Raw genomic sequence first — 72,089 nt, forward strand, 5'->3', positions numbered from 1 at the left:
ATTTTCGGGTTTGTTTTTTGGGTTTTTCCCATGTGAACGCATCTTATCTCCGTCGGAATCATGTTTTGATGAGATAGAATTGTCAAGCACATCTTTCGGCACAGTTTTCCTTTTTTTTGCACCTCATTCCGATGCACGGATTTTTCGATATTAATTTTTACTTGCGTTTTTTGGTTCGTTTTTTGGGTTTTTTGCATGTGACCGCCCTTTCCCCCTCCCGAAACCTCCGTCATATATTTTTCTTCTTTTCCCCCTGTCGTCTTGCCCACTTTTTGTTTTTACGCTATTTCGTTTTGACGTACGGATTGGGAGTTATTAATTTTTCTTTATTTTTACGTGTATTCACGCGCCCGTTTTGCGCGTGCACGCACCCTTTTTCGATTTTATGCATCCCCACGCGCCCTGGTCGTGTCCGCATGACCCGTACCGTCATCCCGGTGCCATTTCAATCCCGTCACGGTAAATTTTTTTACCCTGCCCCGCGCACGTGCGCGGGACGGGGGTACGCGCCCATTTTCCCCCACCCCTACCCCTTTGGGCCCTGCCCACCCCCTACCCCCTTGGGCCCTGCCCACCCCTTCCCCCCAACCACCTCCTCTGTTCCCCGACCCCTTCCCCCAACCACCTCCCTCTCCCTCTTCTTCCTGCGTCCCCTCCTCCTCCTGCATTCCCCCCCTCCTCCTACTCCTCCTTCCTCTTCTTCTTCTCCTTCTTTGCCCCTCTCCTTTCCTCCACCTCCCACCCTCCCCTTCTTACTCCCTCCCGTCTCCTTTCCTCCACCTCCCACCCTCCCCTTCTTCCTCCCTCCCGCCTGCTTCCACCCTCCCTCTCTCCTTCTTCCTTCCTCCTCCCCCCTTCCTCATTCCTCCCTCGTCGCCGCCTGCGGACTACCGCCGCCGCCCTCTGGGACTGCCGTCGCCGCATGGGACTGCCCCGCCGCCGCCTGGACCGCCGCCACGCCGCCTGGATCGCGCGCCGCGCGCCGTTGCCCAGAGCCCGCCGCCTCCATCTCCTCCTCCCCTTTCTCCTCCTCCTTCCCCCACCACCTCCCTACCAGGTTAGCCACTAACCTAGCTTTAGTTAGTTACACTAATCTAACTTTAGTTAATAACTAACCTAACTTGGGTTAGGATCACACTAACCTAACTAGGGTTAGATTTTCACTAACCTACCTGTAGTTAGTCTGACTAACCTGACTCAGGTTAGTTCCACCCCCACTAACTAACCCTAGGTTAGTTAGTCTCCCCCCTGGTTAGTTAGGACTTGCCTAACTAACTAAATTGACTAACTGACCCTAGACTACCTTAATTGACCTAGCTTACTTAGACTAACTCACACTAACCTAATCAACCCTGACTAACCTGACTAGCCCAGATTTAACTTCCATGACTTACCCAGACTAACCAGACTTAACTGACTTACTTCTAACTGATTTATCTGATTAACATGATTTATATGATTCAATTAATTTCTAAATTAATTTTCCCATCAAAATAATTCAGAAAAATTTCTAAAAATTCCCTTTGTTTTTTGCCAATTTTTGGGAGTTTGTCTGCTGGAAATTACCCACCCTAAAATTTCTGAAACTTACACATTTCCCAATTTAACCCCCAAATTGCCAATAAATGTAGAAAATTCATTTAAAAATGGAAAAAAATTTCTTTAAAAAATTCTAAAAAATTCCCCTCACCTCCCTTGACCATTTTTCATTTATTTTTCACTTTTAAAAATTATCATATATGGTAACCCTATTGTTTTTAAAAAAAAAGAGAACAACACACTAACAACCCAACAAACGGGAATTTCCCTTCACACTCTCTATTTTATTTGCCTAGACCCCATTGTGGATATTTCCTCCATATTCCTGTGTTGTTTATATTAATTTTTCTATTATTATTTTTATTCTTATTTTTTTAAAAAAAACACAAAAACCAACACCAACAACCAAACCTACACAAATTTAAAAAAAACAACAAAACACATCCACAACCCATAATAACCACCCAAACAACATAACCAACCATAAATAATCACAATTTAAAAAAATTCAAAAACCAACAAAAACCAAATCAACACATCTGCTAAGGTGTTGTGTTTGTTGTTTCATCAGTGATCTTTACTTTTCCTTTACTGGATTCACTTCTTTTGGGAGACTCTTCTGTGCGCATTTCTGCATTACATACACACCCCTTCCAAGTATTTATTTTATGTGTTTTATTTATTTTCATTTCCCCCTTAATCACAAATTAATTGTTAAATGAACTCTTTAATTCACCCACAGTTTCCACGCGCATTCGCGCTAAACACACACATACTTTTTAATTAAAATAAACCAGCCGTTCACTTAGCACGCGCTACGTGCGCTACAGAGGCACTTTAATTTTTATTTAAAATGAACCAGCCGTCACATGAGCACGCGCTGGCAAAAAAGCGCTCCACATCACTTTAATTTGTAATCAATGAATTTGCATTTAGAGACCCAATCGGGTATCGAAGTCGGGATTCGAATAAAAGCATCGTTTTAACCTAATAATTGGTCTTTTAATTTATAATAAGGAACCGTCGTTTTCTTGCTAAGGTTTATCACCTAATAAAAATTCATCCATTCTTAATAATTTATTAAAATGAACCCTTCATTAAATTAATTCCCCCTCACTGCACTTAATTCCCCTTTTTAATGAACCGTTTCGTGGGATGGATATGCGCAGTCTTTAGCGTTTTATCAATGATGTAGTCTTGATATGTGTCGGATATGGTATTGTTTTGGTTTATTGTCTTTGTTACGGTTACGGGTACGGTATGCAGTTTTTTTCTTTTATTGCCTGTTACGGAGTTCTGGGTGTTTGTCTGATGCATCGCATGAAGCTTTCGGTCGCATTTTTCTCAAGGTCATGTCGAATTTTTTCTAGGATGTGGTTTGCTTGGGGTTAGTTGGTCGTATCACGTTTTATTGGTTGTTCTCTTATCCTTGGTTTTTTGTCTGTTGCTTTGCAGGCATTCCCCTTGATTGTCTGTGTTTGTGGTGTGTGTGTAACCATCTGAATGGCGCCTTCTCATGCTCCTCCCCCTATCCAGTACGTCCCACTACTTAGTGGGATTACTCTTCCCTACTTACTTTTGAGCCTCTCACGAAGGAGGGCCTTGCTGCTTTTGTGGCTACTTCTTTTCCCCTACTTCCAGAGGATCCGTCGTTATGTGATGAGTTTCTGGCCTCTTACAGCAAGAAGACAGGACTCGTCCAGGGCATTTCTATGATTTTGACACCTCGAGGCTTAGGGAAGGCTCTGTCTCTTCCCTTCAAAGGTGAACCTTTTGTTACCACTCGTCAGCTCTTCTCTAATGAAGAGATTCTAAAGCTGTTGCAAAAGCAGACAAGGGACATCCTCAATGTTAAGAAGGTGATAAACTCTTCAGGAGTTTCCTTTTCTATGATCACTGATCCCGTATGGAAGACGATCTGTCAGTTTCTTCAGGACAGGTTTATGCCTGCCAAAACGCCATCCCAGTACTTGTCCAAAGAGCTTTTCACAGCTTCCAGGATGGTGCTGAAAGGAGTTGCTATTGATTGGAGCACTTACCTCCTCACTAAAATGGATCAACATTTTGTTAAAGTCACCCGGGGTAATGTTACCAATGTCACATATGGATCATATTTGTCTGCCTTCTTGACCTATTCAGGCTTACAGAAGACTGTGCCTCCACCTCCTCCATCAGATCCAGTACCTCCTCATCCACCTTCAGATGAGTCAGAAGCCATTGACATAGAGGATGATGATTCTCCGCCTCCCCTGGTCATACAACGCAAATGCTTGAAGCGGGTAGCGGATAAAGCTCCTTCCGTACTTCCTTCAGTACCTATCCCTGCTACCTCTGGCAGTGAACTCCCTGGGTATCTCACTTGTACTAACCTGTTCAGAGCACATCGAGAAGGATCCTTGGACATATCAGTTCCCTCCCTGAACAATCTAGTCTCAGGAGATGCCATTCCTTTCCTCTGTAAAGATATTCAAAGTTCCATTGAATTGTCCGTGACAGCCTGTGCTCAACAGCTGTACGCGTCCTTTTATGAAGAGCTCATGCAGTCTAAGGACCAGTTGCATAAGGCAACATCTGAGTTAGCTTCTGCTAAAGATACCCTAGCAGATTTATTTAAGCAAATGGAACAACAAACCCAACTGGTTGCCACCCAAAGCAATGAGATCTCTTCTTTGAAGACCTAGTTACTAGAGGCTCAATCACAGGTTACTAGCCTTTCAGAGGAGAAGGAGAAAATGTCCAGAGAAGCGAAGGAGTTCCAAGCTATCTTAGATGACAAACTTTCAGCTTTACAGATTGCTAATGACACAGTGGCCAACCAAGCCTCCCAAATCCAACAGTTGCAAGATCAACTTGCAAAGTCCCGCTTTGTTCCTCCAAGCCCTAATGTTCCATTGATTCCTTCTCTTTCACAGCAGGACTTGGCTGCTCTTCAGAGACAGGCTACTTTGTGCCCTCTATTCCAAGATAAAGTGGAAAGATTACAGTCCAGAATGGACTTGTTATGGTCTACCTTTGAGCAGTTTCAGGAATATGTTCTACCCGACCATTCTTTCTTTGTCCACTACCACTTACAGAAGTTGGTCTTCTACATGAAGCTTTCCACGATGGATTTACCTCTTTCAGAGGATGGCTGGAGTGGGGCTTGGTCTGCTGAGTTGTTGACAGAGGTAGTCAGAATGGTCTTTGAAGATTCTGTCACGCCAGATACCATGTTGATGTCATACATGTATCTACGAGGAGACTTGTTAATTCCAGATAAGGTGGATATGGCATGGTATGTGGGGGATGTGGTCTTACAGGCTGTTTTGTATGTCAACCATTTGGAGTTGCATATAGCTGACATGTTCCAGGGTTATTCCTCCAAAGTAGCTGATTGTCATGATAATTCGTGGCATCCCATGATTGATTCGGTGGTCCTAAATCAAAGACAAAACATAGCTCCTACCTCTGTCCATAGTACTAATCAATTGAGGATGGATCTCTTAGCCTATCTTTCAAAACATAATCCATTTGATGCTCCCTTCTTTGATGCCTATCATAGACGATCTCTTCTGGGACCTTCTGTTCCTACCCTCCTCTATTACCAACAAATGGCTCACTGCTATGCTATATATCTTTCCCTTTGTCATTGTAATTCCACCATTATTTTACCCCTTCTTTTCCAACCTTCATCTTTCCCTCAAATTTCCATTTTTACATATTGTTCCTTTATTGAGGATAGGGTATTTTCCCCTTCTCCGCCATGTCCTTCTCCCTCCATTAATGTACCCTCCACATTTCCTATTTATCAGTTAACACCATTTCTTAGTGATTCCCTCCAAATTTCTACCACTCCTTCTTTAAACTTTTCTTCCTTTTATGATTTTTCCTATCCTTCCCTTCATCCACTTTTCCTTATTCCATTACCCTCTCCTAACACTTCTATATCTCAACCACCTCAGTTGGTTAGTGACTGTGACGGGTTTGATAATTAGATTTCCAGAAGAAGGGGATGGAGTTCGGATGATTGCCTTACAGGACCGCAGATCAATTGGCCAGTCATTCCAGGAGAATGGACAGCTTCCAATCAAGCTTATCAGAACTATGTTCATTTTGCTCAGCAGTATTCACAGTCTGCAGATCCCTCAATGAGATTAACTGCTCACTTTGCTTGGTACCTGGCGTATATGCATAGGCACTCTCATAATGATTCCAAGCCTATTCCAAAGTTGTGCATGAATGTCAATGTGAGCATTGATTCCCAGCAGCTGGATATATTGTATTTTCATGCCCTTTGTTTGCCTAGCAGATACTTGGTCCTATTGGAAAGGATGTGCTGTCTCCAATTTTTTCAAAATCCTCCCAAAACCTTTGTAGATGAATCCTTGTATATGGATCGTTTCCGACAACATCAATCTTTTAAGAGGGATCATCTTCATTGATACCTTTCCAATGTATGGTGGATGCTTTTTAATGAAAAACTCTCTTTTTGGAGGAGTCATTCAGATGGTTATGTTGTGTATTAGTGTTTGTGTTGTGAGTTCATTTATGTCAAACGAACGTGGTGGTTTCCTATTGGATTTCGTGTACGAGTTCCATTTTGGAGAATTGTGGTGATGGGTTCGTGGATGCAGAATTGAAGTTGATGTTGATGACGAAGAAGCAAGCTCTTATATCCTTTACAAATTTGTTGTGATTTTTAGTTTGATAAGAGGTGTTAATGTATAAAGGGTTTTCCTTTCTTTGTATTTTTATATCAGAACCAGGTTATAAGTTGGGGTCGTGGTGGATGGATTTTTTTTAAGGAGATATTGACGATCAAAGTTGAGCTTTTCCCTGAACTTGTATTCCCTTTTTCCTGGGTCGCGAGGACGCTTCCTTATTAAGTGTGGGGATATGTTGAGTGTTGAAATGACTTGTTTTTTGGCTGATTTTTGTTGTTTTTGAGAGCTGAATGTTTGATTTTATGAGATGATTGATTGATTTGGAAGTGGTTTGAGAGTGTTTTGGATGATAATGATGGTGTTTTGGAAGTTCATGATGTTTGTTGGTGGTTCTGTGATGTTCTGATAGGTTCTGATAGGTTCTGTATACCTTCTGTTTTGTTCTGATTGTATTCTGTAAGGAGGGATAGAGTATTGATTGATGAAGATTGAGATATTGTGAAAGTTTACTGAATGGTTTGTGAGAGTTTGGAATGGTTTGAGAATGAGTTATGTGGTTGTGATGACCTTTTGTAACCTTCTGTAGGTCTTCTGTAGAGCCTCTGTCTCTGTTCTGTTCTGTTCTGTTCTATTCTGTACTGTACTGTAGCTGTTCTGGTACTGTTCTGTGACTGTTCTGTATGCTTCTGTATGTGTTTTGATGGATGAGAGTGTAGCTTGGAAAAAGTTTTCTAGCCTTGGAAGGAGATGAATACAAGTGCAAAAGAGCTGAAAGAAGTGGAAGAAGTAGCTGCCAAAGACTCAAGTGAAGACTAGAGTGAAGTGACAGTAGTGAGCTATGAAAGGACACTGTAGTGGCTCTGGTGACCTTCATATCAGACATACCTCTTGGGAGGGGTATCCACGACCTAAGAAGGATTATTGAGAGTGATTTTGAGAGATTGTAGTGAGGATATGATGTATTATTGATGGAGAGAGAGAGAGAGAGTCAGAGATAGCCAATTCTACTGAAACAGAGTGATTGTATATGAGAGATTGAGAGAGAAGACTATGAAGATATTGAAGATGAATACTATGTGATGTATTTCCATTCAAAGATGGTGTATTCTTTTTCTTTCTTTGTTCTATTGATGGATTTTGTGAAGATGTTGAAGAATATGGTTGATTCTATCAAAACCGTGGGAGATCTACATGATGCTGTATGAAGATTTGTTGTGCCTGGTGTTCTTTTCTTCATTGTGATCATATGAAACATGATAAACAAGCTTGTTGATGTTACAAGATAGATTTTCTTGCAAGAGAATTCCCTTTTCCTTGGTGTTCCTCTCGGGGCTCCACAAATGCTAGACTTCTGCAAGGAAATTAGTAACCCTAGGGCCAAAGCATTATCGGCCTAGTAGGGATTGGGTTGGGTTGGGTCAAGAGGACTCCCAAGCCCTATAACGTGATCAAAGGTAATCTTGATCAAGGAATACCGTGTGATGGGAGAAATAATCCCACAAGTTAGGTGCTGATATCTATCTAGTGCGACAAGTTGCAACGTCGCATGGTTTTGTGTCTAAATCACAAAATAGTATTGCCACTCCTTAGAACAAGGTTGGCGAGTTCTAAGTACAAGTCTAGTTTTTTTAAAGGATGAATAGTCATCCTGCTACATCACCCTTCCTTGAGGCTGATTTGCCAAGTCAGGGAAACTATGAATTGCCTGGCAAGCAAATTGACCAATCAAGTGAGGACAACGGAGTTGTCCAAGATTTATTGACCATAATATAAGGAAACCTAAAGCATTGACGATTTGGGTTAACAGGGTATAAACCCTAACCCAAGGAAAGAGGGTAAACAAGCAACTTAGCTTACAAAACCCTTGGGATCTTGCCAAGTCACGATTGATCCCGGATCGAATGCTGGATGTATTCGGAGAGAAGGATTCACACCTTAGCAGTTGGCCATATAAACGACCACTGGAGTGCTTGTGTTTGCATATTTAAGAGCATTGTTTGTACTTTTTGATCAAGGAACTAATGCCAGAAAAATAATTAATGCTTCAAGTTGAAAGCCTGGAGGGAGAGGCAGTATCAGTTACCCCCGACTGTCTACCTGACCCTATCCAAGGGTATTGTTAGCCGTGCAGGGTACGTGGACTGAACCCGCCGCGAGAGGTCTCTCTGTAGGTGCTACTTGGAGCAGGAGGATGCTTGGGTGCCAGGGGGGCTCTAGCCGTAAATCCCTTGCCTCCGGATCTTGCACAAGAGGCCACGTGACTCAAGATGGGATCTCAAGGCCCGCATACTAGTCTATGGGCAGAACTTGGAATAGCGATCCCTGAGGATTGCTAGAATTGCCTTCGGGCGGATTATGGAATTGCCTTCGGGCGGATTATATGATGTATTCCAAAGACTGATAAATAAAGATCAAATGTTGAAAAGGACCTTGCTTGACATTGTTTTTCTATGTCAGTGCCTAAGTTACATGAAGGAACCAGTGACTAATCGGCTAATTAAGAAAGCTGTTTTTGCTTATCAAACTAAATGTGGTAGGTAATTAGATAACTAAAGCAACCTGAGGAAAGTGTGGTGGATGTGACCATGGGTCTGTCCTACGGAAGGGTGGTCCTGGTTGGTCGAGAACTTTTCTCAAAGGAATTGACAGCAAGGTAAACGATGACCTAGAATCTTTAGAGCTAGACTATCAATTTATGGTGCTTTAGGAGAACGGAATGGGACTATGTCTTACAGGCAGAGAGATCGAGCTTCGCATTCCCTCTCGTTTCCCATTCTCCTTGAACCAAGTGCAGTATAAATCTGCTTCGACCCTGATGTTTCTGCGTAAAGTAGTTCGTCTAGGGCTCGATACTAGCTACCTTCTAGGAACTTGACCATTAGGGAAACCCTGATTCAGGTCAATCCTAAGTGGGAATGATCGGAATGCTTCCGTTTCGTGGCAGACTTGAGAAGACCTAGATCGCAAACCCTGTGACATTCCTTGGGAGTACCGAGCGGTGCTTTCTAGACTCTCTTTCTGATGGGCTGCTAAGACGTGTCCTACAAGTGGATAGGGGGACACGTTACAAGATCATTGACATAATTAAGAGGAAGCATTAGTTTCTTGGTGATACCACTAGTGCATTGCTGCAATTTGAAGAGGAAAATGGTTTGTTGGGTATTCGGATTGAATATGAGCATGAAGTAAGTACTGGATTATCTATGCATGATGCTACTAATTAGTGGATAGCATGTGGAGAAGAGAAAAAAGTGGCTGAAAATGCATTGTCTTATAGCAATATGTATGGTGGAGTAAGGCAGATGTAACAATATGGGGAAGAGACTTTAGGATTTATTTATCGAAGTCATTACACAAGAAATCACTGGGCAGGGCTACTACTGAAACGTTAGTGAAAATTGGTGAGTATGAAACTCCTTGTGTTGCTTTGCTTGACCATGGGTCTGAGATTAATGTCATTTAGTGTGGATTGTATGAAAATGGTGCATGGCCCCTATGAACACTAATCATGGTTGGCATATGAGGGCTACAAATAATTCTTTAGGGGAGCTCTATGCTGCATATCCTAATGTAAAAGTGACGATTGGTGATGTACAAGAAGACCAACACTTCTTTGTGTAAGATAATTCCTCATATGTAGTGATTTTGGAATAGCCCTATATTATAGGAGTGCATATGGAAACAAAGGTGATGGATGATGGTTCTGCTTATGCAAGAGTCAGAAGCAAGGATGGGAGGAAAGTAGTTCAATTTCTTACTGTTTGTGTTAATCATCCTAGGAATCGGGATACACTTCGAGAGTCTTCTTTGCCTCCAAATGCAAGGGAATTTAAAGACTTGGATTTTTATTAAGCACTACTGTAATGCGGGGCTACAGTAGTGCTGTTCAGAGGATGTACTCGCCTCTTGATGGAATGAACTATGTATTTATTATTGGTTATTCTCAGCTTACAATAAATAGTTCATGTTGGTTTAAGCCTATAGAAGCTATGTGTAAGGTTGAATGCATATCTACGAAAGGGGCTACTAAGGGATTGAGAGCATTTGGACTATTAGCTAAAAATGAAGGCATTTCAGGCATCTTTTATGGGTTGAATATTAATGACACTATGGCAGAAAATTTCAGCAACTATACATGTAGAAAATGAGGTTGAAAACAAAGTGTTGTCAGTATCTTCTTTGGACATGTATGATGTTATAGCATTGTTTGCTCAGTAGTAGGAAGGATTACAATGGACTGAAGCACTTGTGGAGACAAAGTATAAGACAATTGACAAAAAGGTGAAACCAATTGCTTTGTCGCTTCCACCTGAAAGTGAGGATCTATATAAAAAGTGTCAAGGTAGCCAAGCTTACGAAATCCTAAAGATATAGGTTATCAGTTTACATCTAAAATATTACAAGAATTGAAAGTTGGTGCAGAATGGTTTCTTTTACCTGTTGAAAGAGATTGTTTTATGCAGATGTTGGCTAGGCATGGAAAGGCATTTGCATTTCAGTCAACTGAAATAGGTTGTGTGGATCCAAATGCTATCTCTCCTATGGTAATATTTATTGTGTCACATGTACCATGGAACTTGAGGCCTATTCTAGTGCCTAAAGCTAACTTTCCAAAGCTAATGGATTTGCTAAATGAAAAGATTCGCATGAAGATCTTGGATCCCTCTTCAGCTCCGTACTCAAATCCTTGGTTTACTATACCAAAAAATAATGGGTCTTTGAGATCTATTCAAGACATGCAATCGGTCAATAAAGTGACCACAAGAAATGTGGGTGTAGGTCTTGTGGTTGATGAATTTGTAGAGGCCTTTGCAGATAGAGCGATCTATTATTTGGGTGATCTTTACTCGGGATATGATCAGTTTCAGCTTGCAGTTGAGAGCAGGGATATCACAACCATGAAGACTCCTTTGGGGTTAGTACGGATGTATACTCTCCCGCAGGGTGGAACAAACTCAATGGCACACATGACAAATGCTATGAATAGGGTACTCATGGATTTTATACCACAACTGACAATGGCCTTCTTGGATGATGTTTCAATCAAAGGGTGTGGAGTGGATGAGAAGAATGAAGAGATGGATACTCATGGGTGCAGACAATTTGTTGTAGACCATATTGTGGATTGTGAGAGGATTTTGATGCATCTAGAAGACATGCATTTAACTCTTTCTAGACAAAAGTCTGTCTTTGGAGTTGAAGAGGTTTTAATTGTTGGGCATATGTTGGGCCCTATGGGCGAAGACCATCACCAATAAAAATAGATGGGATTGATAGAATGCAAGATGTATGCACGAATGTATCAGAGGTGTGTAGATTCTTAGGTGCATGTGTGTTCTATTTGATATGGATTCCTCACTTTTCACATGTAGCTGATGCTCTATATCAGCTTCTAAGGAAAGGTCAGAGATTTCATTGGAAAAGGAAGCATCACAAAGCAATGGAGAAATTAAAGCAGCTCTTAAAATATGCTCCTACATTAAGAAAGCCTAATTATTCACATGGAAATCCTATCATTATTACTGTTGATACAAGCCCAATCGGGATTGGATGGGCAATTGGGCAAGATGATGAGGAAGGGCAAAGATATACAATTCACTTTGGTGCTAAAGTATTCACTAAACAATAGAGAACGTATCCACAAGTAAAAAGAGAATTATGGTAAATTGTAACATCCCTTAAATGTGATAAGGAGTACTTTATGGGTGCTTGTGTAGTCATTGAGATTGATTGCTTGTTGGGATTGGGTATGATTACTAGTTGTGCTACGTCGGACATTGCTATGCTCCGGTGGATTTCATACATTAAATCTTTGAACCTTGAATTTCAGCATATTACAGGAAGAGATAACCCAGTGGCAGACATGTTATCTTGGGCACACTATGAGAATGAAGATGGGATGATGGATAAGGAGGAATAAGATGACTTTCTTACGACTGAAAATGATGTTCTAAGAGTGAATTTAGCAATGCAAGGAGTTGCTACAGCATTAACAGAAGCTTGGACAACAAAGAGAAGACACTTTAGATGTTTTGTATCTTGTGTAGAAGTGTTTCTAGAACATAAATATGCATGAGAGTGGCTAAGAATTGGTCAATACCTCAATACATTAACAAAGAGAGATGAATGGCCTAAGAAGATCAAGAGAAAAGCCAATGGGTTTTTCTTGAAAAATGGGTACTTATGGAAACATGTTAAAAATAAACAAGGTATGCCATTGCGAGTTTTGGGTGACGGAGCTTCACAAGTAAATGTTATGAAAGAATTTCATGAAAGCTTGTGGGCTGGCCATAGAGATGTTAGGGGTATTTTTGCAAAGATCAAAGAAAGTTATTGGTGGCATGGTATGTACAAGGATGTTGCTCACTTTGTGGAAACATGCATGACATATCAAATGTATTCATCTGTGAGACATCGAGATGGATTGCAGCCCACATATCCGTTGTCTCTTCATTTTAAGTGGGTGGTAGATTTAGTCACGATGCCTATTGGTCTTTGGCAAATGAGATATCTTGTACTTGCCCGTGAAGTCTTGACTAATCAAGTAGAAGGGAGAGCTCTACATACTAAGACAACAAATACAGTGTGTACTTTTCTCTTAGAAGAGATCTTTTGTCGGTATGGCTGTGTGGGAAAAATTACAACAGATAGGGGTGAGCTGGATGCAGATGAAGCTCATGATTTCTTTGCACGGTTGGGGATAATTAACTTCAGCTTATAACCTTGAAGAAGGAAACGAAAAAGTGAAAGAGGTCATCCACCTATTGTAAAGGCATTGGCAAAAGCATGTGGAGAGAAGGTAAAAGAGTGGCCACGATTGCTCCCTTATGCTTTGTGGGCTGACAGAATAACTCATAGCGCTGTTACAAGATATATGCCTGTTGAATTGATGTATGGTCAAAAACCTATCATGCCGATAGAAGAAATGACAGTCACATGGAGTGTGCTACCTTGGGACGAGGAGTTGAATTGAGAGGACTTGTTGGCCTTACGCATAAGACAGTTGGAAAGAAAGTCAGGAGACGTAGAGGTAGCAGTTGCAAAGTTAAGGGAAGAAATGATATAGAACAAGAAACGGTTTGATAAAACATATAGATTGAGACCAAGAACCATACAAGATAGGGATTCGGTATTGGTTTATGATGACAGTTTAGACAATTAGCATAGTGCCATGCATAAAGTTTCCAAAAGATTATTTTGACCCTATGTGGTAAGACAGGTGTTTGATAATGCTAATTAGGCATTAAATGAGCTACATAGGATAGCCATAAAATTTCCAGTAGCAGGGAAAAGAATCAAATTATTCAAGAGGTGGGAATCTACTACTTATGAGTTGTCAGAATTGGAAAAAAATAGTGGCCATGATTCAAGGGCTCTAGCCAGGAAGATGAAGAAGCAAAGGATATGGTTGTAGAGGATGAGGACTCCGAATTTGGTGACAACTAGGATTTTAGCACATACCAGAGGATGTGCAGATTCAGAGGGGGTGGATATCATGCTACTATGCAGACACATTATGAAAAACTTTGGAGTGTATCGTCATCCAACTTTCTTATTGATCTAGCGAGTCAATGTCACCATAGTCATTAGTGCTAGTGTCCATGGCTTGGATGGTTCAAAAATATTAGACTTTTGGACAATTTTAGTCCATTTTTTATATTTTGGATATTATTTATTATAAATATCCTAAAAAGCTAGAAAAACTTCTAGATTAGGGTGGCATGTAAAAAGCAAGTTTCTTTTTCAGTTGGTTTTGGATTTTTCATGAAAAAGTAAGAGGGGCGAAATCACACGCATCGCGATTATAGTTGACATGCAAAAAGTAACACTTTGAACTAGAGAAAGAAGAAGGAGTGATCTAGGAGATATCTGAGTAGGTGCCCTAAGATTTTACCCCCCTTTCGGAGCTAACGGAGCTGTCAGATTTGGGTTTCGAGGAGCAGAGAGAAAGCTATTTTTTTGATACACGTTTTTGGTTTATGAGGAAGCTCCAAGAGATCTAATACTTGGAGATTGCTTCTGAGTAGTGCCAGACAAGGGATTCTAGGTTCTATCAATACATATTGATTCAATTCATTATGCTTTGTCTTTATTGTGCTTACCTCTTGTCTATTCTTTTTCTTCTCTTCCATCTCATATCGTCTACTTCCTTCTATCTCTAATCCCTAGTGTGGATATGACCTTTCGACTAAAACCCCTCTGACAATGCGCAAGACAAGAGAAGGGAAAAGAAGAGAAGAAGAGAGGAGAAGATGGAGAGCTTCTCCACCCACGGTCTCTTACTCTCACACACTCCCTCTCTCAAGCACAAGCACAAGCAAGCAAGCAAGTATAATAATAATAATAATAATAATAATAAGTAAAAGGAGAGCCACTTTTGCCACACATCAAGAATGAGCTTCTCTATTCACTTCTTGGCTTTTATACATGCCCTTATCCCTTTGGGTACCCATCCCCTTTTTTTACATGACCGGCCATCTTGCCAAGGTCCTCTTTTCCTTTTCCCTTCTATTTACATTATGCCTTCACCTATGCATGTCTACTCTTTACAACTTGCATAGGAGGGAGCCAGGTGCCCTTTTACAAGAATTTGGGGGCGCCTTTACATTTAAAATGCGCCTTTGCTTTTGCCTTGACTTTTAAGGTTGCCCTTGCTCTTTGACATTTTCCTCTCTTATCCTTTTGTCGGGCTGCCTTTTTCCACCTTGCTCTACATTTTTGAAATTTCTCAAATTTTCTTCGCTTCCTTTTTTTCTGTCTTGCACTGGGGTTAACATTACCCCCTCATAGCTATGTGCCAGTCCCATGGCACTTACGAGACTTTGTTGATGAGGGTTGGGTGATTGAAGGTTGGTCATGTGAGTCTATGATGGGGCTTTTGCGGGGATTGGACATGGGAGAGAAGCATGTCAAAATGGTTGAGGTTGTGGAGACTAAGGGTATATTGAGTGGGCGACGGGGGCCTCCGAAGTCGATGATTAGGCGCAAGTTGTCAAACTCGCCTGGAAAAGAAAAGAGAGTGCACTACATGGGGGGCGTTCCTACCTCACTGTGCGGTACATTGTGTTTGTGCCAATGGAATTGGAAAATGGGTTAGGAAGCTGCTCAAGGTGTTGTTCCATACTTGAGGACCCAATTCATGCATAAGGAAAGTGTGGTGGGTGTAGCTTATGGAGACATGTCTAACCATAGGCGAGTGTGACCTCCCTAGGTGTGTCTTTCCCTTGATGTGCCCTAAGCGTTAAGTGGGGAGCAAAAGGGGCTAGAGGGTCAGGGACAGAGCTAGTCAACCAAAGCCACTAGATGTCCCTAACTTGAGGACCCCTAGGTGTAGTGACTGTGGCACTCATCAAGTGAGGTGTGCTTTTCACAAATATACAAGGTCAATGGAGTGTGTCATATGCAAGCTCATAGGAGACAATCTCCACCAACTTGTTAAGGGTCATGAGCATGGTAGAAAACGACATGCAAAGACTCTATGAGACCACCTTGATGAATCTCTCCAATGACCTATGAGTAGCTCTGTAAAGTGAAATCTTGTCTAGTTAAAGGCCTAGGTCATGGTGAAGCAATAAGAGCTATTCAAGGAAGCTATGATGAAAGCCCATATGCCTCAATCTAAAAATCCAGAAGAACTTAAATCTTGACTCGGATTGCTCTCCAGCACCTTGGAAAGCATGGAGAGAATTCAATGAATTCATCTCATGATAGAAGGGCCAAGCCACGAGGACCTAATCCAATAGTTGAGAAACAAGGGTAATGAAGAATATAAACTTAAGGCAACAGGTTTGATGCAACCTCAATAACATGAGCTAACCTCTCTTGTTGCCTTAGACTGCCCACAGTCATGATGCCCTCCATGGACCTACCAAAATTACTAGATTTTGACACAAGGAATCAAAAGACTAGCCAATACATGAAGAGGAAGACACAGAGCAGAAGGAGGCCTACATGGTCATGATCTAGAGTTTATAAGCTCAACCACAAATAGTAATGGAGCATCACATTCCCGCTGAGCTTGCACTATAATAAAAAGGAAGAAAACCTTAAGGATATTGTGCAAAAATAGCATGAGAAGTAGAGGACCAACCCTGGTATGAATTTTGACTTTAAGGTAAATGAGGAGAGCAAATTTAGGAAGCCACTCCTCCCACTATGTAGTGTACAACTACTCATATGAACAAGTGAAAACATTGCTACAAAGTGGCTAAACCCTTAGATATGAAACCTTATCAAAATTCATGTAGAGTTCAAGGAAGTAATAAGGGGAGATGCTTGAAATTGAAGCCTAGGGAAGTGTGGCCAATCTACTAAAATGGTGTTACCCCCTTTTGGAAGGCAATAAGATGGCCTGGAAAGTCTTCATCTATTCCCAAAAGAAAGATTATCACAAAAAGGATCATGGTAGGTACAATTTCCTAAGGATCTGCAATATTACAGCAACCCATATTGATGGAACCTACTTGTTCCTGCCTATTGACATTTTGCAAGAGAAATCACTAATTGCCCAAACCCCTTCCCTATCACCATCTGCAATTATCTCCACCTTCTCGTCAAGCTCCTCCAAAAACTAGTAATTCCTTATGAAGGCAAGCTATCCCCACTCTTTATTGACAATAATACTAGATTGGTCAAGTGGCAATGATTCACCTTCACCTTTGTGCCCTATTATTTCCAACCTATTGTATCAATTATTGGAGGATATGGTAGTACACAATAGATTTACCATGTGTACATTTTACCCAAAAATATTGCTGCAGCTATGAGAACACGTCAAGGAGTATCTTCTCAACAAGGGTTGTCTCCAGTGCACACTCAAGCTATTAATTGAGTAATTTATCCTTCTCTTATACCTAGTCATTTGTTGTGTACTTATTTATTCCAAAGCAAAAGAGAAAAAATGATAAAAATATATGTAAAAAAAGAAAAATATATGTACATTCACTATACCTAAAGCAACACCTAGCCCCTTTCCCATGTCACAACCTCAAGGCACATCAAGGGTAGGACATTCTAGGCTTGCATAGATAACTTGTCACCCTAAGGATAATACCCACCATACCCTTTCCCCAACTAGATTCTCAAGTATGGAACAACATTCCAAGTTTACTTGGAATTCGACACAACTCCTTGTTACACAAGCATAAGCACAGTCATTGCATTAGTAGTTAAACAAACCCCCTAAGAAGAGGATAGGTGATAAATATGTACCAGAAAACTCCTCAAAAGACCATTAACATTCACACCTATCACAACCCTTTCAGCACCAGTCATCACCTTTTCCTTCTCATCAAGCTAACTCTAGGTCTCTCGGTTCCTTTTACTGCACCACCCACATCTCTTCTATTACGTCACTTCATCCACCCTTGCCATTTCCCTCATCACATGTCCTAAAGCCTTTTGCCAATAGCAGTACCATTCGATTGGAAAAAGTGTCATGGAACTCACACTCATCTAAGAGGGACAATAACTCGGGGGGTTCACTATATATATATTCTCTATATAACGTGTGTTCATGACCTATTTATAAATATCCTAATCTGTGAATTTTTCTTGAATAATAAACAATCCTTTTCTATTCAATCTGTAAGTAACCCCTTTATATGACACCCTTTTGTATGTAAAAAATGTATAAAAATGGTGTTTTTAAAACCCCTTATTTTGAACTCATGTTATATATACATATATACATGAGTGACCCCCCCCCCCCGAGGGGAATAAATGCTAATAGTAAGGCATCATGAAGCAAGATAAAGAAACATGGAACTACAAATTTTGGAGAAAACTATTATTTTTGTAACCATTGGTGCCATCATTTTATGAAAGCCTGGCTCTCTCTTGTGCAAATTGCACTTAGTAACCTAGCATTCTATGTCTAGTTTATTCTTTCATATCAAGACTAAAGCTTACTTTCATGTAAACAAGGCTATGATAGCACTTAGTAACCTAGCATTCTATGTCTAGTTTATTATTTTATCTCAAGACTAAAGCTTACTTTCATGTAAACAAGGCTATGATTGACTAAAAAGGACTACAAAAGAGATAGGATGCCCAAGGGGGAAAGCTCTAACCATAATCTTTTTGTATTTAAAGGATGAAAAAGAATAAAACATGCTATTCATGTGTATGCAAATTTTGAGTTTTTGTCTTCTTGCTTTTAGTTTGAGAGAGAGAGAGAGAGAGAGAGAGAGAGAGAGAGAGAGAGAGAGAGAGAGTTATATTAACGTCTACAAAAGGCCAAGTTGGCCTATGAGACCAAAAGGTTGCATATAAAATGTCTGGGAAGTTTTCCAAGTCCTAGTAAATGGTGTTATGGTGAACTAGGTGAGTAGGTACTGTGAGAGTGCGCTGCGGAAGAGGGAATACGAACACGGAGGGAGGGACAGAGAGAGAATGCAGAAAATAAGGAAGAGAAATCTGCACTGACTGAAATGAATGTTGAATACAAACGGGAGGTAGAAGGAGACTGACCAGTCCTTGCACGCAGCCCACAGCGTCACTGAGGGCACCAGATCAGGCTGATGATGATGGGAGAAGGAGTGTCAGAATCTGCAAGAAGACAAGTGATCAAGTGGGGAGGGGGGCTACCTATAAATAGGCAAAAGGACAAACCCTAACCCTAACCCTAAAATGGACGCAAACCCTAAAAATGCCCTAAAGTGGGCGGCCCACATCAATGACCAAAAAAGTGGCTAGGTAGCCAGTGGCTGCCCACTAAAAGAGGCCAAAAAGAATACACATCCTAAGACAGCTAGTCAAGAGTGACTAGCTTCCCCCATCATAACACATGACAGACATGTCGGAGCTCCTAATGTCCTCGTCTGACTCAGACTGAGGCTCACAGGCAGGAGATGACAAGGCATGACAAACATGACTGCTAACACCCCCTCTCAGATCCTGGATGTGGCTGAAGGCCGAAGAAGAAATAGATCATGGGGTGGCAAGAGGAATGCCAATGACGATCAAGTCTGTCGATGTAGATTGCCGCTGAAGGAGCTCCTCACGATCCTGGGAATCCCCCTCTAAAACACTAGGGGCCAGGGAATCCACAGCCACATCACCGAGATCGTCCCCCTTTGAAAGGGATGGGGGGTACAAGGGAACCACCAGAGGAGAAGGTGGGGGATGGGAAGGAACCTATGGAATAGAAGGTGCACAAGTGGGAATGGGTGTAGCAATAGACTGCCTCGGAGGACCCTGCATCAAAGAAGGGGAATGGAGCCTGTAAAGCCCGCTCTCCTGCCAACCTATAGATAAGACAGCTCCTGTAAAAGAATCCTCAATAACAACGGCATGCTCGGTGAAGATCACTCGTGTGCCAAGCCTCGTAAGGCCATAAACTGAGAGGAGGGGAAGGCCCAAATCCGAAACATGTAGGGCCTGTGAAAAGGAGCTCGAAGGTCTGTCGGTAAACAAAGGCGATGTGCCAACACCACTAATAGGCACCGATAAAATGTCACCAATAGTGATTGAACCCTCTGATGGACGGAGATCCTGTAACAAATCAGCTCGGGGACTCATATGACTCGAAGCACCATTGTCCACTAACCAAGGCTGCGCAGAAGACATTGTAGCCATGGAAGAAGGATCCTCCTCCAAAGCATGGATATGAAGGAACATTGACTCATGGGTAATAGCTGGTGTAGAGGTAGAAGAAGGCTCTGATGTAGATCCACCCTTTGCTCCTGGACGAAGGTGAGGGTACTTCTTCCAGCATTTCTCCTCGGGATGTGTCCCTTTCCCACAGTGTGGGCACTTCGATCTCTCTGAATCTGAGTTAGAGCTTGAAGAATTGTCCTTCTTCTTAGCCTTTGACTTCTTCTTCTTCTTCTTCTGTCCTCCCGAACCTGCAATAAAGGCTTTAGTGGAGTCCGATCCACTAGCATTGACCTCTCTGAGTCGCTCTTCATGCTTCAAGACAAGCGGGGATAGCTCCTCCCATAGAAGCTGGGCACGGGTCCTCGAAGTAAGAAGGCTGGTGTAGAAGACATCAAATTGAGGCGATGGCAGCTGAGTCAAGAGAATCATAGCCATGTCTTCAGAAGATATCGTCGAACTGAGGGATGCAAGCTCATCCCTCATATCCTGTAATCTCTTGATGTGGTCCTTCATGGAAGGACTATCATCAATAGCGAGCATCCGCAACTTCTTTTCGAGAGATATCCGGTGGGAAAACATCTTCTGTTGATAGAGAGATGCGAGCTTTCTCCACACGTCTGCTGCAGTCTTCAACCTGTGAACATGAACAAGGACAGAATCCTGCAAACTCAGAAAGAGGAAAGATCTGGCTCTAGAATTGAGCCGATCCCATAAGGCTGCACAATCCATAGAAGTCCCATATGCGGGATCCACCTTAGGCCGGGGAATAGGAACAAAAACAAGCTCCCAATGATCGAAGGAGTCCAAGATACACTCCACCTTGCAGGACCATAGAGAAAAGTTGGAGCCATCCAACCGGTCCTCTTTGGGCAATTGAGGAAGTACAGGTACCTGTACAGGGGGTACCAAAGGCTGCATCTTTGGCCCACTAGAAGGGGCTCGCCGAGATACATGAATAGAAGGGGGACGAGAAAGAGGAATAGACTCCGGACGACGGTCCTCGTGATAGAAATCACGCCTCCGTTCAGATGAGTGTCGAGACAAAAGCTCGTCATCTGAGTCATCAAAGCCCGTAAACTGATGAGAAGACATCTTCCAATCTGCAAAACACCAAAGAAAACTTTGCCAAAGGGAGGCCTACAGGCACTTGGAGCTGCAAAACGCAAGGTTGTCTGATGAATAGCACCAAGACAGAAGCCGCCGGCACCAAAACGCAGCCTGGGAGTAGGTCTCCAGCAGGAGAAGAGCCACTTGGAGATGGAACGACAGCCACATCAGCAAAACGCAGACTGGAGGAATGTCGCCCAGCTGTAGGAGTGGCCGCCCTGACTGAAAACGCAAGCAAGAAGTGGTGATTGATGACATGGCAGCCTCTGGAGGGGGCGCCTGTAGTAAATGCAAGGATGGTGACCTCCTGGAAGGGCCGCCTTGGCTGTTGGGGATGAGGCTAGCAGCAAACGCAAAGATTTGGGTGATCTCCCGCGTAAATCTTAGCTCCGTGTACTCTCCTTCGACTCTGATACCATGTGAGAGTGCGCTATGGAAGAGGGAATACGAACACGAAGGGAGAGAGAGAGAGAATGCAGAAAATAAGGAAGAGAAATATGCACTGACTGAAATGAATGTTGAATACAAACGGGAAGGCGGAAGGAGACTGATCAGTCCCTGCACGCAGCCCACAGCATCAATGAGGGCACCAGATCAGGCTGATGATGATGGCAGTACCACCACGAGGGAGAAGGAGTGTACAGAATCTGCAAGAAGACAAGTGATCAAGTGGAGAGGGGGGCTGCCTATAAATAGGCAAAAGGACAAACCCTAACCCTAATCCTAAAATGGGCGCAAACCCTAAAAATGCCTTAAAGTGGGCGCCCCACATCAATGACCAAAAAAGTGGCCGGGCAGCCAATGGCTGCCCACTAAAAGAGGCCAAAAAGAAATACACATCCTAAGACAGCCAGTCAAGAGTGACTAGCCTCCCCCATCATAACACATGACAGACATGTCAAAGCTCCTAATGTCCTCGTCTGACTCAGACTGAGGCTCACAGGCAGGAGATGACAAGGCATGACAAACATGATTGCTAACATGTACAAAATGGTATACAAACTCGATACAATCTAGATGCACTTCAAGTGCAGTGTGGAACTGCTGATGGAGTGGGTCATCTTAAGATGTCCCGCATGGGCTTGTCTAGCATGGAGAGGCTGAAGCAATAGGGTATGGTTCCTCGGTGGCGTTGTAGTATCGTTGTATTTGTAGGTGGTGTCTCCTCTGCGGGGGCATGGGCCTGTTGGGTGTGGGCGGCGAGCTCTGCCTCTCTCTATAGCTCTATCCAAGGTGACTCATCGTGGTGGGGCCACTGGTCGGTTGGCTACAATCCTCATTGTAAAGGAAGTGGACGAGGGTCTTTAGAACTCTTGGAGGGTGCGTTGCTATGTGTTCCTGATTGTTTGGTCCCGGACTCATAGAAGGTGGTCCCTATGTTGGCATAGCTCCAGAAGGAAGAGCCCGAGGCATTTCTGGTCAGGGAAGTCTAGTATTTAGGAGAGTGATCCGAATCCCTCCTTGAAGAGACAGTGGAAGTGGCCTTTGATCGTGTAGTACACAGAGCATCTACATATGTAATGTTTTTTTGTCTTTGGCTCTAGCTGGTAGAGTTGGCAGATCGTGTCCTCTAGTGGGAGAGAATCCACTTCGTATTTTCCTGTCTCGATTCGTAGCTAGTGTGATAACATACAAAGTTTCCCGATGGCACTTTGAACCCCATGGGATAGGTGTGCATCCATGTATCCCGTGCATATAATGAAGTCGTCATGTGTGAGGCGTAGGAGGAGCTCTCGATGTAGAAGGCCATCTTCTTCCCCAAATCCTCGGTCGGTAACACCCATGTCCTGGCTATGTGTAGCTAAATAATATATGCCCTAATGACGCGGTTCATCTCCTCCCGGCTAATCTTCAGGTGTGGGTAGTCCAGACTATATTGTAGGGGTGGGAGGTGGTCTGTGTGTAGCCCATGGAGCTACAACTAGGCCTGAGTATAGGCATACCATCATTCAATGTCCCCTTGCAATGCGAGTTGTTTGGATGATTCTAGAGAGAGAGAGAGAGAGAGAGAGAGAAAGGAGTATGTATGAGGGACCGAATGAGTGAAGCTTTCTTTTTCCTTCTCTTGAGCACTATTTCATGCCTAATCTCATACAATTTTAGGGTCAATTGTCTCAACCCCTTAAGTTGATCTAATATTGTCATTTCATGCATTCATTTATTAAAAGACACAATTACCATAACTAGGTGGTCATTCCATGGGTAATTTTACAATGAATGAGCATAGCTCTACATGAATAAGGACAAGCTGTAATGCATTGAACATTAATTCACATATTAAAGCTTAGATTGCATTCTAGTTTTGAGTTCTCAATGTAAAATTTTCATAGCTCTACATGAATAAGAGCAAGCCTTAATGCATTGAACATTAATTCACATGTTAAAGCTTAGATTGCATTCTAGTTTTGAGTTCTCGACGTAAAATTTTCCCTGCTGGAGATTTAGGAATCTCTTTTACAAAAGCAACCCGTCGAACTTTTTTATAAGGTGCCACCTAAAAAGCCAATTTAGAAAAGTGTATGTCAACCCAATACTCCATTAGAATACCAAACTAAACTTATGAGAGGATCAAAGAATTTAAATGCTTCAATAAGGTATCATGTGTAACATGAAAGTTCATTTTATTCTATATAATATGATTCATCATAGTATAAATACAAATTATGATAAGTGAGTTTGCATGCTTCAATCAGGTGTTGTGTAACATGAAACATCCATTAGCTTTAGATAATTGTACAACTATTAGAGTAGAGAACATAGGAGTGTGTGATAGGATTAATGAGTTGAAGCATAAAGTGCGTCAAAACAATTTGCAATTCAATCCATAATGAAGAGAAGGTAGAAAACTAAATTGGTAGGATGTCACTTGTTTTGGTGTAAATGCTACAATAGATGTGATTACCATAAGTATTAAATAACCCATTTAAACATACACTTTATTATTGAAAATTCTCGTGCTTATTAGAATAATTGGTGTTTAACTAGTGTACTTAATTTAGACCATGACACTTCTCGCATACAAACTAAGAGTACTTCAAATTTGAAAAGTCAACCTTCAAATTGTATGGTTGTTAATCATTTCCATTGATTCTCTTTTCCACTTCAATTTCTCATACCTTTCCTATGACATGTTTTTACTATTTAGTGAACATCTCTCTTTCCTAAAATCGTTATTTTAAGCAATTGGCATTAAATGGTAAAGAAAAAAAAGCCTTTCTTAGCATGATCATTAGTCTTCCAACTATCTATTTATAAAAAATATTGATATATAATGAAGAAATGCAATATTAGATCTCTATTAACAAAAGGCAAGGCAATTGCATTCTATCCATTCTAATCTTACCCCACAACACACACACACACACAAAAACGCAAAGTAGCTATATAAGGATGAACTTTTGGCTTTTAATCCTTTCCTTCCTTATGCTTCACACAACTTTATTTTGCATCTCTCTACTTCTCTATTGCCAATTAACATGTTTCCATGTAAAAGATTTGCAATAGGTGGAATATTGGATGCTCTCAAACCAAGGAACTACTTGCAAGCTAGATTAATAAAACCAACCTCTTTTCAAGAATGGATCAAGAAGAAATGAATTACCTTTTTGGTATAGCAGATACTAACAGGTATATCAAATTACAACCACATCTTTTGCTTGAGTTAAAAATAACAATGTTATGCTTTAGACTTCAGAGCTTAAGAGCTTCTAAAAATGATGGATCCAAGCCTTTAGCAAGTTGAGATTTCAAGCCTTGTGTTCTCATATAAGAAGCCACAAATCCTCTCCTTGATGATGCTAGAGAAGTCACCAAAACCATGAAAAATCCATGAAAACAGGCTCTATGAGAGACATGATATTCACATGCACTCCAAACATTGAGGGGATTGGAAGAGCAAACTAACTATCCAATTGACCATGGCTCAAAAAATGATGAGAAGCATTCCAAGAAACATCTCAATGGAGCAAAGGGGCTAATAGAGTACTATTTGAGCAAAGAAAAGTTAGGTTTTGTCGTTGGTGCAAAGAGTTTACTTAACATAAAGGTTCAAGCCTTAATAGCGAAAATTCAATAGCATGAACAATCAATAGTCAAAGCCATGTAATTGTTGCATGCTAGATGCTTAAGGATGTGTGCATTTCATGCATATCAACTTCCAAAGCATAGCTTTGTGTACAAATTGAACCTTATGTTGACAAGAGTATCTATGAGACTAAATTTTTTTGCCTTGCCAATCTAAGGTCATTACCAATATTAAACCCTAAGGGTTTTTTTTGAAGGTTAAGCCTTCTTAGCCTTCGCTTTGAATATCCAACGATGTTTAAACCCTAAAGCTTTTTTGTCCTACAATTAAGACCATAGTAATGAGGAGGTGTGAGCAAGGTGAGCAAGGTGCAAGACAAATGCATAATATAATGCTTTACCAAAAAAATTCAAAAATAGAAAATCCAAGATAAAATTGTTTTTTGTTTTAGGAGAGTGAAGAGAGATTGAGATTTGTGTGTCAAACAAATATTTAGATAGTGGGTTTACTAATAACTACTTATAGATGTAGTGGGATGGTGTGCTCTCTAGTAAATACTTCGTCACTATATAGCATTGTGGTCTGCTTATGCACTACACTAACTAATTCACTATATAGATTGGTTCTCTTACAAACAAGCCAATACAAAAAAACTTGGTTATCAAAACTAGATATAGATACAACTCCATGAAACTCTTTTCTTGTATTCTTTGTCTTTTTCCCTCCTTGTATGGCGTCCTTTCAACTCACCACTAAAGAGATTACACCCATGAGCCCTACGGCTCTTATAGATACCCAAGCCTGGATCGGCTCCTTGCTGCTCACCAACTTTACCAACCTCCCATGGAGTGCTATCCCCATCCACCCTGACACCCAAATCATCCTAGAGTAGCTTCTAAAATGCTCCACCATTCGAATCCAGGACCACACATATATAAGCTCTTTGCAAAGAGAGTGCAGAAGATGCTCTACTTGCTTGCCCATGGTGAAGCCAACGCGCCAACCCTCCCCACCACCACCACGGAAGACATCTTCAGCCTCATCCTCAACAAGAAGTACTAGATCTGAGCAACCTTATTGGCAACCATAAACAAAAACTTTATGCCCTCAAGTTCTTGCTCAAGGCCCTTTGCCTATAGGTTAAGGCATTCAGTGTCTCTAGGAAGGTAGCCTCTCTCTTCTTCTTGTTGAGAAACACGGATCCTTGAGCAAGGTTTAGCTCTGGAGGAAAAAAGTCAATATATATATTAGGCTATATAAAGGGTTAATAGCATGGCTTATTAGATGGTGGCTTACTATGTTGCAAACCATTTAGTGGCTTACTATGTAGAGGAAGGAGTTTGCTATGTGGTCAGTTTTTTTAAAAAAAGATGGTCCACTATATAGCATGCTGTGTTGTTAGTTTTTTAAAAAAAGATGGTCTACTATATAGCATGATATATAAGGTCAAATAAATATTATCTATGCTAGAATTTTTGCTCACCTACCTAGACTATTTGTGCAATACTATTTTGAAGGCTCTACAATAGTTGATTATACAAGTATCTATAGTTAATAGATATCACATATGATCTCTAATAGAAAAATGATATCCTTTGTGGCATAGTTATGTTTGTATTAAATAAATTTGAAATGAAAGCTCAATGCTTCGTCTCTTCCACAAACCCTTAAGCTTACTTCTTCAAAAACTAACAAGGACCCCTTGTGGTTATGTATGTTAGATCTTCCCCTAGCATTGGGATACAAGCACCTTGTAGATCTTGCTAATGCCCAACCTTAAGAGCCTCAATGGCACATCCTTCGTATCATGGATGGGTGCCTACACCACCAACCACTAGAGGTCACTCAGTGTGGACATGATCAAGGCACTTTAGTATTAGCTAAAGAATATTAGTGGAAACACAATCAAGGCACTTTAGAGTTCAAGTACTAAGTCTTATAAACATAATGTAGGATCGATTCTATGACATTGTTTGGCACCATGGATCTTGGACTCTAAACCCTATGTAACTCCATCCTCCACATACCAAGATGGTGCGGCTCTATGTGATGAGAGCTTAGCCCAACATGCTATTGGTTTCTTGGCTCAAGGGTTAGCCCAGTTGGCTCTATGGTTGGGAGATAAGCTTCATATCGATCATCTATGTTTCTCTGAGACTATAACATTGGTATTAGAACCTACACTCTACCACATGACACACTTACATGCATGAAACCACAAGAAGCTCATAGGACTATGATGGCCCATGCTTGAAGGGTATGTTTCCAAGATGGGATGCTACTAGAGGGGAGAAGTAGAAATAGGAAGTAAATGGAAGGTGATGTGTGATGAGTTTATCCAATACTCCTAAGTGGAGATTGTGCTAGTGCTTGCTTCACGATTGCTTGGCTGGCTACAAATAATTAACCCACATTTTTCACACGCGATACAATGAAGCCAATCTAAGGAGTTGTTCCCATATCACAAACATTAGGCCTCACATCACGACCCATAGCACGAAACAGGTTGAGAAATCAACGAAGCAAGGGGACATAGTATACTATGCATGCTCAGACCCTTGGAGAAGGAAGCAACCAAAGGCCCTAAGCTATAAGTTGGCAACAAAGTATAAGAAGTACTTAAGGAATATGCAAATGTAATGCTTGCAAAACTACCCAAAAGCTTGCCCCACAAAAGAGATGTAGACCATAAGATTGAGTTAATTCCAAGAGCAATCCCACTAGCTAGGGCCCCATACCAAATGAACCACATTAATTAATGGAGTTGAAGAAGCAACTACATGAATTGGAAGAGCAAGGCTTTAACTGATCATGAAAGCCCCCATTTGGAGCCCCAATGTTGTTTGTCAAGAAGAAGGATGGAGGACTTAGACTATGCGTAGACTATATAGGGCTCTTAACAAAATCACCATCAAGAACAAATACCCGATGCCCTTAGTTAAAGGATTTGTTACATAGACTCCACGAAGTGAAATACTTTAGCCACATAGATTTTAGGTTAGGCTATAATCTGTATAGCTGGAGAAGATATATCCAAGATGGCTTTTCATACTAGATATGGAAGCGTTGAGTAGCTAGGCCTAGGATTTCGACTAGTAACAAGCTGAGAACTTTTTGTGGGTTAATGGATGGAGTATTTGGGCCAAAAATAGATGTGTTAATCATCATATACATAGATGATCCATTAGTCTATAGCAAACTTTAAAGGAGCACAAGAAACATGTAAGGTTAGTATTCAAGAAGCTAAGGCAACATAAACTATATGCAAAGCTAGAAAAATGTGAGTTCACAGTGAAAGAGCTAGAATTCCTAGGGTTCATAGTAGGATAGAAAGGAATCAAGGTAGATCCCAAGAAAATCAAAGCAATGAAGAAGTGGTCAATCCTAAAAACATTTCGAGAAGTTAAAGAATTTTTAGGCTTCATTGTATTTTGGAGAAGGTTTGTAAAGGATTATAGTACGACATGGTCTCACTATCCCCATGGCCAAAGGAGATGGTAATTTCACATAGGGGAGAAATCAACAAGCAGCCTTTGACTTGATGAAGAAGTGTATGAGTGAAACCCCTATACTCAAAGTGCCAGACTTCACTAAACCTTATGAAATCTCAAGAAATGCATTTGACTATGGCACCGAGGGATTGTTGATACAAGATGGTCACCCCGTCACTTATGAATCCAAAAAATTCATAGACACAAAAACTAGGTGGAGTATCCATGAGAAGGAGATGCTAGCACTAATCCAAATCCTTGTAAAGTGGAAGCACTATGTACAAGACAAACACACATTCATCTTCATGGACAACATCTCTCTCAAATACTTCCAATCCTAGCCCAAGTTGTCCACCAAATAAGCGACATGGCTAGATTTCTTGGAAGAATTCAACATCAAGATCAAACACAAGCCAGGCTCCACAAACAAGATAGCAAATTCCCTAAGTCACAAAGCAAATTTAAAAGCAGTCACTTATGAATCTAGAGACTGATGAGCAAAGAGAATGAGTGAACAAAGGAATGGAAGACTATCTCAAAATCTATGCATGAGTGGACCAAAAGGACTGGGCCTTGTACCTTGATGTGCTTTACTTCCACTACAATAGCTCAAATCATTCAATAACATGTTACACCCCCTTGGAGTTAGCCACAAGAAAAGAAGTCATCACACCATTGGCCTTAGCCCCTCGGGAACTTCCAAAGCAGAAGATCGGGATACAAAAGACTTCTTAAGGAAACGGAGAGAAAGAAATGTAGTAGACAAGTAAAGTTTGGAAAAAAGAAAAATCACCATGACCAAACAAGCCAACAAGAAGCACAAAGCACTTCTATTCAATAAGGGAGACATGGTCCTTGTCAATTCCAAGCATATGTCCTTGCCCAAGAATATGAGCCCCATGTACAACCATCGGTACTATGGACCATACCACATCACTCTAGTTCTGAATGAAGTCACCTACAAGCTGTAGCTGTTAGAGAGCATTCATGTTCAATGTATTCCATGCATGCCTTCTGTGCAGGTTCTACCCGGGTGGGTACCCAATGGGGGCGGCATGTTCCACTGCTTCATTCCAACTGTCCCTTCAAAGTAGAAACAATCCTTCAGCACCATGGGCACAAGGATTACCCAAAGTATCTCACCAAAGTGAAAAGGGCACCCTCTCAAAGAAGCCACTTGGATTTCAAAAGCAAAGGCTTGCGAATGTGGCAAAGAGGCCTTCACTACTTGGCTCTAGGAGAACACTAACAATACTTCCAATGAACCTTGGGTCATCCCTTGGATTCTCTTTGGACTTTGAAGCCTCCACTTCTCAAATGTAATTGAGTCGAGGATATATGGGATTAAAATCAATAACAACAAATGAGTCTAGTGGGCAGACACTAGCCAACTTGATAGGAAAATCTATGCTACAACCCCCAAGTCGTAGTATGGCAAATATTGACCAACTTGATATAAAAGGTTGTGTTAAGACCCCACTAATGAGTCCCATCCGGCAGACATTGACTAGCTTGCTAGAATGAGCCATGTTAAGACCCTAGAATGAGTCAATGACAATCACCCTTAGATTCTTGAGGACAACAATCCATTGTGTGGGGGCGAATGTAAGGGCTTTATGGATATACCATAGCATTGCTGCCAAAAACACCTATATAGGGAGTAGTGATGACACTAAGTCCTGTTTGGTTTTCACTCTTCGTCTGATTCCCTATACCCAAGGGTAAACCCTCATATGTGCAACATCACGAGGGTATAGTCCTGGGATGTGCTTATATTGTACCGCTTCTTTCATTGAATAATACAAGGATATACTTTGCTCTGACATATCATGTTACCTTTTTGTGCCATGTTAAGTGAGTGATTGAGAGCAGGTGCATTACATGGTGGGGAGGGGAGGGAGGTGGGGGGGTGGATGCAGTTAATGTAGTGGATCCTACTACTTTTTTGGCCAAGAACTTAATATTACAGAGTGTCTAGGCGGATGCAAGGGTGCAACATCAACACAATGTTCTAATTAGACTTTTTCACATCTACATGTAGAAAGATCTACTTTGTTTTTCCAATAAGATATTTCATAAATTGTCATTTGTTGCTTGATGGTGTGGATGATAAAACTTAGTCTATTGCCATGAATGTTATACATAATAGGGATGACAGGCCTTGCTCAGTTGGAAGCAGGGCTAAAGAGGAAAAGACACTACTTGTTGAATATGGTAGTACATGAAAAGATGGACTATAACTTTACATCATATAATGTTGCTTTTTATTGTGTGTTTTGAGTTATAATTATAGAGTTTTCTATAGTTCATAGTGTTGGTATCACTTTCCATTTGATTCAATGAGAACACCATATTATGTGTTGGTAATTTTCGGGTTGATTTATTGTTGAATGTAGTACTTATCAAATGGTTATATGCAAAAACAAGTGTGGACAAAACAAAATCCTTGAATACTGAGAATGAGAGGAGCATTGGCTCCATACCAGCCAACAGTCCAGTGTCAGGTTTCTTTCTATAGTCAAGTAGTATGATCCCCAGTCCCCATGAAAACCCAAAGAACCAATGGGAATGGAGAGGCCTCATATGGATCAAATGAATGTATCCAATTGGGAATGAATGAGCCAGATCACTAGCGCAACTACAAAAAGACAGCGAGGAGCTATCAAAAGCATTGAAGAGCACTCTCGCCAAGGATTACCATCAATGACCAAAGGGCATGGAATGGACACTCTAGAAACAAGGAAGGATGGTTTGGAGAAGAGGGAAGAAGTGATTTGCATTCTGTAAAAGGCCTTGTGAAGATGAAAAACCATGAAAGAGCTCTTCATGACCCTGGGAGTCCCGTTTTGAAACTAACTTATGCTATGCTATGTGGGCAATCGTATATACATAAGAAACATATCTACAAGTGCACATAAAAACTGACTTCTGCTGCTATTATGATATATACACATACTTAGACAGATGTAGGCCCAAAAACATAGAGTAATCACCTGTTCAGATACAAAAGCCATAACAGCAGTCTCTGTGAGGGTGCTTCCTGTTCTTTTCACAACAAATGCCATCGGGATCTCACCAGCTGCTTCATCAGAAAGTCTGCAAAGCAGACTCATATATCAGATATGGAAGCCTCCCTAGGCCTGCACAATGCTTTTCAACTGGAACTTACGGTATCACAGCCGCGTCCAAGATCTCTGGATGGGACAGAAGAACTGCTTCTAGCTCTGCTGGTGCCACCTGCATTTTGCAACTAGTTTCCTAGCTCATGTAGAATCAAATTCATCTTTAAATTGAAAAAGAAAGCCTAACATACACATACAACCCATTAAGTTTCTACATTTGGTAGGTGAAGCTCTAAAGGAAATGCTTCAATCCAATACTCAAATTGCTGAGAATGCTTTCACAATTTGCCAAATTAAGTGTCTATATAACACATAATGACTTCCCACAATTCCATGCCGCACACTTTGTTGATCAAGGTGTAAGAAAGAAGTGCTGCTACTTACCTGCAAGCCTTTGTATTTTATCAGCTCCTTTATTCTGTCTGACACAATCAAAAAGCCATCCTTGTCAAAATAACACAGATCTCCGGTACGTAGCCACCCATCAGGATGAAGTGCCTCAGCTGTGGCAGCAGGGTTGTTAAGGTATCCTGCAAACTTCACATGAAGAACTTACTACTACATACAATCCCTGGATACAACAGAAGATGAAGATTCATATCCTAGTGAATGCTCTTCTCATTTCTTGCCATGGCAACACATGAAGATGAAGATTCATATCCTAGTGAATGCTCTTCTCGTTCCTTGCCATGGCAACACATGAATGAACCTTACAAAATGAACTTGTTTACAGTGGTAGAGGATATTCACTCTAGAGGCACTCAACGAACTTGAACCGTCCACAACCCCCTACTTGAGGCTATGCCAGACCCTTACAGTCATCCATTAACTCCCATGAACTGGAGAAACACCAAGTGCTCATACTTCACTTTCGACTAATCTTTACCTTGCATTATAGTTGGCCCTCTCAACCATAATTCCCCTTTCTCATTTGGTCGTAGAAACTTTCCAGAGCTTATGTCAAAGATTTTTGCTTCCATATTTGATGCAAGCAATCCGACTGAATCATAATGTTCACATCCCTCTTCAGCAGTAGACATTGCCCCGAAGCCCTCTGTGAGAGCATAACCCTGGAAACAGCAGACAAAACATTTTTTCATCCCATGTTTGGCAACAATCAATACGAGCACAGTTGTGAATTTGCTATATAGAACCCCAATTAGTTGCGTCAGAGTCTTATCCATCCAAAGTAAGGCAAACGCATTCGATCGGCTTGATTACAGAAACTTTCACTCACAGTTTTTGACAGAGATCATTTCTGTAGAGACATACAGGCTTCAACAAACATTGAATTTGTAATAAAGAAGTGTAAACTAATCAATGCAAATCACTGGGCCTAAATGACTACCTCAGTAGGTTTGGAAACAAGGAATGCTAACTTGCATGCTTTGAAAGAAAAAAGTTATAATGGCAGGCTTACTTGTTCAATGGAAACGTTTGGAAATTTTATTGTGAATGCTGTGACCAACTCTTTACTGAGAGGAGCTGCACCACACTTGATTGTTTTAAAGGAGGATAGATCGAATTTTCCTGCAAGGTCGATCTTTGTGAGAGCCAGTAGGATAGGAGGCACGGCAGGTAGGGTTGTTACTTTGTACTGTTGTATAAGTCTCAGCATGTCCAGGATGTCAAACCTTGGTGCTATGACAATGCTACACCCCATGAGCGGTAGCAAGCAAGCAAACCAAGCCAATCCATAAATATGAAACATTGGGATCATGCAGAGATACACTAAATCAGGCCTGAGGATGCCACCCTCTTGGCCAAAAATAATGGAAACGATAGCAATCAAATTCCTGTGTGTGAGTATCACCCCCTTACTGGTGCCTGTAGTACCCGATGAGTACAGCAGTGCTGCTGCCTCATCTTGCCTAGCCGGGGCCGTCGGCACCAGGCTTGGATCTGCACAGAGAAGTTTGGCCAGAGTGATGGTGCGGTTTGGCCATAGAGGCACTGTTGGAGGATGTGAAATCTGTGTTTGGAGATGTGACGAGACTGATTTCAGCTCTGATTGTACTGATGCAAGATCTGGTGACATCATCTGGAGCCGAGAGGCAATGCAGTGGATCTCAGTGGCAAGTGTGTCAGGGCCTGGCTCTGGCAGTAGTACAACCGGCATGGGAGGGCAGCCCTGGAGCTTATGGAGGAGGGAAGGAGTAGTGTAGACAAATGCAGGTCGGGCATCGGCGACCTGCCTGGCGATCTCAGGGCGCGAATTGACGGGGTTGGCAAGGGTGATTACCCCGCCGGCGAGCATGGTGGCGAGGATGAGGACAGGGGAATAGACGGAGTTGGGTGCGATCAAGAGGGCAACATCGCGCGGGCAGAGACCGAAGGCAGCGAGGCCAGCAGCGACCGAGCGGATGCGGGAGCGGAACTCGCCATGGGAGAGGGTGAAGCCGGAGGCAGAGTCCACAAAGGCAGGGCAGTGGGGAGGGGGGGAGGGGGAGAAGGAGAGGATGAAGGCAGGGAGGGTGAGGGAAGGGTCGGAGGGCAGGAGAACCGGTTTGCGTTTGCTGTGGTAGGTAAGGGTGTGAGGGCAAAAGCCACTGTCCTCCCTGGCCATGGCGGGAGGCATTCCTTGCAGAGGGATTTCCTGCTCTGTTGTAAGCTAATTGTCTAGAAGACTGCTCTCATCTGCCTTGCTACTTGTTTGTGTCTTTTAGACTCTGGAAGGTCGTACATGGATGGTCCCGTCCCCGCCAACCCCCCTGGCTCTCTCTCTCTCGATGTCCTCTGTCTGTGTGAAACCTTTCGATGCGTGCATTTTCTGCTTTTGCTGTGTCGCAATGAGAGGTTATGATGACGATGCGGCACTGATATGCTCCGCCTGTAAACGCCAAATTGGGAGAGTCAGTCGTCCATTTCACGACCAGTGAAACGAAACCAGCTCTTGACGAGGACAGCGACGCCATCGCCGCATCTGCTGTCCACGTTCTATCCGCAGACTTTCAAATTAGACCGCGAAGGCCTCTCAGAAAGCCACGTGGCAAAAGCAGAAGTAATGAGAAATTAAAATTAAAATTAAATAAATTAAATTAGATTAAATGAGAATAGTAAAGAAGAATTAAATTAAACTAATGGTCGTTGACTCACCCGCGGTGCTCATGAGAATTTAAACTAAAGGAAAAATAAAAATAGTAAATAAATAGAACTCCCGTTCGTTGACCGTGTTTTCCTAAATCGACTTGAAATTCGACCAGGTGCGTGAGCCCATTCAGCATCGTCTGATGCAGTGCTTATTTCCCAAAATGGACGTTCGATGTGACATGAATTGCAAAAATTTTGAAAAACCCTCCAAAATATTTCAAGGTAGAAGGTCTAAAAACTTCAAAGTTTCCAACTTCCTAAAAGTCTTAGTTATAACAATGGTAAACATATGCAACTTGATTCAAAAGTCCCTCCCACTTTGTATGTGCTACCAAAAATGTTTTTCATGAACCTCGCTCGTCTAATGGCATAAGGAAATTACCTTTCATAGCCTGAAAAGTTGTGCCATACCAATCGCAAATCTCACACATGCATTGGACTCTAACCTCACTCGGCAAGCATCTCACTGATGTGCTACGAAAGGTTCCTGGCTGTGTACCCGATTGTGCACTCCAACACATGTGAACCAGTGGGTTCAATAAGGAGTTCTCAACCTAGTTGGAAATCCCAACCTAGTGGGAACAAGTTCTCAATTGGCATGGGAAGTGATGAATTTATAGCATTCCCATGAGTTTTCAACATATGTATTATGGATTCCATCATCATGCAAAGTAATGAATTTAGTTAGAGAGTTCCCATGAGTTTTCGACATATTTATTATGAATTGTATCAAATTTCCTACTATTTGAAAACCATCCCTTTAGGCTTCAAGCTCTTGTTGGGTCTTCCTCTTAAGTACAACTTTCAAAATTTGATGGCTCCATGTGTTTTTCCTTACATTTCTAAAGCCCTTCTTTTGGTAAGACTTTTTCTCATACACATGTGCACATGCACATAGCCTTGTGCAAACATATACATACAACCTACACATGATCATTGGTTGTTACCTCGATGAAATACTCATCTCAAAGAGGGCATGGTAAAAAGTGATTTGCAAATCAAGGCATAGAGGACATGATAGTATGTGACTTGCAAAATCTAATCAAGGCATAGAGAACAATATAATATGTGACTTGCAAAGTCAAGAATATAATTATTAAGGATCAGCTCAAATTTATTTGAATGACATGATTTAATTCAAGAGTCTTTTTTCAAGGTAAATAAATAATGTGATACTAACTAAAGCACAAATAATTGCATTTTACCAAAAAATTTGAGGTACAATTTTCATTAGAGGGATACCATGTAAGCTTGCATATTTCAACAATGACCAATGACAATTAGATTTAAATATATAGAATGTGTTTTATATGTTAACATTATCATCTCTCTCTCTCTCTCTCTCTCTCTCATATATTATATTGAGTCTAAAAGACTAATGTGAAACTCAATTCAATTCCCTTTGCTTTTCTTTTCTTTTGCAACCATTTTTATAGGAACATTATGTAGGCATAAACTTCACAATGGAAATTTTTGTTTTTGAAATTCTAAACTAGTATATACTAGCGTTCTTCGCGCGCACAGAACGCTAGGCCGCTTCGCGGCAATTTCGCTGTCTCGAAGCAGCAACAAGCGAAGTATCGCACGGTAACTTCGCTCAACAATCCATTTCTCATCTTTCTCTCTCCTCTTTTTTCTCTCTTTCTCTCTCTCTCTCTCCCCTCCCCCCGAAAATTCCCTATGTTTAATTCTCTCTCTCTCTCTCTCTCTCTCTCTCTCTCTCTCTCTCTCTCTCTCTCTCTCTCTCTCTCTCTCTCTCTCTCTCTCTCTCTTTCTTTGCCTTCTATTTTAGTTTTTTTTTCCTCTCCTAGTTCTCTCTCTCTCCTTTTTTTCTCTCCCCGCTTTTCTTCTCTCTCTCTCACTCCTTTTATTCTCCCCCCTCTCTCCTCTCTTTTCCTTCTCTCTCCCTCTCCTCTTTTTTCCTTTTTTTCTTCCTCTCTCTCTCTCTCTCTCTCTCTCTCTCTCTCTCTCTCTCTCTCTCTTCATTCTCTTTTTAAATTTTTTGTTTAAGCCATTGAATAGACTTCTATTGTTTTAAAAGCTACAACTCACCTTGGTCAACTACCTCTCACATAGCCATCTCAACACTCCAAACTCTAACTGACCATGGGTCCTCTCTTCCTACCTAGGTAAATAAAGAACACAAGACTAGCTTCAAGGTGTAATGAATAACTCATCAACTTACCATCCCACATTATATTCTGATAGCTTGAAGGTTCAATAATGGCTCCACAACACAACTTCACAGTCCTTCCAATCCTTAGCATCCAATGTCAAACACACCCATGTTGAGAGAAGAAGAAGAAGTTGGAGAAGGCTTCACCACACCTAGTCCCTCACTCTCTCATAGTCTTGCAACCTTAGACTCAAACCTCTTATCTAGAATGGGAAGAAAGAAAAGAAAAAAGATGATGAAGAGCTTCATTATAGTCCCTCACTTGACACAAACTCTCACTCTCAACAATGGTGACACAAGATGATAAAATAGAAGAAACTGAAAAGCTACTCACATATCACAATGATAAAGCTTAGCAATATGGAGGCATCAATATGGATGCCTACAGTTAGACCTCCAACCCTTATGTAAACCAAAATTAGGGGTTATAGTTTGTGCCTCATTGTGCATTTTAGGGTTTTCCACAGCTTTTTGGACACCTTATTCACTTTGTGGACTCTTGGCCAGCCCTCCTAATGCTTTTTCCTAGGGTTAATTAGGCCTAACCTAAACTATTACAATTAGATTTTCACGTGTGCAACCCACATTATAACAACATGCTATTTACCCTCCATTTTGTGCCCCTAATAGTTGTGGTGTGCCAAATACAACTACAAGAAATATTACAATTTAAAAAGGTGTAAGCCTTGCTCTCACAAATAATACAACCATGTATATGATGTGTCTATGCTACAAATATAAGTGTCCAAACATAATACACTAAAGTTTCAAAACTAATAATCCTCCAAAAAATAAATCTGATACTCATGCTTTGACTACTTTAACTTTATTTTGACATTTCCTTCACATTTACAATGAATATGACCCCCCTTTGAGATGAATACATATCCCATGGTGCTCTTGTCAAATGTAGTGTGCTATAGCTTCCATTGAATATGCAAAATTCTAGAACAATCCATGATGTAGCTCTCAAGAAATAGTGGTCCTAATGGAGAAGTAGCATATGTTGTTGATGAAGCATCATTATTGGTGAGAAAGAAAGGATTTCATTGAAGATGAAGATAGTGGGTACCCATATACATTGTAGGGATGACATTATTGTTTGTGACATACTTGATTCTTGGTCCTTTTGGTGTATAGACTTGAATGGCATGGAAAATGAATTGGAGGCTATAGAAGTTGGGAGATCTGGTATAGTAATGGGTCATGATTCTCCATGAACTTTTTTACCTACAAAGTAAACTGTGCATTCACTTCCTCAAGAAAAGTGCTAGTCTTATTCTCATGCATAAGACACATATTATTATTGGTTTCGGAGATGGATTCAACTCCACGCAAGCCTAAAATATTGTCCCACTTTTGAGGACCCAAAAGCATGTATAAGTACTCTATGATTGCATATGCTTACATACGCTCATGTTGCTTTGTTAGAAGAAAAGTTCATGGGTTCTTTTGTTGAGGATGATTGATGAAGCAAGGAATCATAAATTGATGAAGATTGAAAGAATTATCGATGCTGAGGGAAAAGGGAGTTATTGAAGAAGATAATGGGAAAATCCAAAAGGTAGGATGGATTAAATTTGGATTCTGCTCCTCCAAGGAACTCATGAAGCACTACATGTGGTGGTTGATATAAGTGGTCCCCTCCTATTGAACTCCCTTGTTTGTCTTGCTTTTAAGTTGATGGGTAGACCCTAAATGGATACGTGAAGAGGGAAAATAAGATGAGAATATGGTCGAGGAATACGTGTCAAGATAAACTTTGGTCTTTGTACATTAGTATGATCATCAAAATTAATGACATATACATTGATGCATATACCATGTGTATACCAATGGATATACTAGTGTATCTATTGGCATAAATGTTGATGGCTATACTAGCACAAATATTGACATATATACCACTACAAATCTTGATGTGCGTAGAGAATCATTCCCATGTATATATTGATGTATGTAGTGAATCATTACGATGGATATACTAACAAGTGGAGAGGGGGGGGGGAGCAAGGACCTAGCCACTTGTAGCGGCCAAGTCCTTGGTGTCCAAATCTACTCTCTTGTCATGCATGCATGCATAATGAACTTGTTTTCTTATTGAGGATCCAAACAATTTCCTAAAGCCCTTGGTCTTGATTGGGAACATAGATGAGGGTAAAATCCTAGTCCATGAGTTAAGGAACTAGCTATTAACGTACTCCCATCCCTCATACAATCTACCAAGTCGACCTATGCCAAGTAAAGCAAGGATGCTCTACTTACAACCTATGCCACAAAAAAAAAGTCAAGTCTAATTCAAGTGAAGAGGATGAGTTGAGCTCAAGTGAAAATGAAAGCAAGGCGAGTGTGGGTGAAGAGAAGACCACATATAGTATTGGATGAGAGTGCTTTGATGTGAGAAGAAAAGGTAAGCTATCATATATTATTGATATTGTAAAAGGCATGAGTAGCAACATTTGACATTTATAGCTTTAGTTTAACACACTTTCACAAAAGAATAGGACATAACTTCCTAAATTTATAGCTCTACCTTAACCATCAGCTCTTTATATAAATTTTACTTTTAAAATGTTGTTTTTATATTTAAAAATTCTAATTTATATATTTAGTTCAATGCATTTGCACAAAAGAAAAGAATATAACATCTTAAAATTTAAAAAAAAGAAATATAAAATACTCTAGCATATAGGTAAGCAACATATCTTTATTAACGTGTCAAGCCCCTTCTTTATTGTATCTCATTTTCTATATTTGACAACAAAATTTAAATAAGAAAGAAGCGGACTTTCTCATTCAATCTCATTGGAGTAGATAAATGCATTCCATGCAGGTCCAGGCTTTCTACTCCAGTTCAGGAAGGGGACGTGGTAGGTTCTCTTCAAGAGGCCGTGGTACAGGACGTGGTAGTGATAACCAGCAAAATAGATTGAATCAGCAATTTGGCGATATGCAGGTTTCAGGAGGTCGTGGTAATTTTAGAGGCAGGGGGAGCTTTAGAGGAAGAGGTGGATGGCAGAACAGAGGTTCTAACAACTCTGGTATTGTACGCCACTACTGTGGAAAAACAGGTCATATTGCAGCCCAATGTTATGCTAAGAGAGATGATATCCGCAGTGGTAAGTTGCAGCAAGGAAACTATGCATCGTCTTCACGACATAATGAAGACAAAAATGAACGTTTGTTCGTTATGCAGCATATGCTGAATACTGTTACAGGAAAGGGAACACATGAAGATGTTTGGTATGTTGATTCAGGTGCATCCAATCATATGACCAGCCATACAGAATGGTTTGGAGAGATGCAGGATTTGCAGAATGCAGCTTATGTGCAGATGGGTGATGACTCATGCCACCCAATTTCACACATTGGAAAAGTTCCCTTGTCCTTGCATGATGGTAAGACAAAGAGTCTTTCAGATGTATTACATGTGCCATCTATTACAAAGAACTTAGTGTCAGTCGGTCAAATGGTAGAGCAAGGGCTGCAAGTCAAATTTAATGCAAAGGGCTGCTTTGTAGAAGACTTCAATGACAAGTGCAGGTTGGTAGCAAAGGGAAGTAGAGTTGGACGTATGTTCACTCTAGATGCTGGAATTCCTACTATGAACGCGGCTATGTATGCCAAAGGAAAAGGTGTTGTTGCAGACATTGAAATTTGGCACAAACGCATTGGACATGCAAATGTACAAAGGCTAAAATTAATGCAGTCCAGAGGGTTGGTTACAGGTTTGCCTACATTTAAAGTTGCAGAATTTCAGAAGGTATGTGAAGCATGTCAGTTTGGTAAGCAGGCAAGACAACCCTTTTCACATGACAGAGATGTAAGCAGAAATATCCTTGATGTTGTGCATACAGACATTTGGGGGCCTACACAAAATGTATCTCTTGGAGGTAGTTTATACTTTGTCACATTCATTGATGATTGTTCTAGAAAGCTGTGGGTATATTTTATGAAGGAAAAGAGTGAAGCGTTTGAGCACTTTAGAACTTTCAAGGCTGCAGTTGAAAGAGAAACAGGCTTGAAAGTAAAGTGCCTGAGGTCGGATGGAGGGGGAGAGTACCTCTCAAATGAGTTCAGTGATTTTCTAAGGTCTCATGGGATAAAGAGACAGTTCACATGCAGGTATACCCCACAGCAAAATGGGGTTGCAGAAAGGAAAAACAGGCATATTGCAGAAGTTGCACGCGCCTTGATGGCTGAAAAGAATATGCCTAAGCATTTTTTGTCTGAGGCTGTTCATACTGCTGTTTATATTATGAACAAAACTCCCACAGCTGCAGTTCATGGTATGACCCCCGAAGAATGTTTTACAGGTAAGAAGCCTGATGTTTCACACTTGAAAGTACTTGGCTGCATTGCGTATGTTCATGTGCCAGATGAGTTGCGGAAGAAACTGGATCCAAAGGCTGAAAAGTGTATCTTTATTGGATACTCTTTAGAGCAGAAAGGGTATCGCTGTTACAACCCTGTCACATGTAAGTTCAGAGTGAGCAGGGATGTCATCTTTGATGAAATGAGCAGTTGGTATGCATCTAGTGGTGATGCATTGGATGTTGATGATGATCATGACACTCATGTGCAGGCTAAAAGGCAAGAATCACGGACTCTTAGTGGACCAGAGACATCATCTGGTAGTCCTTGGTCTGGGAGACTAAGGAGTACCTCTACATCTTCGAGTGCACCTAGTAGCACTACAGGTAAAGACAAAGGAAAGAATAAAGTGTCAGAAGGCATTGATGCAGTTCTTGATGGAGACTCCAGTGGCTCAGAGAGCTTGGATGATGAGCTTGGCATTCCTTCAGTGAGGACTCCAGGTGTGCAGAGAGCACGTGTTAATGCAAAGACTCCATTGAGCGATCCAGTGGTACGCAGGTCTAGCAGAGTGAGATACCCTGTTAAAAGATTTGGTTTTGAGGGTTATGCAGCTCACCATTATGCTTATATGGTGAAACTAGTTGAGGATGTTGAGGCCACATGTTTTGAGGAGGCTGTTGGTCATGCTCATTGGGATGCAGCAATGGATGAGGAGATGGCTGCATTAGAGGCCAATAAGACTTGGGATCTAGTATCATTGCTGAAGGGAAAGAAAGCTATTGGATGTAAGTGGGTTTATAAGATTAAGCACAATGCAGATGGTTCTATTAGCAGGTACAAAGCTAGGCTGGTTGCAAAAGGCTATGCCCAAACATATGGCATAGATTATGATGAAACCTTCAGTCCAGTTGCTAGGATGGCAACTGTCAAATGTGTGATTGCTTTGGCAGCAGCCAAAGGTTGGAGGTTGCAGAAAATGGATGTAAAGAATGCCTTCTTGCATGGTGATTTGCAGGAAGAAGTGTATATGGATCAGCCAGCAGGTTATGAAGATTTAGAGCATCCCACGTATGTGTGCAGGTTGAAGAAGGCACTCTATGGGCTCAAGCAAGCACCTAGAGCATGGTCTGACAAGATCAGAGAGTATCTTGTCAATATTGGCTTTTATGTTTCTGATGCTGATCACTCACTTTATGTGAGAAAGGGAGATGCAGGTTTGGTCATCATAGTCATCTATGTGGATGACTTGATTATTACAGGTGATAGTGATAGTGGGATTGCTGAAGTCAAGGGCTGTTTGAAGATGAAGTTTGAGATGAAGGATTTAGGTGAACTAAGGTACTTCCTTGGCATTGAGGTGATCAGATGTGATGATGGTATATGGCTGTTCCAAAGACAGTATGGCTTGGATATGTTGTCCAAGTATGGTATGACTGCATGCAAACCACTTTCAGTCCCGTTGGAGCATAATGTAAAGCTGAGTGCTGATGTTGGGGATGAGATAGAAGACCCTACTATGTTCAGGAGGATAGTGGGGAGTTTGATCTACATGACCATTACAAGGCCAGACTTGAGCTATGCTGTTGGTCTTGTGAGTCAGTTTATGCAAGTACCTAGAAAGCCACATTTGGATGCAGTCAGACGCATATTGAGATATGTGAAGTCCGCATTACATTATGGACTTTTCTATGAGGCAGGTACAGATGTACAGGTGTTTGGATACACAGATACAGATTGGGCTGGTAGTATGTCTGATAGAAGATCTACCAGCGGATACATGTTCTCTCTTGGTAGTGCAGCAGTTGCATGGAGCAGCAAAAAGCAATCTACAGTTGCTTTGTCGAGTACAGAGGCTGAGGATAGAGGTGCTGATGTTGCAGCATGTGAGGTAGTATGGCTGCAAAAGCTATTGGCTGATTTGGATGTCCAGGTGGAAGGTCCAGTTGTCATTTATTGTGACAACATGAGCAGTATACAGTTGGCTAGGAACCCTGTGTTCCATGCCAGGACAAAACATATTGAGGTACACTACCACTTTGTGAGAGAGAAGGTACTAGCAGGTGAGATTGACTTGGTGTATGTCAGCACACAGGATCAGATAGCTGACATCTTCACGAAGGCCTTGGGTACAGAGAAGCTTCAAAAGTTTCGAAGCTTACTTGGAGTTGCAGAGATGCAGTTGAGCTTGAGGGGGAGTGTTGAGATGACAAGCTCAACACATGCGGACATTGATGATGGACCGCCTGGTTAGATGGGTCCACACGTCTACACTTAGCACATCGGTGGTCATTATGACTCTCACATGGCCACTGACTCATTACTTATTATATTCAGGTTGTTACACCTATTTACAGCTAGCATAGTTATAGCGCCAGTCGACTAGTGTAGTCGGTTATGCATTGTTTGACTTAGTAGGCCACTTTCCTTGTATGTTGTATCTTATCTATACTTTGTGTACATTGTAAAGTGTGTGGAAGAAGAAGAAGAAATCAGCAAGAAAACGTTTTGGCCTCCATCTCTCTTCTTGTCTCTTGAGTGAGCTTCTCCTTGTGCATTCTGTGTGTGTTCGGCACAGCATCTTGAGCAACCCCCTCCACCACGCGATTCTTGACATTTGTCACTCAAGGTTTCCATGAGAGAATCATTTTTCTTTTCTTCTACTCTCTCATAGGGCAGCTCATACATGTATGGCTGGGCTAATGAAACTTTATAACAAAATGTTTTCATCTCTTTTGAGTTCACCTCCCTGTCAAGTTTTAGCTCCTAGGTTGAAAATCCATACCTCCATTGTCCTCCAATCATAAAGGACACTTTGTCCTTAAGGTCCTAATTAACCAATGACTAATGAAACTTATACATATTGAATGCTTGTGGCTTACCCTCCATGGTGTGGATTGGAATTTTCAAATTAGGGATATCTAAAGGATTAGGCAAGGATGGGATAAGGTCAAGAATTTAGACCATGATTGTGAATGGTTTTGTTGATGTGTCCCATTTTCTTGCATTTCATGCAAAGGAAACATGTTAAGGCTGCCCGATGTTATGTAGGGATTCATGATCTAATGATTTCATTCAGGCTTCCAATAGACTGCTCCATCTAGCACATGGTGAGCTACTCTTCTCACTTGCTCAACGTAATTGATTGTCCTTTAATATCTCTTGTCAATTCTTGGAACCTCCCTTGTCATGTTTATAGGGCTAACAACTTTCACACATTCACCCTCGTCCATATAGGGCATAGATTTTCTACTTCTCTCAAGCAAGCTATCCTCAATTCACATTACTTCACCAAAGTTTGTATTTATATCCTACAGTCTATGATGAGGTTTTCTAGATAAAAGCAAGGATATCTTTTCATCATGGATACCTTGAATGAAGTATTTGGATATGGCATAAACAATGAGTGGCTCATCCTTGAAGATCCTTTTCCTAATGCTATACAACCTGATTATATGGTTTCTATTCAACTCACCACTCCTCTACTCAATGCTCATTAGTTCAGCAACCAACCTATTCCTATAACCAAGGGTGAAAACTTCTTGATAAAAAGCCAATATATCATTAACGTTAGTAGCAATTACTAGATCTAGTGTGCTGAACCAAGTCATTGCCATTCACGGCCTTGGCCATATGGTGGGTAAACAATAGCCTGCTAGCATCATACATTTTCTCAAACCAATCCACAAAGTCATAGACATACTCTAAGTCACTAAATCTATATATTTTCTTAGTTATATAAGTTAGGCTTAAGTATTCTCCCTCCTGCTAGCATCATCTAGAAACTTGTTACTCAACGTCTCTTTGACACAAGCATTAGGATCAATTTTTAAGCATGCTACATGAAGTAAAATTTCCATGTCCATGGCATCTCCTTATCACTACTATTGTCATACTTGATGGCCAATTTATCATTGAGCTCCTTAACTTTATTCACTATTCATCAGACCGACTCCCTTAGCATATCCTTAGAGATAGTCAATAAGTCTACATTTGTTAATACATGTACAAAATGTAAAAGATCATATTAATTTTGACAAATTTCTAAGAATATGCAATTAGTTTCACACCTCCCGTGAATGCATAAACACCATTTAGGTAATTGAATAAAATTAAGTACAAACTCTTCCAACTAAGTTTCTACCCTTCATTAACTTGCAACTCCTCACTAATGTCGTCTTTGTCTAGTTCTAATGTCCTTGAGCTTTCCTCATATGAAAAAGGCCTCCACTTCGAGTTGTGCCCATTCTTAAGCTTGCCAACCTTCCTTTTTCTTTTCAATACTTTCATAATATGTCAATGTGGTTTTTCAAAATCCAAAATTTTTAAGGACTTCATGAATGGTGGACATTATGACCTCATCTTCAGGCCACTTACATGTAGATGGTGCTACACATTAGTATCTAAATCCATTGCAATAGTAGACCACTTGACTTGATCTCCAGACTTCCAATTAGTCATAGTCATCAAGTGCAAATAGAAGGAATTGTTAATAAGAAAATATTAAAATATATTCATAGTCAACAATAGCCATGAAAAGTTAAATAATGTCATTATCAAAATACTCCAAATACAAACTAATTAGAGTTATATCAATGATCAATGGTACATTCAAATACCATCAAGACAACATGACTTAATATGCAAAGACCAAGAGACATCATGTATTTGACACCTAAAACCTTGAAGAAACACTACTTTCATTGGCTAACAATGGATATTACTCTTTTACATAGAATCGTACTACACCAACCTAACATGAGAGAGTAGACCACACAATCACAATATGCTCCACAAAATAGTTCCTAGTATCTATTTAATTTATGCTACTAAATGGCCTTAATATTTGGACATATATAGTGGAAACTGCCTTAGTTGTCAAAATTGTGTCTTACATAAAAAATGGGAAATTCGTAATCATCTCAAACTCCATTGGTAAGCTACATCGAGCTCACGCATTCAACTTAGCAATTTGAATGGAAGCATATATTAGCACAACCAATTGTCACTTCATAAGATAAATGGATTTACATGGGGGTCATAACTTGGATGGTATTCTAGTCTTTAGTTCTCGCACATCACAACTTGGATGGCATTCTATTCTTTAGTTCTCGCCGTAAAATTTTCCCAGCTAGAGATTTAGGGATTTCATAAACAAAAGTGACATGTCGAATCTTTTTATAAGGTGCCACCTGAAAATTCAACAATGGCATGTTAACTCTTCATATGAAGGAAATTTAAACAAAATGTAAACCTTACATGCCTTAATTCGATTATGGTTTTTTATTTGAAGAAAATAGCAATTCCTAATTTAAACAAGGTGTAGCATGAATGTACCCTTGATTCTTCAAGTACACCATGACCAAAGTTATAACATGATTTTTAGCAAGGGGTTCAAGCAAACACATAACATTTGTCAAAATAAATGTAGTCCATTTGCATGCCATATTTATCAACTCTCTTCTTCACTCCATTTCTCACAACTTTTCGACCATACTTACAACTAATTATTGAAAGTGATAATGGAGCATCTTTCAATAATGTGAAATGTGGCCCTATTTTCAATGAATGTAAAGAAACATCACCTATCACCAACTTGTAACACATTGATAATCTATCCCTGCTACCATCATACTTCATTGTACCACCCTTAGTGTTATCCTACTTTATTGGATATTTCATTAGGGGTTCACTTGGGCAAATAAATAGTAGGTAGACATGGTCACTTTACGCAACTTGCATTAACCTTGTGTGAACAAACATAAGACCGCATAATATCATGATCTTTTAAATTCTAATATCCTCCAACTATTTCTCACACTATTGCATGTGATCTTTTGGCCCTTAATTGAACAAAATGCAGAGTTGTAATTGCAAAGCTACATGGTTTTGAGTAGCCCCTTACAAGTTGAGCAATTGCAAGAAGCTTGAAGAAATAAACTCAAATGTAAAGCTTGGGAGTTGATATTCAACTCGATATGAAATTGTGTATTGTAGATAGAATATATTATTATCACTTTCTTGTGAAATAGCATATATAGATCGCAAATTATTAACCATCTAGTATTGCTAAATTGATCCTACTCTTGTGTTTTTAACCATGTCTACTTAACGCAAAAATCAATACCCTAAAGCTCTTATGGTAGCATGGGCCTGATGCAATAATTGAAAGGGAATATATGCAAAAATGTCTAATTTAGCTCTCAGGAAAAAGATATTATGGAGCTCCTTGCATGTCACTAAATTTGCCCCTTTACCCTTCTCCACCAACACAAAACACCCCCACACCCCAAAAAATAGAAGAAAGCAAGCAAAAATAAAAACCATAAATGCACTTTCATAAAGAAAACTAGGCTCTCCGCACCTAGACTCGTCCCGGCGCTTCGCGCCGGGGCGGGCGCGATTTTCGCGGCGAGGGCGGGTGCTGGACGCGTGGCACCCGCCCCCAACCTCCCCTTAACTAATAGTAAAGATAAAGGTAATACTCCCCTTTCATGTGACAAGTTTCTATCATTGTCCTTGTTATAATCTAATATTTGCCCTTATGCCATGCCGTTAAGTCTCTTCTACATGTTTATGTTGCATGGCCACTAGCAGTTTATGGGTCTGTTTCCTTGTGATAGATTGGAGAGTGTGGTTAAAACTTAATTACACGATTGTTTAAGGCCATAATAATGCTCTCAGGATAAGTAGCCTAAGTAAAATTGCTCCCTTTCACAACCTATTCATCAGTGGGTTCAATAACCGATGCTACCACAATCATACACACATCAATACCTAGAGAGTGACATGGCCATGATGTATGCATACAACCACATGGAGAATCATCGATGTGGATACATCAACAGCGACATCCCTTTGAAATTATGCAAGAAAACAGAATAGTCACCTGTTGGGACACAAAAGCCATCACAGCTGCCTCTGTGAGGCTGCTTCCTGTCCTTCTGACAACAAATGCCATTGGGATCTCACCAGCTTCCTCATCAGGAAGCCTGCACAAACAGACCCAGTTGTCAGTTACACTAAACTAACAAAGGTCTGCACAACGCCTTTCGAATTGAACTTACGGTATCACAGCTGCATCGACGATTTCTGGGTGGGACAAAAGCACTGCTTCCAGCTCTGCTGGTGCCACCTGCAATTTTCCACCAGTCTCTAGCTCATGTAGAACAATGATCCATCATAATCAGCACTGGTATCTTAACACACATGTATAACAAATCAGCTTCTCAAGCTGGCAAGGTGAAGCTCTAAAGGCCTCAGGGGTCAATGCACTATTAAGTTGTTGAGAATGCTTCATGATAACCCAGATTAAGTTACATGAACACATATCCATCAAGGTGAAAACCTGATATGCTCTCCTCAGAACAAGCAGACTTACTTACCTGCAAGCCCTTGTATTTTATTAGCTCCTTTATTCTGTCTACCACATAGAGATATCCATGCTCATCAAAGTAACACAGGTCTCCAGTATGTAGCCAGCCCTCGGCATCAACCGTCTCAGCTGTGGCAGCAGGGTTGTTATGGTAGCCTACATAAAGAATGAACTTAGGACCATGAGAACCATTCAGGTGAAGCTCGGTACTATTACTTCTGTGGACCATGAGAATGCATCCCTTGAGTGTTTAGTCCACATACTAGACCAAAGGTGGTCACACAGAAAATGCAGATTCATAACCCAGTCAATGCTCATCTTGTTTGCTGCTCAGAGAAAGAATGGGCAATAAAGTGGAGGATATCAATGTAAGGAGGTGTCAATGGTATGATAACTCAGATGGCACTATGTTAGGTGATTCAACTGACTCAGGGCCTTTAAACAATCCACAACCCCGCTTTAGGCTATGATCAGACACAGACACGTATAATGCATGCACTGCCATGAGCTAAACGCTTATAAAACACTTTGAACTGATCTTTACCTTGCATAATGCTTGGCCCTCTCAGCCATAATTCCCCTTTCTCATTTGGTTTCAGAAACCTTCCAGAGCTTATATCAAAGATTTTTGCTTCTGTATTTGGCACAAGCAAACCGACCGAATCATAATGTTCCATTTCCTCTTCAGTAGCAGCCATTGTTCCCATGGCTGTAGATTCTGTCAGACCGTACCCCTGGACAGCAAACAGGCCACTGTTTCTTTCCGATGTTTTGCATTGGCGCTTGATTCTAGCACACAGAATTGTGAATTTGGCTACATGAATTGCTTAGATCACCGTCATTTATTCAAAGTTAGAAGTGTTTACATGCGAGTCAGATACAAAAGACCTTGGAGGCTTACCTGTTTGATGTAAACCTTTGGAAACCGTGCTTTGAATGCTGTGACTAGCTCTTTACTGAGAGGAGCTGCACCACACATGGCTGTTTTTAAGGAGGATAAATCGAATTTCCCCACCAAGTCCATCTTTGTGAGAGCCAATAGGATTGGAGGCACAGCAGGTAGGATTGTTACTTTGTAGTGCTGTATGAGTTTTAACATGTCTATGAAATCGAACTTCGGTGCCATGACAACGCTGCATCCCATAACTGGTAGTGCACAAGAAAACAGCCCCAGTCCATATACATGAAAGATTGGAATCATACAGAGGTACACTGATTCAGGCCTGAGAATGCCACCCTCTTGGCCGAAAAGAATGGATACCAAAGCAATCAAGTTCTTGTGGGTCATAATCACCCCTTTACTGGTGCCGGTGGTTCCTGACGAGTACATCAGTGCTGCTGTGTCATCTTGCCGAGCGGGGATTGCTGGTACCAGGCTGGGATCTGCAGAGAGAAGCTTGGCTAGAGTGATGGTCCGACATGGCCATGCCGGCATTGGAGGATGCGAATCCTGTGTTTGGACATGCGATAAGAATGATTTCAGCTCTGATTGTACCGATGCAGGGTCTGATGACATACTTTGGAGCCGAGAGGCGAGGTTCTGGATGTCGCCCATGAGTGTGTCAGAACCTGGCTCTGGCAGAAGTACGACAGCCATGGGGGGGCAGCCCTTGAGCTTGGGGAGGAGGGAAGGGGTGGTGTAGACGAAGGCAGGGGAGGCATCGGTGACCTGCTTGGCGATCTCAAGTGGCGAGCTGACGGGGTTCGCGAGCGTGATGACGCCGCCGGCGAGCATGGTGGCGATGATGAGGACAGGGGAGTGGATGGAGTTGGGGGCGAGGAGGAGGGCGACGTTGCGGGGGCGGAGGCCGAAGGAGGCTAGGCCGGCGGCGGCTGACCGTATGCGGGAGCGGAAGGCGCCATGGGAGAGGGTGAAGCCAGAGGCGGAGTCGACAAAGGCGGGCCAGTGGGGAGGGGGTTGGGGGGAGAAGGAGAGGACGAAGGCAGGGAGGGTAAGGGAAGGGTCAGAGGGGAGGAGCACCTGCTTGCGTTTGCTGTGGAAGGTGAGGCTCTGAGGGCAAAAGCCGCTGTCATCCATAGCTATGGTAGGAGGCATCCTCTCTCTCTCTATCTCTCCCCTTGTGTATGCTCCCTGGTCTCCGTTGCCTGCAGATGCTTGCGTTCTCTCTTCTTCTGGTGCAGAGCCCTTGAATGCCGTCGATGCTACGAGGTCTGTCCCTGTCGCTTCAAGAAGACAATCGATCCCTGTTCTCCTATGCTCTGTTTTTTCAGCTATCCTTTCTTCTTCTTCTTCTGGCTTTCTTTCTTTCTTTCACTGTCAGTCCACTCTCACTGAGGCGCAGCCAACAAGTCCCGTCAGCAGACAATGCACGTGCGGCAAAAGAAAAAGCGCAAACGACCAAGTCAGGCCACAACGAGTGAATGACACGTGCGCAGTGTTCTCTAGGAGGATTTTCTTTTTCGAAAAACTCACAAACGACACTGACGCATGCGACTCGCGAGTGGAAAAGGTTCCGTGTGAACTTTCAAGTTTGAACGACAAAGATTTCTTATACATCACGGTGTGTTCTGTGCCATAGTCTCAGCAATGATGGGCTATCATTCCAACTTCCAAGTATATGTTTTTGCCTTTGTCTTGGCAATTTTGAGAGATTTATGATGTAAAGTATTCGCCTTTGATTATGTGACAGATAACGTTTTAGTAGTTGCTCAGAGTTTACCTTTCAATCATCGTCATCTGTACTCTAACCAGAATGATCGGATTTTGTTCGGCTAGTTAACCTTAGGTTTACCTCACAAGGGAAGTGTCATGCCGTTACCCATAGAAGACTGACTTGAAGGTTCCTAATTGACCTAACAATCACCTGTCAACAACTAACTCACATTCGGAGGAGTCCCTCGAGAGGCTTCTTGTCCGGAAGGAGCAACTGCCATTATCCTTGGTTCATGGAGTACAACGTTTTTTTTCAGAAGCAGACTAACGATTTATGAAATCCCTCACAGTGCTCTGGCACAGTCGCCATACCTTTCCCCTAAGATAATTTATAGTTCGGGATCTAAGACCAAACCCTAGGTAAGTCAGCGAATCGGCCCTTCCTAGACTTTCTTCCTAGTGTTTGTTTTTTGGAAAACCTCTCGATTAATCGAGACCACCCTACTATAACACTGGATTTGTCGGGAATCCATCCACCCGCTTTCCTTTCTAAGTTATCTAATTACCTACCATATTACGCGAAACATATAAAAATAGCTTCATTAATTAAAAAGAAATCTTATATGCATAGTTGTTCGTTTGCATAATTTACTCACGGATATACAATCAAAATAAAAAAAATTCATTGATTATGATCCATAATGTGTGTTCTCCCGCCTATATAGGAAAAAAATTATAATTTCACGTATTGCCTCATCCGACGCATCTGCACGTAACTAAGATCAAATCCACCTATAGCTAGCGTTTTTAGGTGTCCCAAGTAGAACTCAAGCCATATAAGGGATCAAGTAGTTCTTAGGTGCATAAATGATTTACTAGCCAGAGCCCCCCTGGCACCCTATCCACCTCCTACTTAATACAATCCCTCTTAGGAGACCTCTCACCATTGGAGCCAATCCATTCTTCCACGGCAGTAAAAACATCCCATCTTGGTATGAGGATTCAACACCTATCCTTGGGGGAGGTATAGGGATCCTCAATTTTTATTTGTTCCAGTACTTAATTCAATCAGGAACTAATCTAGAAAATCACAAAATAATATTGATGTCTTCAAGCAATTATGACTTCAATCAATCATGCAACTTTCAAGTGATGATTAATCTAGTAGCAATCGATACTTGAATTTGACATAATGAACTCTTTCCCTTCGAATTGAAATAAGGGTATCTAGATTTTGGGGTCTCTAACTTCCCAGTTTAAAATTTATTTTTAAAATCTTCTATCAGAGCTTCTAGATTAAAACTATATCCTTGGTTATTTTCTTTAGGATTTCATTCTTAGTAAATTCGTCTTGAATTCTCTAATCTTGTTTTCTATGGGATTAACATTAAAATTCCTCATGATTTCTCTTGAGTTCTAGGTTTTCATAGTTCCTCTAATAGTTTCTAACCTATAAGATGTTCTAATTATTTATCAAGTGAATACTCTAAGATCGTAGCATTTCTCAAGAGACTTATCTTATTTCTATTAAATTCGAATAGAATTTTTTAGAAAAACATGTGGTATTGCAATTGGTAAAGGATTGTTATTCGTGCCCGTGACTCCCTTAGTGACTCCTATGCTCGCAACTCCGAATTATGTCTCTTCGTCTTGCGGAATAGAGTCTCCTCCTTCTCGATCGATGTCTCGTACTCATCAAGATTGCTATTATCCCTCTCTTCTTGGTCATCCCCAAGCCCTCAATTTATAGTTTTGCAAGGGGAGGGGGTAAAAGAGAGGATGTTTGCTTTTTAGTATTTTTCGATGACAAAGGGAAAACACTTTCTTTTAGCAATTTTGATGACATCATTGATGACGTCAGAGAGGGAGCTCCATTTTTGTAGTGTGAAAATAAAAATTTATGAATATATGGACAAGCACCGCATTGTGCATCGTCGGGCAGTCGTCACTCCAAGGCTTACGACTAAGGTGACGGCCAAGGCATAGACCTTGGTATCTTGGCCTTAGCATACTTGGAAACAAGCTACAAAAGGCTTCATTGGCATCATTGGCTACGCGCAAGAAGCTCCCATTAGCTTATAGAAAAATCTTCCCCGAGAGATTGTCCATCCCTTCAGTATTGTCACCCAAGTGTACTTAACTGCTAAGTGACTATCCATTAGGCTAGTTCTTTTTGTTATTCTATACTACAAACATAGTTTTAATAAGCTAGTCTTGGGAGGGTCTCCCAAGTCTTTCTTCTATGAATTGGCATATAATACCTCATTAATAATAATTATTATCTTTATAATGAGAGTCGGTTTCATAATTAGAGCTAGTTTTTTTTAAATGTTCAACATAAATCAATTTTCTTTAGAATATATACACACATTAAGTTCTTAACTTGAAAGAATACATAATCTTGTCCTGAAGTATACAAGTCCTTCGTCAACAGAGAAGTTAAGATACTTTGTCTTAAGCTTAGAATTTTGTTTTTTATTCTGAATTTCATTTAGCATTTGTTGATATTTGGGATCATTATTCACCTTCTCCTTGGCTAGCTCGATGATGGGATTGCTAGGCATTGATATCATTGTAGTTAGTGTTTGAGCTCTAGGAGGTTCTTCTAAGATAAGTGTATTGAGAAATGATTTGCGGCTTAAAGCATCTGCAACTACATTCTCTTTTCCTGGTCTATATTTGATCTTAAAATCATATTCTTAATAGACTTCGATCCATCCATGTTGCCTCATATTTAGATCTAGTTGAGTGAAGATCCATTTAAGACTTTTATGGTTAGTTACTAATGAGAATTTCTTTCCAAGTAGATAATATCTCCATAACTTAAGAGCGTGGATAATTGCAAGTAATTCCAAGTCATAAGTAGCATAAATTCTCTCGTGAGTCTTCAATTTTCTGGAGGAATATGCTATTGGATGTCCTTCCTGCATGAGTACACATCCCAAAGCAAGAGAGCTCGCATCGGTCACCACTTCGAATTCCATTGATCGGTTAAATAGGGTTTCTATGCATTTTTTCCTTAAAAAAACGATAAATACGCACAAAACATAGAAATGGGGGACAAACCGAGGCCAACCTCGTGCTTTGCCATCGTTATACATTGCACAAACATAGATATAATTTTCTCTAATTTTCCTCAGCCCGTTTCCTATTTTTCCCTATTTTTAAACCCATTTTTTCCATTTTTGGATATTTTTCCTATTTTTTAAATAAATAATGACCGAAAATGAAAATTGATTGTGGGCTTGGCCCTTAGGTTCATTGACAGCAAAAACTCAGATTTAGTTGGTGTGACATATCATATTTCTCATTTATATAGCAAAAAACCCAATTTTACCCTTAAAACGCATGTTTTACAGGTTTTAACATTAATTCCGGCCATGTAGCCTTATATTTTCTGATTTTCAGGTTGTAAACAGTTGAAACTCATGGCAAACAATATCATAATGAACTTTCATCCCATATGAACAAGATTTCATAAAGCAAATAGAATAAAAAGATCATTTTTTCTTTATAAAAATAGCATTACCGCTTATTTTCAAGTCTCGATTTCTTGGTCTTGACTACGGGACTGATTTCCAGCATGCATTTAATGCTCAGCATCTTCAAGAACAGCACTCTTCATGTCGTCATCCATCCGGAAGCAATCCGGTCTCATCCGGACAAGCTTTCCTCCACCATTCTTCATTGTCTTCTTCCACACAAGAACAGCCCCTTAAGGGAGAGAGAGGGAGGAGAGAGAAAGACTAGAATTGGCTCTCTTCATTCAGGCCACCATTGTACGGACGAAGACAGGCGATAAGATCAGCCAAGAGGGAGAAGATCAGCCCCAAGATCGGTTGTATGGGGTACTCACAGCCTGCCATCTCCATCTCCATCCATGGAGGCGCAAAAATGGGGCGTGAAGATGGCGCCTTCATCCCTCATTCTCTCTCCACGTTTTTTCACCTTGTATGCTATAAATTTTGAAGGGGGGAAAATCAATTACTAACGGTTGATTAGTATTAGCTGTAGTGAAAACCGGGAACTTGAAGATAAGAGGATAATGTGCACAATAAGAGATAGAGATAGAGACAATATAGAGAAAGGAGTGAACTGCAGTTAAGCATTTCATTGCTAGTGGTTGTATATATACAAGGTATATTAAATGAGGCAAGTGAGCTTTATCTCTAAATATCTGAGATATTTATAAAGTGGATATCTATGAGATCCTTTTTTCCACATACTGACTTGTCTTTATCTTATCCAAACTTTAATCCTTATCCACAACTTTATCTTAACATCCCCACTCAAAAGGATTCCATAGGTATCTGTAGAGAAATAAAATATTACATTGAATTCATCAATTCAACTAGAAAGTTTTCCCCTCCCCATTAGATCATGAAAAGGATTTGCATGGCAATTTTGTGCTTCAAGTGAGGAACTGATTTGGTGAGAAAATCACAAGCATTATCACATGATGGTACATATTGAAGGATGATATGGGAATTTTCAACTAATTCACATAAAAAATGATATCTCATATTAATATGGCGGAGTTTAATACTTAATTTTGGGACTTGAATGATAGAGATTGAGGCTTTATTGTCAATGAAGATTGGAAGTTGCTAAGGCTGATACACCCAAAACTGATGTCTTCCAAGAGTTTCTTTAGATAAATTATTTCCTGGGTGGCCATGCTGCATGCCACATATTCAGCTTCTGTAGTAGAGAGTGCGACGGAGTGTTGACGTTTGGTGCTCCAAGAGATGGGACCTCCTACTAAAGTAATGATAAAACTAGTGAGAGATCTTTAGGTAGCAAGATCGCCACCCCAATCTGCATCGGAATAGGCTTGTAAAAGAAAATCATTGTTGTCTTTTGTATAAAAAAATCCCACATTTGATGTTGCCTTTAGATATCATAAGACCCATTTGAGTTGCTTCCAATTTTCATAAGTGGGCTGATGCATGGCTTTGGAGAGAATGTGTCCTGCATAAGATAAATCCGGACTGGTATAAGTAATTAGATATCAAAGATATCCAAGTGCTTCCACATAAGTAATAGTCTCCATTTCACGAGCTTGGTTAGTTGAAAGAGAATGGGATGAGGATGGATTCAATTGGAGATTTTGGGCAAGTGGAGTAACCATAGGATTACATTTTAGCATGGAATAACAGGAGAGAATATATGTAATGTAGGTATGTTGATGCATTTTCATGGATGTGGGTGACTATTCAATTTCAATGCCAAGACAGTAATGCATAGGACCATAGTCTGTTATAGCAAATTGTGAAGATATGATAGACTTGGCTTTGGACATTGCATGAGGATTGTTGGCAAGAATAGGAATGTCATCAACATAGAGACCTAAGATAATGGATGTGTTTCCTTGAAGAAGAGTATAAATGTTGTGATCTATTTCTAGCCGTCGAAAGCCATGGTGTAGTAAGTGAGAATGAAGACGAGTGTAGCACTACCTTGGTGCCTACTTTAGGCCATAAAGAGCTTTATGCAGTAGGCAAACGTGTCTAGGAAATTTGGGATCAACAAAGTTTGGTGCTTGAGACCTATAGATTTTTTATTCTAAATGACCATGCAAGAAGGCAGTTTTGACATCAATGTGGTGAAGAATTAATTTAAAATGAGCTACCATGGAGAGTAATACCCATAAAGAGGATAAAGGAAGTATAGGAGAGAATGTACTTTCGTAATGGAGACCTTCAATTTCTTCAAAACCACAAGCCACAAGTCGAGCTTTGTACTTATCAATGGAGCCATCTGGTTTGAGCTTTTTACAAAGTACCCATTTGTAGCATATTGCAGATTCTCTAGGAGGAAGGGGTACCAATTTCCAAGCGTTATTGTGAAGTAGAGCTTTGTATTCATCAAGCATTGTAGCGTGCCATTGAGAGGCTTCAATACTTTGAAGTGCTTGAGTAACAGTAGGGAAAATTGGAGCTTTGGGAATAGTGATTGGAGGTGAATCTCAAGCTTGGCCAAGGGCAATGTTGGCTTGAAGATGAAGATCATGTAAGTTTTTGAAGCAAGGAGTTGATTGTGATTGTACCTCTTCAGTGTCGGAGTCGGAAGTACTGAATAGAGTAATCGGCATTGATGGAGAAGCTGGAGATGGAGGCCATAGAGTCATAACAATGAGAGCCATAGGAGAAGTATTGCTTGATGTTGAAGACATTGCTACTATGGGAGCACACCTTCGAGGTTTGTGCTCATTAGTGGATGGAGCTAATTGTGGAGTAGAGGCATGGAGAGGAATCGAGTTTTCGTGATGAAATGAAGCTTGTGGAAGACAAGAAACCTGCTGATTAGATAGATTTTCTCCTTCATATTGGGAGATTTGAAGTTGTGGAGATAAGGGAGTATCTAACAGAGTGTGAATTTGTTTATTGCAATTTGTGGCAGGCTGGTTTTAAGGATTAGGCAAGCTGCTGTGGTGTGCCAATTGCTACTGTTTTGTAGCCATTGACATCGCATGTACCTATTTGTCGTGGAGTGGAGCAGCTGGTGATTTTGGACTGATTGAAGAGTCCATATGATGTGTGTTGTGCAGTTGTTGCGTGGCATTTAATACACAGGTTGCTGCTTAACTGTTAGCACCGTTTGAACGGACAGCAGGTGTGATTATCGTTGTTCGACGGGATGGAGCTATAATGGTTTTTGAAGTTTTAAATAAGGTTTGATATTCATTAAGGTTTGAAGTTTTTGGAGATGAGGATTGTTTACATGACCTAATAGACTTTGAACCTCTAAAAGGAGATAAAGGTGAAGAGCTGGTGTGGCTAGAGCTAGAAGGAGAGGATTCTATCGATGGTGGGCCTTGTATGAGGCATGTCTAATGTTGGAGATTCATTGACAGGAAAAAGTGTGAGAGATGGACATTGAGTTGTGTTGGATGGAAGAATATTATCTTCATAAAAGATGGCATTTCGGCCATATAAAGACCTTGTCAGTTGGATCATAGAAGCGATAGTTCTTGTGACCATGTGGCTCTCCATATCCTGTAAAAATTAGTTGTGTGGCTCTAGGAGAAAACTTGGATTTGTGATCTTCATTGACAAGAAATGCAGTACATCCAAAGACTTTAAGATGTGATAAGTCAGGAGGGTGACTAAACCACAATTTGTAAGGAGTATTATTTTGTAGGGAGTTGGAGTACAACCTGTTTTGAATATATGTTGATGTAGCAAGTAATTCCTCCCAGTAGTCTTTTCCCAGACAAGCTAGTGATAGCATAGCTCTTGCAGCATTGAGTAGTGTACGATTCTTTCTTTCGAAAACTCCATTTTGTTGTGGATGATGTGGTATGGTAAGTTCATGTTGAATGCCAAAGGTCTTGCAATAATCTTCAAATTCATTTGAGGTATATTCTCCTCCATTGTCTATACAAAGAGCTTTGAGTCGTAACTTGTGCTTGTTTTCAACTGCTTCTTTATATTCTTGGAACTTGGAGAAGACTTCTGACTTCCTCTTGAGAAAATATACAATAGTATATCTTGAATAATCATCAATAAGCACCATAAAGTATTTTGCTCAAGTAAGAGATAAAGGATTTATTGGACCACAAATGTCGAAGTGTACCAATTGAAGTGGTTGAGTTATAATGGAGTAAGATTTGGGATAAGGAAGATTTGTGGCTTTACTGAGAGCACAAGCTTGACAAAATGGAAATTGAGAGAGAGAAGGTGGAATTCCACGGACAAGCTTCTTGTGAATAAGTTGTTGGTGGAGAACATTCTGAGAGGCATAACCAAGCCTAGAGTGCCATAGGAGTGCGTTCTGTGGTAGACTTGTGAGTGAAGTGGAGTTAGCTGAAGCATTTGAAGGAGGTTGTAGTAGTGAATACCCAAGTGTATAAAGCCGACCTACTTTGGGGCGGGTAAGTCTGAGAGAAGGTGAGAGTAGCTGTAAGATGCAGTGGTCTTTGTAGAAGTGAGCAGTGAGAGAGGATTGAGAAGTGATCTCGCTGATACTTAATAGATTTTTCTTGAGATTGGGAACATAATAGACTCTATGTACCTTGATTATGTGATTGGAGGGAAGCTTTGCTTGAATTGTGACGTAGCCTTGAGCTTGTTGAATATTGTTGTCCCGCATGGCAACATGGAGTGGAGTAGAGATCTCTTTGAAGTCGACTAACCATTCCTTGTGAAAAGTCATATGATGAGTAGCTCCAAAATCTAGAAACCATGTATATTCTTCTTTGGAGTTTGATGAAGGTTGTAATATCTCCGCACAATAAAAGTTAGTTGGTTGGTTCGTAAGTTAGTTAGTCAATTAATAAGTTAGTAAGATTACTAACTAAAGACTAACTAAGGTAAAAACTAACTAACATTAATTATTGATAATTTTTATTTAATTTAAAATATTTTTTTTAGAAAAATCAAGAGTCGTAAATTCGATATTTTTCTCGAATTGGCAAAGACCGTAGCTACCCTTCACGTAAATTACAACGTGAACGAGACTTATGAGCTATATTAATCATTAAGTTCATGTGTATAGTTTGGAAGGTCCAAAAACATTAGATTTTGGGCAAAGCTAGTATATTTTAGATATTATCCTTTAAAAAAAAAGATATGGAGATTTTTAGAATTGGATGTCATTTAAAAGAAAAGACAAGTGATATTTTAGTTAGTTTGAAGATTTTATAAAAAGAAAAATAAAAAAAAGTGACTGGCGAAATCGCGTGCGCCGCGATCGCAGTTTACAGGCAGTAGACAGCACTTCGAACAGAGAAAAGAAGAAGGAGTGAACAGAGAGCTTTCTAATCAAGTGTCTTGGGGTTTTACCCCCCTTTCAGAGCCAATGGAACCATCAGATTTATGATCTGAGCATCAGATCACTGATCTTTTCAAGATCCTCCTCCACAAAGAGCTCCACTTCTCAACCACAAGCCCTCTTCTCTAATTCACTATAAATACGAGGCATGGGAGAGGCATATGAAGCATAAGGAGACCCTGAGAGGCTGCGAGAGAGAGGTAGAGAGGAGAATACTCCTCCAAGAGATTGTGAGGAAGAGCTTGAAAGAGAGCTTGAGAGAGAGAGAGAGAGATGAGTCACCCCGAGAGGCTGCAAGGAAGAGAATTAGCTCAATTCCTTCTATCTCGATCCTCGACTTAACCATCTTCTCTTACGCTCTCCCATCTTGAATCTATTCTACCTTCTTGAATCTCTTGAGTCTAGCTGCGGACGATGGCCTCCAAGCGAAGAATGTCGCGTGCGGATGACAATCCTGCAACCAGCAACAAGGCTTCGGGCAAAGGCATCACCGTCAATCCAACTGCGGTTCCGGTCGTAAGTAATGTATTTTCAAATTGATAGATGCTTGCTTTGATTCTCGTATGAGATACGTTAGGCCCCATACTATTGCACGAGAATAGGTCATGGGAAAGGATAAATTTCATCTCGCTTACTCGGAAGATGGAGTTTGTGAAGTGCATATATCAAGGGAAGATAATTGCACCTAGTTACATATGACTTATTTGCTAGTAGAGCAATTACAAGGAAGAATTAGTCAAGCGTTATGAATGGCATAGTCGTCAAAAGAACGACATTAAAAGATTTGGCATACAAATGCTAGATTAAAGTATAGTCAAGGGTTATAGATAGCATAATTGCTAAAAAGAATATGACATTAAGAATCATGAATGGAGAAGTACTAGTTTAAAGTTTAGATACTTCAAAAGTACTTAGCCTAACAGGCCAAATACTAAGAAAAACTAGATTCTAAGTCAATGCGAGGCCTATTGGAGTCTAATCACTTGAGATCATCTCGCACTTATCTTATCAAGTATTTACATGTTATGCCTATAACATGTTTGATATATGAGGATAATTTTCTAGTTGCCTCATGACTTGACTAAGAGCTAGTATAAGAAATTGATCATAAGGGTTAAAGCTAGGATGTCTTGAGATGCGTTGGATAACGATGACTTTTGCCAATTCAAATTCAGGGTTGGGTTATCGATCAAGGTAAGTGACCTATAGAACTTACATCATGAATAGTGTTTGAACCCTTAACATATGCCCTAGCCAAAGGAAGGAAGTGTTAAGATCATGTTTGCATGGTATTGCTCTTAGATCCCAAGGGGGAGAGCAAATATATGATGAAAATGTTATATCGTCTATTTTTGCATTGGTTGGAAAGAATGCAATTGGTTTTGTTGATTGATCAAACAATATCCTAAATGCTTTTACATTCAACTGGTTGTTAGTTGTTGTTTGGATGATTATTCCAAGTGCTTGTGATTTATGGTAAATGCATGGCAAGGGTCTGTGATGACAAGACGCCATGGGAATAAAGGAATGTTTTCTTGGAAAATGATATTAGGCTGAATGCCTTGTTTGTGCTTGATTCTTAAAGGATTTAATTAAGGAAGGATATATTATATGGGTGGATCACCTCCATGGTCGCACCGCGTAGTAACCCGAGAGGGCACTGCTCCTAGACAGCTTGCTAGACAGCTTGCGGGTCAGTTGGAGCTCTGGACACCCCTTGCTAGGTCTAGAATGGAGTTGAAGACCTCCATGGGCCCCAACATCTGGGCATGTTGGGAGATCCTATTCTAGATAAAGGATTGAGTTTTGGTGCCATGTGAATTGGACCAGTTACTTCTGCAGGGCAGAAGGGATACTTCTGTTGGACAGAAGCGAAACATAATTTCTCCTGTATGGGCGGGAGACAAAGATTAACTTGAAGATAAGTTAAGGAACTTGTTTGATCTTGTTTATCAATAGATTGCTTTGCTCTGTTTTCGTGTCTGTGCTATAATTTACGCGAACGAACCTTGTTCCCTAAAAGGCTTAATTAATGAAGCTGATTTTAAGTGTCACACATAAATGTGGTAGGACCTAATTAGAAAACTAAAGCTATTAAGGGAAGCGGGTGGGCGGAACCCCCGACGGGTCCGTCCTATGGCAGGGTGGTCCCAGAAAACTGGGAGGCTTCTCACAAGTTTTTATCGTCATTCGACCTTTAGGTATCGATAGGTTAGAACCCGATTCATGCCGTTTTAGGGGACCGGAATGGGACTATGCCCTATGGGCAGAGAGGTTGAGCAACGCATCCCTCTCGTTTCCCATTATCTTTGAACCAAGTGCGGCATAGATCTGCTTCGGGTTGGGTATCTCTGCGTAAAGTAGGATGTCCAAAACCCGATGCTAGAATGCTAATAGGAGACCTTGACAACTAAGAACCCGAATTTCAGGTCGATCCTAGTGGGTTCGGTCGTGAACGTTCCGTTGCGAGGCGGATTTGGGAAACCCTAGGCGACAAAACTCGGAACATTCCTTGGGAGTGCCGGGCAGCGACGCTTAGATTTGTTTCTCGATAGACTGCTAAAAGAGTGCCTGGAACGCCGATGGGCGGGCACCTCTCAAAGGTGCCCAAACACTTGTGGCTAGGCTGATGATTGTTTCTGGTTCCTATTCTATTTCATAATTGTCGATGCTAACAAAATGAGCATGACCTTTTGATTGATATTTGTTGAATCTTTTTTGATACTTGTGGCAAGCATTACATATGAGATGATAATGAGGGTTTCTCGTTAAGGATAGGGATTGAGATGACTGGGCTTATGTTGAGGATTACCAAAAATCCCTTTGAAGTAAGACCAAGAAGAAAACTTGGGCTTTTGTTGAAAATGTTGAGCTCTTTTGTGAAAATTTTTGGGTTGTAAGCAGTTACAGCTAGAGCCTTGGATTCTTGATTTGAAGAAGTAGAAAGAGTATCTCTCATGACTTGCTCTTGCTTGATTCTATTAATCAGTGGTTGAAGCTTGAGTTTATCAGTGGAGGTTTGAGTAGTAATAAAGGCTCTCCAAGATAGAGGCAAAGAAGAGAGTAGAAACATGGCTTGTAATTCTTCTGAGATGACCAAACTAGATATTATGGTTTCATCTAGCAAAGATTGCCACTGTTCTAAGAACTTAGTGGCAGAGTGATCTTCATGCATAGTGGCAATAGATAGTTTTCTAAACATGGTCATTTGATAATCAATATTTGTGTGTTCATATGTATTGCTGAAGAATTCCCAAATACCTTTTGCAATGGGTATTGTTCTTACTAGTCGTACTCGTCGATCTCCACAATGGACAAGTATTTCCATTCTCGTAGCTGCATCTCTTTGCGTCCAATCTTCCTTGTTTGCTCCTTCTTGTTCAGGGCACTCTTCCTTGCCAACATTGATAATATTCCATAGATTTCCTTGAGATAGGTAAAGTTCCATCCTTAGCTTCCACACTTGATAGTTGCTGCCATTGAGTTTGTCGATCTTGATGTGTCGGTTGTAGGAGGTGGTGGCATTAACGAGAGCCATTGAAAGAATAAGAGTAAAGGAGGACGAGTAGTTTGTGAAGTTGAGGAGAATATGATAAGCTAGAAAGATAGGACCTGATGCTTTGATACCATGTAGTGAAAACCAGGAACTTGAAGATAAGAGGATAATGTACACAATAAGAGATAGAGATAGAGATAGAGACAATATAGAGAAAGGAGTGAACTAAAGTTAAGCGTTTCATTGCTAGTGGTTGTATATATACAAGGTACATTAAATGAGGTAGGTGAGCTTTATCTCTAAATATTTGAGATATTTACAAAGTGGATATCTATGAGATCCTTTTGTCTACATACTAACTTGTCCTTATCTTATCTAAACTTTTATCCTTATCCACAACTTTATCTTAACATTAGCAATTTGAGATTCCATCCTTTATAGGAATTGCTTACTGAAACGAGTTTACGTGTTGCGGTGGGTTCTAAGAGAATGGGAGAAGTATGACACTTTAATCCCTTCTTCCCAGGGTTCTTAATCTTGTACTCGCTTAGGTTCATCTTGTACAGACCCAAGTTACCCCTTGGAATTTGCGGTTAAGAATTCTTTTTGAAAAGATTATATGCAAGAATTGAATTAAATCTTATTTTACAAATGCAATTTTTATTGCTAGTTCATGGGATGATGGCCTTCCAACTTCCTTTATTATAAAAATATAGTACATGGGGATCCATGACGAGTGCTTGATTGATGGTATTCGTAGCTTCGTTTGTAATCCTAGTACTCATCATTCCGTTTGTAGTGATTGTGTCCGCAATGTTATTGGCAACTCCTGCCTTCGTGACCTTCGTAACTTTCTTCTTCGGGGCCATGGCCTTTAGTTGCAAGATTGAAAAGGGATGCACTTCTTTCCTCAAAGTAGGTAATCCCACCAATATCCTCAACCTCATCAAGCATAACCCTTAAGGAGAAGGGTGAAAATCTGCTTAATGAGCTTTTTCAAGCATAAGTAGACCAACATGAACTAGTGAATAAGATGACTAAATTGAATATGACCCATCAAAAGTGGATTCCCAAAATTCAACATAAAAACATAGGGGTTAACCCTCATTTTAAATAGCTGCGAAAACATGCTACCATGGACTGAGCCAAAAGTACCAATGTTATAACTAAACCCAAATCAAATGGAGCATTATTGCATACATACGATTATTATAATTCATGGATATGGTTGCCAAAACTATCACAATAATCAAACTTCTCCAAGGATACTATGATGTCATCACTCATATTGATCACAATGCCAACCATTGCCAAAACTACAAAAGTTGTCAAAGAAATGAGTGACACTACATTATGCTTTGATTGCTAACCCTAGGTCGATATATAGAAAGAAAATGTATGCTTCAACACTTAATCTCATTGCCTTTGATGTAGCAAACATTTAGCAAAATACTTGTCAAGCGCATCAACCATAGATCCAGGCCTAGAGCTTCAACAAGAAACAATTTGATGCCAGGAGGCATATTCCACGGTGGATTCCGTGAGGTTTTACGGTGGATTCCGTAAACTTAGATGACCGGGGCTCATACGCAAAGAGGATTCTTTGTGCGAGAAGTTGATGGGGACGCCTGTCCTTTTCGGGCGTTTCATTAATTTAGTGTGTACATGGGTGATTCCATAGCGGGTGATTCCGCAAAATGCATATTAAATTAATAAACGTTTATGAGTTTAGAGTGCGCACTCGTAATAAATTAAGGTTAGGATTTATTTCTAACCAGTTGATTTATTTATGTAGCTGAAGACTGCTAGGTATTCACTTTTGTCGGTTTAATTGTGTTATTTTACTAACGATTGTGAATGCTTCAGTTGATGTGTAGAGATAGCAGCAGTGGCGGAGGAAAGCATTGGAGTCTAGCGGGTTTTCGACTATATTTTGATAGGCGCCACGCCTATATTTTGTTATGTCTATAGAGACATCGATTATTTATTATTATTTTGTATGCGCTTATGTGACTGGATATGTTATTTCTATTTGGACATTGAGATTGGGCGTGCCAGACTCTATGGGCACCGTCCATTAGCTTTATTTTCCTATTTTTGGTAGAAAGCAAACTCAAAAGCTAAAAGCTTGTCATATTTTTGTAATTGGGCTATTTTTGAGCATGAAGATTGGAAATATACATTAAATACATGCTTTGTGAAGCGCTCACACAAGGCATGGGGGAGATTGAACCCAATTTGTCTCTTGCCTCATGTCGTGCTTGCTTTTACATGGGTTTTTGTGCTAAAAAGTAGAGTACTTTGTTCTTGGGGACCTTCCGGGATTCACCATGTGAGCTATCTGCGACCGATCTGCGCACCACAATTAGCAAGGTCATGTGGAGATGGCAAGCCCAACACATGCGAACATTGATGATAGACCACTTGGTTAGATAGGTCTGTATATCTACACTTAGCATGTTAGTAGTCTTTATGATCCTCACATAGCCACTAACTTATCACTTATTATATTTAATTTATTGCAACTACCTATAACCAGTATAGTTATAAAGCAAGTCAATTAGTATAATTAGTTATGTATTGTTTGACTTAGCAGATCACTTTCCTTTGTGCTGTATCTTACCCATACTTTGTGTACATTGTATTGTGTATGAAATAAGGAAAAAAAATTAGCAAGAAAACATGTTGGTCTCCATCTCTCTTATTGTATTCTTAAGTGAGCTTCCTCTTATATGTGTAGTGTGTGATTGGCATAGCAACTTAAGCAAGTCCCCCCACCATGTGATTCATTACATTGTATTAGAGAATGCCACTGAGAGAGGCTACTTTTGAAGACTAAATTGAAATAGAAAAAGTAAGGATTCAAGAAACAAGTAATGGCAAGAAATTCTCCCATTCTTCCATACCCTCTCTTTAGATAGTGCTTGTGGAGGCATCATAAGCAGGGCGACAAAGCAAAAATTTGAATTGTTATGAGATTTGGTATATGAGCAAAGCATTGTATATTCTACAAAATAGCCCTTCAAGGCTATCTTACTACTTTTTTGGCCATATGAGGCCATTTTAGACCCCATTTTAGACCTAAAGATTACAGATTATAGTTTTGGGGTATACTATGATCTCAATTTTGTAGACCAAAAGTGGATGCATAAGTTACAGATTTCAAATCTGTAAGTTTTGAGGTATTGCTAAGAAGCAAACACAAGTTTTATCTACAAATACATTGTAGAATACATGTATTATTGAGCGCAGTGAAAGAGATTGCTTGATGTGTTGCTATGCATTGTTGTTGTAAAAGATTGCAGAAGACTGCTTGTTGTTTTGTATTAATTTTGTGAAAATCACAGAGAACACTGGAAAACCCATCATTGAGAAGCTGGATAAGAACAATTACCCACCATGGAAGTTTCGTGTGACAAACTTCCTTATTAGAAAAAGCCTTTATGAATTTGTTTTAGGTAAAGAAAAGGAGCTAGAGCTAGGTAATCCTGCGAGATTACAGGAGAATTAAAGGCATGGAAAGAATGAAATGCAAAAGATAAAAAGATAATGTATTTGCTATCTACCAACCATTAGTAATACTATGCTAGGACATATTAAAAATACAAAAACTTCGCATGCAACTTAGAAAATTTCTAAGAATATGTTTTCAATAAATAAAAGGCATGGAAGATTCAACTCAACCAAGAGTTGAATACTTTGAAGAAAGGGAAGATGTATATAAATGAGTATATTTTGAAAGTAAGAAGCATTATAGACACCTTAGCAGCTATTGATATAATGTCTGATGATGATGATTTGGTTTTATCTACCTTAGGTGGCCTTAATGATGAGAAGGCTTGAAACTCATTTGTCACTTCTGTGTATACATAGAAGTTGTTTTTTATTTTTGATGAGTTGGTCTCTCTCATAATCACTAAAGAGATCAATATGCAAGGTGAATAATCTAAAATAAGTGGCAAAAAAGTCCAAGAATTTTACTGAAGTTCAAGAAGAGGACATGCCATATCCTCTTCAAGAGGCCATAGTATAGGATGTGCTGGTAATAACAAGCAAAATATGTGAAATTAGCAATTTGGTGAACTAAAAGTTTCAGGAGGCTGTTGCAACTTTAGAGGTAGTGGGAGCTCTAGAGAGGAAGAGGTGGATGACAGAATAAAGGTTCTAGTAATTGTAGTATTTTTTTTCATTATTGTGGAAAAATAGATCATATTGTAGCCTAGTGTTATGCTAAGAAAGATGATATTCACAATGATAAATTGCAATAAGAAAACTATGCATCGTCTTAAGATAGAATGGAGACAAAAAATGAGTGTTTGTTTATTATGCAGCATGTTGTTATAAAAAAGGGAACACATGATAATGTATGATATGTTGATTCAAGCACATCTAATCATATGACTAACCATGCTGGATGATTTGGATAGATACAATATTTAAAAATCTAGGTTATGTACAGATGATGGGGGATGGTTCATGTCACTCGATTTCACACATTGAAAAAGTTTCATTGTCCTTGCATGATTGTCGACAAAGAGTCTCTGTCAGATATATTACATATATCATCCATCACAAATAATTTAGCATCTATTGACCAAATGGTAGAGCAAAGATTGCATGTTTGATTTAATGTAAAAGGTTGTTTTGTGGAAGACTTTAATGATAAGTATAGGTTGGTTGCAAAAGGAAGTAGAGTTGGCTGTATATTCACTTTAAATATTGGAATTCCTACTATGAGTGCTAAAGAAAGAGAAGTAGTTGAAAATATTAAAATATGGCACAAATATATTGGACATGCAAATGTGCAAATGCTGGTGCAGTCCAAAGGATTGGTTATAGGATTACCTACTTTTAGAGTTGCAGAATTTCATGAAGTGTATGAAGAAAGATAACCTTTTTTGTATGATAGAGATATGAACAAGAATATACTTGATGTTGTACATATAGATGTTTGGAGGCCTACACATAATATATCTCTTGGTGGTATTGAATATTTTGTCACATTTATTGATGTTTGTTCAAGAAAGCTATGGATGTATTTCATGAAGAAAAAATCGTAATGTATTTGAGCACTTCAAAACATTCAAGGTTACTATTGAAATAGAGGGTTTGAAAGTTAAGTGCTTGAGGTCAAATGGAGGGGGAGAGTACTTCTTGAATGAGTTCTATGACTTCTTGGGGTCTCATGGGATAAAGGGAGTATACTTGCAGGTACACCCAACATCAAAACATGGTTGTAGAAAGAAAAAATAAGCATATTGTAGAAGTTCTATGGGCATTGATAGATGAAAAGAATTGACCAAAACATTAGTTTATACTGCTATCTATATTATGTATGAAATACCCATAGTTGTAGTCCATGGGATGACCCCTGAAGAAGAATGCTTTCTAGGCAAGAAGCTGAATGTGCCACACTTAAAAGTGTTTGGTTGTATTGCATATGTTCATGTGCCAGATGAGTTGCGAAAGAAGCTTTATCTAAAGATTGAAAAAAAGTATTTTTGTTGAATACTCTTTAGATTAGAAAGGATATTGTTGTTATAACCCTATCACAGGCGAGCTTATAGTGAGCAAGGATGCTAATGTTTATGAGATTAGTTGTTGGTATGCATCTAGTAGCAATGCATTGGATGATGATCATGGTTATATGTAAAAAGAAAAGCAAGAATCATTGAATGTTAGTGGACCATAAATATCATATGGTGCTACATCTATACTTAACACCCTTGGTTTGGGAGACTAAGGAGTAGTCCCACATCTTTAGGTACATCTGCTAGTGTTGCAGGTAAAGACAAAGGGAAGAAGAAAGTATCACATGGTAATAATGCATATGCTAGTCATTTGGGGTTTGGTGGAGATTCTAGTAGTTCAAAGAGTTTGGATGATGATCTTGGTATTCCTTCAGTCAAGTTACTAGGTGTACAAAGAGGGCATGTGGTAATGTAAAGGCTCCATTGAGTGATCCAATGGTATGCAGGTTTAGTAGGGTTAGATATCCTATTAAAAGATTTGGTTTTGAAGGTTCTGAAGCTTACCATTATACTTATATAGTAAAGGTTCTTAAGGATGTTGAACACACTTATTTTAAGGATACTATTGGTCATACTAATTGGGATGCAACAATGAATGAGGAGATGGTTGCATTTGAACTAATAAGACTTGGAATCTAGTACCATTGCTAAGGGTAAGAAAGCTATTGGTTATAAGTAGATCTATAAAAGTAATCATAATGAAAATGGTTCTATTAGTAAGAATAAGGCTAGGCTAGTTGTAAAAGGCTATGCTCAAACATATGGCATAGATTATGAAGAAACATTCAATCTAGTTACTAGAATGCTAGCTATTAGATGTATGATTGCTTTGGCAAAATGGCCAAAAGTTGGATTTTGCAGCAAATGGATATAAAGAATGCCTCCTTCCATGGTGAATTATAAGGAGAAGTGTATATGGAGCAACCAACATATTATGAGGATATAGAGCATCCCACCTATGTGTGCAGGTTAAAGAAGGTGCTCTATGGGTTGAAGCAAGCATCCAAAGCATGGTTTGACAAGATCAGAGAGTATCTTGTCAACATTGGATTTTATGTTTCTGATGCTAATAATCACTCACTTTATGTGAGAAAGAGAGATGTAGGTTTGGTTATCATAATCATCTATGTACCTAATTGTTACATGTGACAGTGATAGTGGAATCACAAAATTCAAGGACCATTTAAAGAAGAAAATTTAGATAGAGGATTTGAGTGAGCCAAGCTACTTTCTTGGTATTTAGGCGATCAGATGTGATGATGGTATATGGCTATCCCAAAGATAATTGGCTTGGATATTTTATTCAAGTATGGTATGATAGCATGTAAGCCTCTTTCAGTGCCATTGGAGCAAAATGGAAAGTTGAGTGCTGATATTGGGGATGAGATAGAAGACCCTAGTAGTTCAAGAGGATAGTAGGAATTTTGATTTACATGGCTATCACAAGGTCGCATTTAAGGTATGCTATTAGCCTTGTTATTCAATTTATGTAAATGCCTAGAAAGATTTGGATGTAGTTAGATGCATATTGAGGTATGTGAAGTCCACTTTGCATTACAAACTTTTTAATGAGGCAATTAAGGATATACACGTGTTTGAATACATTGATGCAAATGGACTAGTAGCATGTCTGATAGAAGATCTACTAGTGGATTCATGTTTACCCTTAGTAGTGCAGGTGCTATAGCTATAAAAATTAATTGGGTGATTTGGATATGCAAGGAGATGGTCTAGTTGTCATTCACTATGACAACATGAGTAACATATACTTAGCTAGGAACCTAGTGTTCAATGGTAAAACAAAACACATTAAGGTGTATTAGCACTTTGTGAGAGAGAAGGTACTTGCAAGAGAGATTGACTTGGTATATGTTAGCACACAAGATCAGATAGCTAACATTTTCACAAAGATATTGGGTACAAAGAAGCTTAAAAAATTTTAAAGTTTAGTTGGGGTTATAGGAATACAGTTAAGCTTGAGGGGGGGGGGGTGTTGAGATGGCAAGCTCAATACCTGCAGACATTGATGATAGACCGCTTGGTTAGATGTGTTTTCATGTCTATACTTAGCACATTGTTGGTCATCCTCATATGGCCACTAACTTATTACTCATTATATATATTTTATTACATCTACCTATAACTAGCATGGTTATAAAGCCAGTCGATTATTAGTATAGTTAGTTATGCAATGTTTGACTTAGCGAGCCACTTTCCTTTACATTGTAACTTATCTATACTTTGTATACATTGTATTGTGTGTGAAAGAAGAAGAAGAAACCAACAAGAAAACATCTAGCCTCCATCTCTCCTCTTATGTTCTTAAGTGAGCTTCCTCTTGTGTGTATGGTGTGTGCTTGGTGCAGTAGCTCAATCAAGTTTTCCCACCATGTGATTCATGACAAGTCTATGGGTTTTGGGAAGGGACATGAGGCACTACCTAAGCCTTCAAGTTGCCTTACCACCTCTGATTCCTAACACACTTTTCCATCTTAAATAGAAAACAATAACAAGGCACAATCACTAAAGTATAGTGTTTCTTCCAATACAGCCACTAAAAAGCCCAAACTAAACCTCACCAGAAGGCCCCATCCAACTCAACTAATTGTATCGACCAAATCAATCCTACAAAGTCAGATTTGTCTCCAAGCCTAAAACCTTCCTATAAGGGACCATCCATTTTGGAATAAGCTACTGATATGACCATTGATATCAGTGAAGATGTTATCACATGTATTAGATGACTTGACAACACCTTCACCTTGTTCACCCACAATTATACAAAAGGTTATCACATGCATTAGATGACTTGATAACACCTTCACCTTGTTCACTCATAGCTAATGTAGAGGCGATCAACCGCCAAGACCCATGGACCACCGCTTATTGTTTCAAGAATTACAAGTCGAGCACTAATGGCTACCTCTTACATAGCCGATGCGCTATCCATCCCTATGAGTGTAGTGAGCTTACCTCCATGCTCGATCAAGTTGCCTCCTCTCCCAAGCACTCTAGTAGTTCCACGATCTGAGTGCAAGCTTCACCATTCTCAAGCTCCACGCTCCAAGCTTCATTGCCATGAGCAAGAGAAGAGAAGAAGAGAGGAGAAGATGGAGAGCTTCTCCACCATGGTTCCTCACCCTCACACACTCACACTCCCTCTCTCAAGCACAAGCTCAAGCAAGCAAGCAAG

General features: G+C 40.3%; 2 protein-coding genes across 4 annotated transcripts; both read right to left on the reverse strand.

Moving 5' to 3' along the window:
- Window positions 1-23,055: 23,055 nt before the first annotated feature.
- Window positions 23,056-34,382, reverse strand: LOC148030211 (beta-phenylalanine coenzyme A ligase-like). 3 transcript variants are annotated; one of them, XM_087686478.1, is made up of 6 exons: window positions 32,946-34,382; window positions 32,412-32,595; window positions 31,910-32,055; window positions 31,573-31,640; window positions 31,397-31,499; window positions 23,056-23,382 (listed from the first exon to the last, which is right to left on the reverse strand). In XM_087686478.1, exons 1-6 carry the CDS (start codon window positions 34,101-34,103, stop codon window positions 23,269-23,271), a joined length of 1,773 nt encoding a protein of 590 aa, XP_087542604.1. In that variant the 5' UTR covers window positions 34,104-34,382; the 3' UTR covers window positions 23,056-23,268. The 3 variants fall into 3 exon arrangements, with proteins under 3 accessions (XP_087542604.1, XP_087542605.1, XP_087542606.1); XM_087686479.1 differs by lacking the exon at window positions 23,056-23,382 and adding an exon at window positions 23,678-24,685; XM_087686480.1 differs by lacking the exon at window positions 23,056-23,382 and adding an exon at window positions 24,762-26,133.
- An 11,568-nt stretch (window positions 34,383-45,950) lies between these two features.
- LOC148030212 (beta-phenylalanine coenzyme A ligase-like) lies at window positions 45,951-50,740 on the reverse strand. Its single transcript, XM_087686481.1, has 6 exons — window positions 49,382-50,740; window positions 49,025-49,214; window positions 48,491-48,636; window positions 48,173-48,240; window positions 47,995-48,097; window positions 45,951-46,297 (listed from the first exon to the last, which is right to left on the reverse strand). Exons 1-6 carry the CDS (start codon window positions 50,534-50,536, stop codon window positions 46,184-46,186), a joined length of 1,776 nt encoding a protein of 591 aa, XP_087542607.1. The 5' UTR covers window positions 50,537-50,740; the 3' UTR covers window positions 45,951-46,183.
- Between the last annotated feature and the right edge of the window lie 21,349 nt (window positions 50,741-72,089).

The sequence above is a fragment of the Lygodium microphyllum genome, chromosome 10 (genome assembly GCF_053477565.2).
Source record: "Lygodium microphyllum isolate KBCC chromosome 10, Lygodium_microphyllum_v1.1.10, whole genome shotgun sequence".
NCBI lineage: Eukaryota > Viridiplantae > Streptophyta > Polypodiopsida > Schizaeales > Lygodiaceae > Lygodium > Lygodium microphyllum.

Coding starts and splice junctions, on each gene's coding strand:
- LOC148030211 (XM_087686478.1), bottom strand. CDS start 34,103: ATGCCTCCCGCCATGGCCAGGGAGGACAGTGGCTTTTGCCCTCACACC. Junction 32,056..32,411: donor AGGGCCAACTATAATGCAAG/GTAAAGATTAGT, acceptor TGAAGTTTGCAG/GATACCTTAACAACCCTGCT. Junction 31,641..31,909: donor TAAAATACAAAGGCTTGCAG/GTAAGTAGCAGC, acceptor TGCAAAATGCAG/GTGGCACCAGCAGAGCTAGA.
- LOC148030212 (XM_087686481.1), bottom strand. CDS start 50,536: ATGCCTCCTACCATAGCTATGGATGACAGCGGCTTTTGCCCTCAGAGC. Junction 48,637..49,024: donor AGGGCCAAGCATTATGCAAG/GTAAAGATCAGT, acceptor TTCTTTATGTAG/GCTACCATAACAACCCTGCT. Junction 46,298..47,994: donor TGGCTTTTGTGTCCCAACAG/GTGACTATTCTG, acceptor TTGAATTTTCAG/GTGGCACCTTATAAAAAGAT.